We start from the raw sequence: 60,948 nt of genomic DNA, 5'->3' as shown, positions 1-60,948 counted from the left end.
CCGGTTATGTAAGATTAAGATATGCTGGGTTAAACCAAACTAATCTGCTCTCTTTACTCAAGTGCCTCTCAAAATTTTTAGTATGCTAATGTGCACAGTGAATCTCTGGTACAGGACAGTATAAAGCTTTTCCCAAAGTTACTTAACTATGGAATCCCTTTTCTCTCATAATATCTAATGACATCAAGGAAGCTATGCTCAGTGGAACAGAACTTGGGAAATGATCTAATCCAAAGTTGCATCAGTTCCTCTGCTCTCATCACAAATCTCCAACCCTTGACTTTGCATCAAACTGATCCCCTTCCAGCATTCCTAGTATCTTGCCCATTTGGTAGCCACTGACTTTCCTTTCAGATCTCAGTGCTCTGGAATCTCAAATGCCCTATAGTCCTCTGGTTCTCTCTGATTAGAAAAGCAAGTGGCTTCAAAGTTTCTGACATCATACAAGGTATCAATCTCCTTCACACGCCAAACAAATCATTCCATTCTCACTTAAGTGCTGAAATAGGAGATGCTGCTTTCACTCCTTCACAGACCTTATCTACGAACTCATCCTGAATGCAGCCTGAATCCTAGCTGGAAGACAAAGTATAATAGTTTAGTGTTCAGACTTAGCTAAAAGAGCAGACTACCTCAGTCATCCCCAAGGAAAGCAAGGGCTTTCCAAAAGAACAGCACAATCTGACCCTAGGGAACTCAGCTCAGAAAGGCATTTGGAATCATATTGGGATGGTGCCCAGCCCTAGTGTAAAGTGAGGAAAAGGGGAGGAGGGAGTGAGGCATAGAGGCAACATGGAAACAGGACAGCTTTTTGAATCCTCCCAGTGCAGCTCAAGTAACTGGTTGGAATCAATTTAATTCCTAACAAACATAAAAGAATACCCAAAGCTAAAGGTGAATGATTAAAAAATCTATTTCAGATTATCTACTTTTCATTATGATTCAGGATAATTAATAGTGTGTTTATTTTAGTCAGAGTTCATAGTACTCTTTTAAAATGAAGATGGACCTGTTTTCTCAAGGTATTTGATACCATCTTCCTGGACCTAAATTTCAGAGAAAAGCCCTTTAGAACATGATAAGGCATTCTTACAGATGCTGATGTTAGAATATTAAATTAGTAAAAATCAGTCAAGTAAATCAAGGCCTATCTCATTTCATATCACCGCATTTGTAAATTCTCTTAATAACGTTCATATATTCACGACTCAAACAGCAATTTAAATTTATAACTAATTCATAACTAAAACTATGTAATAACACATTTATTTATAAAACAAAAGATTTAGGAATAGATCTGTTTATTGTACTGTGAAAATGGTCTTGATACATGTGAGAAACATTATATACTTTGAGGACAACATTCAGAACTGTTAAGACAAAAGACAAACTATAATTTTAAAATCAATCTTGATTTAAGGGAAAGGCGATAAATTATTGGCTGGAATGCATTCAGCATGAACTCAGATTCTATATAACATAAAGCACAAAAGAGTACAAAATATGTTGGAGTCCAGTAAGCCCATACCTAAATTTTAACTGTAAAGCTGCGAGGACTTTTTTGTTTATTCTTATATACTAGTTTTCTTCTGAGACAAGTTGATTTTATCTCCAAGACTTAAGGCCATTCCCTATAAGAAAGAATGAAGATGTTTATAATTATTGAAACTATGTACAATCAGTAGGTTATTCTATCTAACCAAGCCTCCATGCAATGATACCACATCAACAATGAAACCAAGGATGTACAAAAGAGACTCACCAAAACTTTACTTGGTTAAGTACTTTTAGTGCTAGATTTACAAATAGTCACCAGATTTGTAGCTTGGATTTCAAAAACCTCTGAAGAACCCATTTCACAAATACCCCATGGGAATTAATCTGATTTTAAGCAAACAAACAGAATGAGTGACCCAAAAGGTGGGCTATTTTAATGAAGTAAAGTCATATTTCTATTCAAGGATACTACTATTATGAATATACATGCATCTAATGCATGAAACACTGGTACGACAGAGGATGCTACATATAGAAATAAAGAGACATAAATTATTTCTCTTTTTATTTAGTTCAGAGACCATCTCAAAAAAAACCAACTGTTACCTGACTCTTTGCACGAATTCTTATGTGGCCAGTAACAGGGGCCTCTGGTCCCTGTTGAATCGGCTTCTCAATGCTGACATTTGCAAGTGCATCTTCTCCAAATATGGAACGAGCATAGAGGTTGGCTGCCATAAAGCCACAGTAACCAGAAAGTGCCTGGAAGAAATTTGTGATGAATTCAATACTCTCCTAGAGAACTACACATAAGCAAGACCAAATAGCATAGGAAAATTACCACTTAAAACAGGACTTATCATGTGGTAGTAGTTACATGACTGTGTGAATTTGTTGACCTCATAGAACTATAAATGTAAAGAGTGTGAGCTTTACTGCGTCTATATTATACCTCAAAAAAACTGATTTTAAAGAAATAGCACCTATTCTCATTTGTATTTATATGTTCTTTGTTTAGAGCTGTCTGCCTCCCTCCCATACCAGACCCTGAGCTCCATGAAGGAAGAGACTGTTTTTATTTTGTTCTTTATTGTACATCCAGCAGCTCACAGAGTATTGGGCATATAATGTTTGTTGGAGTATTTGTTCAATAGACTAATATATGAATTAAAACCTACTTGTATGGCAGCATTCTTTTACGATTAAATCAATATTACAAAGTTAGCAGAAATTGTATAAAGAAAAATTCCTGGGAATTCCCTGGCAGTCTTCACTTTTTGGTCTTTCTTTCTAGTCTTTTTTCATACATACACAAACATAGCAGAAAATCAAAGTACATTAACAATTCCATACTTGAGCAGATATATTATGACCCACAATCAGAGCCAACAGAAAAGATCATGGACATTTTCTAATCCAGTATCGTGAACTATTGTGGAATAAGCCTTTAGCCAAAAGGGAGAAGACTGAAAAGAAAAACCAATGTGACTATTCAGTTGGGTCACTAGGAACAAGGAACTAGGAACAAGCAGATATTGTTCCTATTCCAGTAGAAAGCAGTAAGCAGATTCATACATTCTATGGGATAACTTCTTTTAGCTAGTCCAGAACGACACTGCTTTTCTCAGGCTAAATAATACCGAAATACACTAGAGGAAATACAAGAAAGCCAAGAATCTACCATCTTACTCTCTATCAGATTTAAGAAGTACAAGGGCAAATTTTACCTTCTCTGGAGTGAGGCATTTCATGTTGGTTGACTTTAATATGTGCTGTAAATAGTCATTTAAATCAACTATATTTGTGTTAACCGTCACCTGTACAGAGGGAGAGAAAAAAGTCGAGGTTATAGCTCTTACTTTAAGAAAGTTGTGAATTTCTTATCTTGGGGTTGAAAAGACAATCATTCGTATGTCATATTAGAATCTCCTTCCAAGTATTTAGGTGGAAAGGGTGGGCAACAAAAAGTAAATGACATCTACAAAATCCAACAAACTGTAGGCTGGTATCAGAACTTTCAGATACAGATAACTTCACAGACAATCAACATGCTGTATATAAAATATTTCTAATAAAAATCAAGGCTTACAGGAACAAAGTTTCCTAGCAGGCACTGACTTTGCAAAGCTTCTACTGGACACTGGATTCAATGGCAAGTTACTATTCATACAAACAAGGGATGGAACATTGTTTATAATGTCTTGAACAATCAGATTAATTATAGAACTGTTACTCTCACCAATTTAAAACCGTAACTTAACCAAACCACTTGCATGCTTTCCAGTTAAAGCTAATTTGTAAGCACAGATATTGAAAGACTTTGTTTTTCACATCTGACACTTATTAGAGGGATTAATTTTATCAGAGAATCCCTCAACACTAGCCAGAAAGAAACATAGGGAGTTCAAGGAAATCTCCCAAGGACTAACTTTGTTCTCCCATTCAAATTCGGCCCACATCTGACGGAATTCAGCATCAGTGCAAGTTGCAGGTTGGATATAGTCCATGATGTCAATGTGAATATCACTGAGGACCACACAATTTCTGTCACTTGCTGCTCCAGAGACATCATAAACTGCAGTATACACATATAAAAAGATCCCCAATCACCAAAGGCAAATTTTAATTTAAAATTTTTAATATTTCCAAATAACAACTATGACATTAGCAAATAGTTTTGATTATATAGTAGGCTCTATGTTTTACAAATTATTACCTATTTAATATGACCATCAATCCTATGTTATAGTATTATTATTTTCCATCTTATAGAGAAATAAAAACAAAGAGAACTTAATTAAGTGGCTCAAGGTCACAGAACTGGTTAAGTGGTGGAGGCCAGGATTCAAACTCAGTGAGTGCTTAATAGCAGTTGCAGTGTTAGACACTGTAGAAGGATACACAGGTAGTAGTGTTCTCATGCACATGCTTAACTAATATTTCTGGATGAATACTGCTGAGCCATAGTACGTAATGATACAAGATCTTTTCTTCTGTAACTGTTTCTTCCATGGTAGAAAGTCATAATCTGACTGGAGCCTACCTTTTTTTTAGCCTGTTTTCTTGACATTCCCCCACCCTACTTTTGGAGAAAACTAAGGTTACCAAGAATAAGTTCCTTTAATTTTCAACCCCACCTCTAAAAATAAATGTATCTTTCTCTGAATCAACTTTCACCTACTTACCTTTCCTATCAGACAAGTACTGCCTCTGCTCTTCAAGGTTCACACTTGCTGCCATCTGTGATGCCTGCTTTGGTTCAGGACCTCATTCCATCAATCATTACCTCTTTCGTCTTTACCTTCATATTCTTTACTGACTTTCTTCCCTTATAGTTTATAAACATAGTCAAGGTCCTCTCATCGTCAAAAAAAAATCTTCCCTCATCCTTTATTTCTCTTCTGGCTACTGCCCTCTCTCATTCTTATCAAAACCAAGGTCGTACACTCAGAGTGGCCTACACTCACTATCTTTATTTCTCCACGTCCTATGCAGTCTTCAACCCACCACCACTGCCCAAGACAGGTCATAAGAAACGTTTTATTATCACTGATTGTCAAATCCAAAGGGCCCTTCTCTTAGGGATCTTCTGCAGCTGCCGATACTTCTTCAGAATTTTTCCTTGCTTCTCTAACCACACTTCCTTTGCAGGCTTCTCCTTCTCTGACCAGCTTTAATACTACCCTGAATAAAAACTCCAAACAGCTCTTAATATTGCTGTTCTCTCGGATTCGGTTTTCAAATCTCCCTTCTTCTCACTCTTTATGCCTTCTTTGGGTGATTTCTTCCATTTCTATGGTTTTAAAACAAATATTCATCTCTACTTCAGACCTCTCGTTCAAGTTCCAGACTCATCTCAAACTGCCCTTCAATAACTTAAGACACTTCATTATTTAACCTCAAGTTTAACTTATCATCTCTCTCAAATCTGTCCTTCTCTCCTATGTTCCGTTTTGGTGATTAACATAAACACCAACCCAACATACCCAAGCAGGAAATCTGAGCGTTGCTCTAGCCACTTTCTCTTCAATCAGTAACCATGTCCTGGACATTCTATCTCCTTAAGTATCTATTATATTCAGCCCTTCTCTCCATCCCAGCCACTACTGTGTTGGTTCAAACTCTCCATCATCTCTCACCTGTGCTACTGCAAGTCTACTAGTTAATCTTCTTGCCTCTTCCAATCAGTCTTCTTTAGTGCTGCCACAGAAATATTTAATCATGTAACTCACTCACTAATAATTCCTCAATGGCTCCCCTCTATATCCAGGATAAAGTCCGAAATTCTTAGCATGACAAGTATAATATAGCTGCCACTAACCTTCCCAACCTCGTTCTCTTCTACCACCACCCTCTAGCGCACTCTAAGCTCCATGTATATCAAACTACTTGCATTTCTTCTAACTGAATCTCTATCTGTAGACCATTTACTGATCTTTTAAAACCCCATTTGAGCTTCAGCTCCTCCACAAAGTCTTTCCTTTACCTTTCCTCCCAACCCCCCACCACTCTGAGAGAACCGACCCAATCTCTTAATAGACTTCCACTTCACCCAGCACAGCCTTCTTTCATAGCACTTACCGTTATGTACTGCACATATCTACTTCACATATCTGTTTTCCCTTACTCAACTAGAAGCTATCTGAGGACAGAGATTTTTTTGTTCCTACCACAGAAATTGCTTTTCTTCTTTTTCTTTTGGTACGTGGGCCTCTCACTGCTGTGGTCTCTCCCGTTGTGGAGCACAGGCTCCGGACGCGCAGGCTCAGTGGCCATGGCTCACGGGCCCAGCCGTTCCGCGGCATGTGGCATCTTCCCGGACCGGGACACGAACCCGTGTCCCCTGCCTCGGCAGGCGGGCTCTCAACCACTGCGCCACCAAGGAAGCCCCAGAAATTGCTTTTTTAAAAAAGAAAGCTTATTGACTTAATACCTCTGTACAAGCTAATCCCTAGGTGGCCCGACAACAAATGCCTATACACAGTTTGAGACTCAGTTCAAATGTTATCCTTTGATAACATACCCTCCTCCTTTATAAAGCCTTCTATACTGTTAGCATTTTCCCTCTATGATCCCAAAGCACATAGTATATAAACTAGCCATTATCACATTGTATTCTAATCTATTATTTATCTGTCTCCTCCTTTTGCTTGACAGTTTGAGGACAGTGACTCTATCTGGTTCATTTCTGTATATCCAGAACACGGTACAACACTGAATAGCATAGCAGATGCCCCATAAATGAATGAATGCATGAATGGATTCAAGTCCTGTCCTCAAGAAATGTCACACAGCTACTCATTACAGAAATTCTTTAATAAAGTATCCAAACATCACATGCTATAAAACAATTCCTTACCTATATTGCCAAAAATTATTCCATTTTCTGTTGACGCTACTTTCACATTAGCTTTAATATTTGCAAAGTCATGTGGAGCAAGAGTCAAAGGAGATGGCTTTTCCACAAGTTTCAGGTCCCCTGAAAAAAAATTTAGACATGGCTAAAAGGACATAAATATTAACCTCTCCAATCGTAAAACCTTAAAATGTATATAGCTCAATAGTTTCTAGCAAAACAAGGAACAAGAGAAGGGTTATGATTCAAATATAAGGACAAAATAAAGAAATCATTTAACACTATTATTCACATCAAAATGCACATTTTCTTTTAAAAGGTAATAGGCTTCTCAGAATAATTCTATATTTAATTCATGTGTGGGGGGGCGGGGCGGGGGTACTCTGGGCATACTGCTTTATTTCAGTGAATGGATACAGATGTCTCAAAAGCTTAAGTCTTAAACTATACACTCTATTACAAAGATAAAACAATCTGAAGAAAGGACTGCAAATTCTTAGAAACAGTTCTTTATATAGGCCTCAAGCTATGCTGAGGAAGACAGGGCAGAACTGTTCTCCCTTGATTTCTTAAAGTCCCTTAACTCTTGTTTAAGCCATATGGAATTTCCTAGGGGCAGTGCACTGTTCCTGTATACAATTTATACTTTCCAACTTCAAAGCCATATGTATAAATGACCAGAGAAAGTCTGATTCATGTGTCTATATAAAGAAGAAGAAAAAAAAAATCTCACATTGTTAAATGTGATAATGATGTGTTACTTTGGCCACACATGGTATGTATTAGTAATGGGCTCAGAAAATACCTAGTTCTGTACTAAGGCAATTAAAACTTAAAACTACTTGGTAAATCTGTAACTTAAACAGCTCTTATTTAATCTAGAAAAACTGACATATGCTAGATTAAGCTCACTGAATACCAAGATCATAAACATAAGAAAGTCAGTATCACAAAGGTTCAGAAAATTGGAGTAGAAGGAGACTAAATATAAAATGTAAAACTAAGACTTGATTCAAAATGTCACAAAGGGCTCAAGAGAATTCTTATACTAAGACTTGTGCACTTCTCTTAACAATCTGTCATAAAGATTTACTATGTAACGATATCTTTCTGTTATGGTAAATTTCCTCACCCAGGGTAGCTAACTCTAACGTGCAGTTCTGCAAGGTATCACTGGTTTGGTTCACAACAAGTACGTCCAGGACGATATCATACTGGTTGACATGAACATAAGCTTCTGCATATACAGGGTCTGAGAAACCTGTCAATTGGGTGACCTGTCAAACAAAAATAAAGATAATCAAATGACTGAGACAATTTAACCAAACATATCCTAGCCAAATGACTAAGTCTGTTAGGTAATTAACAGATGTGCTTAGACTAGACCAGTCATTTGAAATGTATAATAAAATTGTTTTGTAATGTAGACATGGTAACTGAAACTTAGACATTAAAAATAACAGGTCCTACACTTTACAGCTCAGTAGTAGAAAGACGTTAAATATGTTCAGCAAATGCATTAAACATTATCCTAACTTAGGAACTGAATAGATTTGCATACATTTTCAGTTAAATCCCTAAGCACCTAAACTCACTAGCTGTTACCCAAACTCAGGAAAAATAATTACAAGCAAGAAACACCTGTAATTCCACAAAGATAAATTTTTAGATGTTCCCCCACCAAAAAAAATTTTTAAAAAAACATCCAGAGTATATATAACACTTTAAAAATGTAATATTGTCACCAAAGACATAAGCAACAAAAGAAAAAAATGGGTAAATTGGACTACATCAAAATTACAAACTTTTGTACATCAAAGGACACTATTAGCAGAGTGAAAAGACAACCCACAGAATGGGAGAAAATATCTGCAAATCATACATCTGATAAGGGACTTGTATCCAGAATATATAAAGAAATCTTACAACTCAACACAAAGAAAACAACCAGCCAGATTAAAAAATATGCAAAGGACTTGAATAGACGTTTCTCCAAAGAAGATATATAAATGACCAATAAGCACACAAAAAGATGCCCAACATCACTAATCATTAGGGAAATGCAAATCAAAACCACAACAAGATATCACTTCACATCCACTAGGATGGTCACTACAAAAGAAATAAAAAGGAAGTGTTGGCAAGGATATGGAGAAATCAGAATCCTTCTGCATTGAAGGTTGGAATGTAAAACAGTGCAGCTGCTATGTAAAACAGTATAGTGGTCCTCAAAAAATTAAAGCAGAATCACTATGATCCACCAATTCCACTTCTGGGTTTAACCCAAAAGAAATGAAAGCAGAACCTCGAAGAGATATCTGAACGTTCACATTCATGGCAGAATTAGTCACAACAGTCAAAGGTGGAAGCAACCGAAATGTCCATCAACAGATGAATGGATAAACAAAACATGGTATATATTCACAGTGAAGTATACCCAGCCTTAAAGGGGAAAGAAATTCTGACACATGCTACAAAATGGATGAACCTTGAAGACATTAGGCTAAGTGAACTAAACCAATCACAAAAGGATAATACTGTATGGTTCCACATAAGGTACCTAGAATAGTCAAATTCATTGGGATAAAAAGTAGAATGTGGTTGCCAAGGGCTGAGGGAAGAAGGGAATGGGGAATTATTGTTTAATGGGTATAGAGTTTCAGCTTTGTAAGATGAAAAAAGTTCAGGGGATATAGACGGTGGTGATGGTTGCACAATAATGTGACTATACTTAATGCCACTGAACTGTACACTTAAATATAGTTAAGAGGGTAAATTTGATGTTATGTAAACTTTACCACAATTTTAAAAAATAAATTGAAAAATTTTATCACTGTAATATTGTCAATATCAATTCCCAATTCTAAGGGAGAAAAGTGTTTCAGTAGTTCCTATTCTGCCACTGATCTTATCTTGGTCAACAAAACCAATTTGAGAATGTTACTCATCTAATGGAGGAAGGATTAAACCAGATTTGTAAATTTAACATCTGAGTAGAGAGAGATTAGAACAATTTTCCTAATGAAATCCTATTCGGAACTCAATATATTAAGACTATAAAAGTGTAATTGTCCTGTTTAAAGTAGCAGGGGACAGGAGAAACTTGAGGGCAGGGTGTTGGGGAAGAGGCTAGTGCCCTACCTTTTAAAGTTTTAGTCAACCACTAAGGATGCCTCAGCGCTATGTTTCACTTTGTGGTAATTTGACACACAACTGGAACAAGTTAAAACTCATCTCTGCGACTTACAGTGCCATCATATAGTAAAGTATCAGGCTGCACCGAGTTTCAATTCATGTTTAATGAACCTATCAATCAGAGTAACTTGACAAAAACTGATGCTGTACTAGTTATTTTTCCTTTAAAAAACAGCAAGACCAATAACTTCCTGATTACTACTTTCTTAAGTAGCCAATTTAAATAACTCGCCAGTGTATTTGACATTTTGTTACCTTGTTAAGTTTAGATGCTAGGGGATCTGCTGCCTCTTTCCTCTGTGTGTTACCCATTGCTGCCAGCAAGCTCAGCTGAAACTGATCTTCCTTGCAGTTCATTTCATTCTTAGCAGTTAGTTGCATGAAGGAAATGGGGTCATCAGGCTGTACTGTCACATTCCTCTTTTCAGATTCTTTCTGTGTTGAAAATACAATACACCATCTCTCTTTAATATGGAAAAAAAGATAGCTTTTTGTAGGCCTTCAACAGGGACAAGCCCTCACACATGAGGACTGAAAAACCAACAGCAACAACAATAAAACCAAAAAGCACTATTATGGCTTTATCATATATACCTTACCTTTTGGGATAATTTCTCTTCTTCAAGTTTAGCAGATAACATGTGAGAAAGGGACTGTCTGCATTCCTTATTGAAAATGTCATTCATTAAAGGTGAGCATTCAGATAAGACCTTGAGGCACAGGGAAATTCGATCTACATCATCATCTGTAATTGGCTTCTTAGGAAGAGAAGATTTTCCCAAATGCAGGATAGTGGCCATGAGCAACATGGCCTCAGCAACGAAAGACTAGATAAGGAAAGAAATGGCTTATTTATTGTCAGGCTTCTCCAAATGCAATAATGTCACTTTATTATAACTCACAATCCAAGAAATAAACCTAATTTTCACTTCACCTGAATAAGATTTCAAATATTTTAGATTTTATCTCCCTGTTTTTTTGCACCCTTTTCCCTCCTTTCTATTCTAACTGCCACCCTCTAAAATCTTCACTAACCCTTAACTGATAGACAGAAGTGGTTTTTAAACTATTTTCTCTTACTCTAACCCCTCACAGGCCAATGCTATCTTTTATCTTTCCGACTACGGAAAGTTAAAAGAATGATACACTTCACGGATTGTTAACATTCTGCTATAACTGCTTTCTTACTCTACCTATATAGGTACACTTATTTTTTTGGCTTAACATATGAAAGAACGAACCTTTAATTCATAAACGTTTAGCATACATCTCTTAAGAATCAGGACAGTTTCCTTTATAATCATAACATCATCATCTCACTTAAGAAATGTAACAGTTCCAAAATATATCTACTACACTCCAAATTGAACTAAATCTTCCTAATTGTCACAAATTTTTTTTTTTTAACCCAGGACCAGTTTCATGCATTTTATTTGACTATTATTCTCCTTAGCCCCTTTTAAACTAGACCAGTCCCCTGGTTTTCTGTGTTGTTTTCCATCACAATGATTTATGATTTCTTTTAAAGAGCCCAAGCTAGCTGTTCTACAGAATGTTCTCCACTTTTAGTTAGAGTACAAGATAGGTAATGTTTTGCATATCTTATTGTATTGCATTAGGAGGCACATAATGTCAGGTTGTCCTGTTACTGGTGATGCTAAGTGTGATTACCTACTATCTTAATCTTTATTGGGCACCAATCATTTCACTCCACATTGCAAATACCTTCAATGATTTCCTACAGCCTTCATGTTGAAGTCCCTATCACTCAGCCTGCTATTCAATCATTTCACTCCACATGCAAATACCTTCAATGATTTCCTACAGCCTTCATGTTGAAGTCCCTATCACTCAGCCTGCTATTCAAGGTCTTCCACCAGTGAATTCGACTTACTTTTTTAGTCTCATGTACCATTATCCTGACACATGCTTTATATCTTTGTCAAAATATCTTTGGCTAAGTATTGATCAGCATACATACGTGAAAAAACTACCAGAAGCCTGGGAAAGAACCTCAGAAGAGTAAGTGTGATAATCCTTTGAGCCTAGATATTGTCTCCAGAAGGAGGGGAAAGAGGAGGGGGACAGAAAAAAGTAGCTAAAGAAATAACGGCCAAAAAATTCCTGAATTTGATGAAAACTACAAAACCACATATCCAAGAAGCTCAATGAACCAAAAGCAAACAAGAAAACCACACCAAAGCATATCCTAATCAAATTACTGAAACTTGAAATTATAGTGATAAGGAGAAAATCCAAAACAAGCCAGAAGAAAACGGGACACATTCCACACAGAGACACAGGAGCTACCGAAAAGCCAGAAGACAGTACCGAAAGCCAGAAGACAATGAAGACAGTACCGAAAGCCAGAAGACAATGAAGCAACATCTCTACAGTACTAAAAGAAAAAAACTGTCAACCTAGAATGCTACATCTGCAAAGATATCTTTCAAAAATGAAGGAGAAGGACTTTTTCAGACAAACAAAAACCAAAAGAATTAACTGCCAACAGACCTGCACTACAAGGAAAGTTAAAGCAAAATCTTTAGGCAGAAGGTATATGATACCAGAGAGAAAGTCAGATCTACATGAAAAAATGAAGACTGTCGGAAAAGGCATAAATGAAGGAGAGCCAGTATGGTGATAAACAACCAAACTTCCTTCTGCCTCGTACCAAAGGTCACAAACTTGCTGAACCAGGTATGTTACCAGAAATCCAGTTCTCTTAAGCAGGTATCAGCAAATGGTCTCCCAACTTGCAGAACTGAGATATAAAATGCTGGAGATTTTTAAAAAGCATAATTTAGAGAACAGACAAGACCTGAATAAATAAATAATGGCCCACAGAGAGTTACAAAGTAAATTACTGCCCATAAATAAAATTAGTCAATAAAAAAGAGATAATACATCTTGTAATTTTACCCGACCCTCTAAACCTCATTTATGGATTTATAAGGAAATCTATAAGATGGAAATTTAAAAAAAAATCCTTTGAAAGTCCCTAATCTAAAAAGAAAATGTCTAATTATATGGAGGTTTGAGTAAAGGAAAGAATCGAATGGACGACTATTATGCAGCTATTAAATATTATTATGATTAGGAAGGGTTTAGAATAACATGGGATAAAGTTAAGTGAAACTGCAGTATTGTAAAACACAAAATGATCACTACTAGGGGAAAAAGTGATCATTATTAAAAGCCATAATGAACTCTTTCTGAGGAAGGAAAGATTTTTGTTACTATATCTGGTAATGTAATTCCATCTTTTGATGTTTCTATCTATCGCCAGCACAATATTAACAAGATTTGTACTTCGGTGCTTTAACCGTGAGTGATTTTTTTCTCATTAGTTTTTAATACATCACTCATTATTTTAGCAATGTGAAAAAAGATATGAACAAAAATAAAATAAAAACGTTCACAATTCTACCACAGAGATTTTTTTTTTTAAATGAAAGCAAAGTAAAGATTTTTTTCAGGCAAATGTAAGCTGAGAGAATTCATCAGCAGCAGACCTACATTATAAAAATAAACAAGTTCTTTAGGCAGAAAGAAAATATCAGATAGAAATCTGCATTTATACAAAGGAATGAAAAGCACCATAAGTGGTAAATATGTGGGCAAATATAACTTTTTTCTCATTAAAAAAAATACTTGGAAGGAAACTGACCATTTATAATGGATGAATGGATATACAGAAACTGCAAAATATTATATAGCCTTAAAAAGGAAAGAAATTCTGACAATGCTTCCATACAAATGAACCTTGAAGACATGCTTAATGAAATAAGCCTGTCACAGAAGGACAAATATTGTATGATTCCATTTATATTAGGTATGTAGAACAGGCAAATTTATAGAGGGAGAGGAGTAGGATGGTGGTTGCCAGGGGCTAGGGGAGGGAGTATGGGGAGTTACTGTTTGCTGGGTAGTTTCAGTTTGGGATGATGAAAAAGTTCTGGAGAGGGATAGTGATAATGGCTGCACAACAATTTGAATATACTTAACGACATTGAATTGTACATTTATAAACAGTTAAACTGGTAAATTTTATGTTATGTACATTTTACCATGAAGAAAAATATGAAAAAAAAAAAAACCCACCCAGGAAGGTATGTGAACTTTGACCTGTTCTCAACTCTCAACTTCTTACAACTTGCTAAGTATGTCCCCCTTCCCTACCTGAGTCTGAACACTAGATAAATAAGAAATGGGAAAGAAATGGTGAATATATACTAAAAGGACAACTGACTATTTAAAGCAAAAATAACAACAATACATCATAGGGTGGATAACATGACATGTAGAAATAAAATATAGGACAATAACACAAAGGATGGTAGTAGGGGTTGGGTGGAATGAAAGTACATTATTGTAAATTAACATACAGTCAGAATGGTCAGACGCTACGATGAAGGTATAAACTGTAGAAATGGGAATACATTTAAGAGGCATTTCTAGGATAAAACAGACAGTAACTGACAGGATGAAGATGCTGGAGGGAGAGACATTTCCTTCACTGGGCCCTGACTAATCCCAGCAAGCAGAAATAACCTCATAAACTCTTGTATCACTTCCACTGGACTAATCACGTGCTATTGTTATTACATTACTTTGTCAATTTTACAATCATTAGGTTGTATATATGTTATGCTATATCACTTTGTCCATTTCCCCTACTAGAGCATAAGCTCTCAAGATTCATTTGTTGGATAAATGTAGGATAATGAACTTACATTTTGCTTTTTCTTCTCCTGAACCAAAGCAACATAGCGCAAGGCAACCTTGGTCAGAGTTGTGGCAAGCGAGGCAGCCACAAAGAAATCTCCATCCAGAAGGAATCCTCGCAGGGGAGGTCTGCAAAGCAATCAGGGAAAGTGAAAGCCACCAACTTCTCAGCCATCAACGACTCAAGGAAGCCTACTGAATACTCTCAGTGCCACCCTTCAGTGATAGGGATCTCAATTATGGTTCCCTCTTTAGCTCTCAGAATGAAAAAGGAAAAAGAAAAAATCACATGGCTTTAACACTTATCTTCAAATGATAAAAGAGCTAAATGAATAGGGAAAGAGCTAGGTTAAAGGTTAAAGGTGCATATACTGAAACCAATGAGCTACATTAAAACCCCAGCTTATCTACTTATTTATTATGTCCCTCTGGGTAAGTTGCAAACCTCTCTAAGCCTCAAGTTCCTCTATAAAATGTGGTTAATCAACAGGATACTGTCAAAGACTATATGACACAAACTCTTTATTTAGCCCAATGCCTAGTACATAGTAACCATTAAAATTTTAGGCAAATTTTCATCAACTTCACTATAAAATTGAGAACAAAATAAGGAGGAAAACATCAAAATTTTATTCCATCAATTAGAAGTGGAAAATCTTCAAAATATGTTTTCCAAATGCAAAAAGGCAACAAAACTCAAATATCATCAGTTACCTCCACTTAGCATTTTCTACATGAGTAAAATAATTTTAGTTTAAACAGAACACAGTTATTTCAATGAGAACAGTTATAAGGAGCAGAGGATTAAAACTATTAACACAATTTCTGGGGGAAAGAACTTAAAACATCATTCTCCTTTCAAGTATCTTATATGGCAAAAATTTCCATTTGGGTCAAAAGAGGAAACTATCAATTATAAGAAAAAGAAATCCTTTGACTGTTTTAGACACAGGAGTAATCATAGAGGTGTAGCTGGCAGGGCACAGGTGCCACAAATTACCTTTCTTCCTCTTTCTTGGTGGGTCTGGAACTGCTAAGGGCACTCTGTGTTGCATAGGTGCCCATTTCAGTTACCAACTTCTGAACTGGCCCCACAGTTATTTCTTCTTCAGGTTTTAATTCACCAGCTTCTTTTTTAATTTCTGACTCTACAATTGGGATCTAAAAATCAATTGGAAACATCAATTTAGTAATAATATCAGTAGCAAGCAAAACATATTTAAATATTCAATCATTTCTATAGTTCTCTACAGAACTGTTCCCACAATGGGATTTTTTGGAACTTGGGACTCTGCTTTCAATTTTCATTCCTTCCCAGGGTAATGTAGTGAGAACAGGGGCTTTGGAGTTGGATGCCACTTTTAGTTGTATGGTTCTGGGAAAATTAATTAAACCACTTTGAGTCTCAGTTTCCTAATCTGTTAAATGGAAATCTTAATTCCTTCTACACAAGTTACTTAATAGGAAAATGCTTAGGACACTGACTATAAGACAAAGGAGATACTCACTAAGTCTTATTCTTCTTCTCCATCCCTTTCCTTGAAATACTAACCAAAACCAGCACCCATCCTTCCATAAAATGAAATAAATCTAACTTATTTGTACATAATAACTTCATCAACTTCCTCTTTAAACGAAATGGATACTTTGTATTTATTTCTCAACACCAGTCTATCATCTAACTTAAGAGCTCTAAGAGTCTTCAATCATTATCTATCGACTCCTTTATTATATAGATGAAAAACCTGATGTCCAGTCAGGTTTAGGAACTTTTATCCAAAGACCCAAAGCTAATTACTGGCAGAAGAAAGACTGGAATCCAGGCTCCTAACAAGCACTGTTCTTTCTATTCTACCATATGGTTGTTTGGATGAGGAAATACTGCCAGTTTTAGTACATAAATACATATTCTCAAGTCAGCCCCGTTCTTATAATATATGCATTCTTTTTTCATAACACAGAGGATTAAGCAGAGTTTTACAAGTCTTTTTCTTTTTTTAAAACACAGAACCTTTTGTTCAAAAAAAATCTTACCCAGAAGGGTAAATAATACAGATAAAAGAACAGGTGTTATGGCTCAATGTAGGGGAGGGCAACTCTCCTAATTTCCCATTGCCCAAAGGCTTAATTATCTGTGTAATTAAAATTTTTTCAGTGTTCTTTAGCCCAAGCACTACCAAATAAAAACACAAAAGCAAATCACCACATAAAAGTCAGTTTACTAAAGTAAAAAATCACCATATAAAGTAGAATTTACTAAAAGTAAAACATACCTCCCCAAGGGACCTGCGGACCTCAGTCATCACACTCTGAATGTCTTCCTTGGTACTACAGTATTCTCCCAGGATCCATAATGCTCCTCGGTAAATCCTATAGCAAGAATACAAGTTCTGAAACACTGATTCTGCCAACAAATCTTGAAGCAGTGATCTTTCTTTGTGAATTTAAGCTTAAGTAAGAAAACAATATTCTGCAGTTGTGAGGGACTATGGATGAAATATTAAGGAAGAATATAACAAAGACACTACGTTTCTTTGATTCTCTCTTGAAATCACAAGGATTAAAAGGAAAGTAAGCGTCTTATCCATCATTTTTAGGAACATTCTACAACTGGTAAACCTAGTAGTAAAAATAAAATACCAAAATGTTTCCCAGAAAGGTGTTATCTTCCATTTAGGACCAAATTTAAGGTAAATTATCACTACAAAAAATGTATTATTTTAATATAAAAAGTAATTCACTGAAGAGGCAGGAGGCTGAAAAGAACAATGAAAAAGGAATGCAGAGGATCATAACAAGAAGACCAAAAACATAAAGAAAGCAACAATTTTCTAATTAAAAAATGTTAAACTGAATAAAGTCTTCAGTCATCTTTTCCCTAAGATTTTCATTAAATTTATTCAAAAAAATTCTAGAAACTGAAGCTCTAAGAGATTATGGCTGCCAAAAGCTAAACTTTGATATGTTTTTTTTTTTTCCCCCAGAAAGGAAGCAAATCTTTCTCACTTCCATAAATATCAATACATCTTCATATCATAAAACCAATTTTGTAGTCCCTTCTTTTCTACACAGGCAGATATACTGCAAGTCTACTACAGTCTATGAGATGATTTACATGAAGCAAAACTTGGATGCAACGTCCTTTCTCATTAGCAAAGGCTATCTGAAAGGAAACAATTCAGACTTAGGTTGTATTTTCAATCCTTCACTTCAGTAAATGCTAAAGGGGAGATATAAATAATAATGGTATCCCCAAAATGATACCTTTTAAGAATATGTTCCTTAGTCACTTCAGGATTTACAATGTTTTAGAGGAAATGAGAATAGAGAAACCTACCTACATCACATGAACCAAAAATTTTATTTTGTACATAGATTTTGGGTTAACTAAGGGTGAGAGTAGGGGTGACATGTTTCTGACATTTATTTTGTCTTGACTGTGTTAAGACACCTCTCTTCCCCTATATTGTCTATCAACTGACCCTTAAAAACAGAAATTGGGGGCTTCCCTGGTGGCGCAGTGGTTGAGAGTCCACCTGCTGATGCAGGGGACGCGGGTTCATGCCCCGGTCTGGGAAGATCCCACATGCCGTGGAGCGGCTGGGCCCGTGAGCCATGGCCGCTGGGCCTGCGCGTCTGGAGCCTGTGCTCCGCAACGGGAGAGGCCACAACAGTGAGAGACCCGTGTACTGCAAAAAAACCCCAAAAAACAGAAATTGGTAAAATGCTTATTTGACTTTACATTTAAACAGATTTTAAACCTACTTGACAGATTTGATAGCATGAAAGACTTCAAGCATCTTCTCAACAATAAGCATTCTCAGGTTATCAAAGCGCTGAATGGCTTCACGAACAAACTCCAAGACATCAGCAGCTGCTGCTTCATTACTGTCACTGAGAAATTCCATTAACTAAAAGAAAAAAATGGATAACGATTACATGTTTTCAGAAAGAAAATTATCTAAGGTTTAATAAGTAAATTAAACAAGTTTACAAAGAATATAAATAATACTTTTCAAATACACAACAAAACGTAAGTTGAGAGACAAGCACCATTATGTAAACAAAATCATGATGTCTTTTCAGTTTATTACAAAACACATGATAAAACAGAAGCTGGAAATCCACAAGTCAAAATAACTGGACACATCTAAGTTGTAACTAAAAGTAAAATCATTTTAGAGAAAATTCAGAGCTCAAAGTCAAAATTCCAAATTCCAATAACATACCTAATTTATCTGACAATGACAGAAAACAAAATATTCTGGGTATGTTAATTTTTCCTCTAATTAAATCCTTCAACTTTAAGAGATAAAATCCCACTGAATAATCTATACACAAAGAATAATTTTACTTTAGGGAACTGTAACAAACATTAATTGCAATAATATGTGGAAGTATTTTTGTCACTTTTTTTTGTTTTGTTTATTTTTTTGGTGAAGATGTAAGAGAAAGAAGTCAGAGTCCTTATCCTTTTGAGCTTAATAGTAAACATAAAGATCCCTTCTGACCATGAGATTTAGTGAGTACAGACAGTTGAGATTTCCAGAGTTTAACTGTTAAATAACTAGAATTTAACTTTTATTTTTAGAGAATTTCAAAGTTAAGATCACTGGAATTACATACCACAGGAATAACATTTGCAGCCATATCTGGAAATCGGACAGAACAGGAATGCAATGTTCGCACAAGGAGTTGTCTGTATTTGTCAGTATCTTCATGCTCTGACACATTATTTGTTTTAATCACTTCCTTCTTAAGGACAATAACCAACTATAAAACAAAGTAAAAATAAGTGAGAATGACATCATGTTTGGCTTGACAGCTTACAAAGTGCTGTCAAAGTTTTGTTTTACCTCTTCGACATTCCTAGAGGAGACAAGATCCAGTGCTAACTGCAGAGTTTTCTTGCGTACTTCTAAGTCTGGTGTGCTCAGTACTCTTAGGATGTCCATAACCAGATCCTGAAAAAGAACAAAAATATCCAGAATTAACACCAGTATTTCTAGTCACAAGAAGAAAATCCTAACTGTAGAATAAAGGATTCTGTCCCTCATGACCTTAATTCTTTGATCTATAATAAAATCACTACTGGTGGAAAAACCAGATAATTTGAGTCACCTGATATAAGGCAATATGAAGTATATAATATCACATATGATGCATTCACATTGAACATGTTTACTCATGACTCTATCAAGCTTTTTTTTTTTTTTTTTTTTGCGGTACGCGGGCCTCTCTCACTGTTGTGGCCTCTCCCGTTGCGGAGCACAGGCTCCGGACGCACAGACTCAGCAGCCATGGCTCACGGGCCTAGCCGCTCCGCGGCATGTGGGATCTTCCTGGACCGGGGCATGAACCCATGTCCCCTGCATCGGCAGGCGGACTCTCAACCACTGTGCCACCAGGGAAGCCCTATCAAGCTTTAGCTCAAACTTACAGTTTATAGGAAATACAAAAGTCAAGAGGAACAAGCTACATGACACAAAGAAAGTAACCAGACACATCCTGAAGGAGACCAGACGTTTGGTCTGGTCTCTTGAACAAGTCAGTGTCATGAAAAAACAATACTGCTCAAATTAAGAGACTTAAGGAACCATACATCACAACCACATACATCACAACCAGATGTGATGTTTGGTCATGAACTAGAAAAACAAAACTAAAGGGCGTTTTAGGGACATCTGGGAAAACTGGATAATATTAAGAAATTATTAACAATTTTGTTAAGTGTGATAATGTTATTTTGGCTCTGCAGGAAACTGTAATATTTTAAAGAAGCATACTTAAAAATCTATAGCAAGTAAGTATTTTTAAATATAGCAAAACAAAATATTTTACTTCTTTAAAACTTTCTATTTTTAAAAATTTCTCTGATAAAAATATTCTATAAATTTTAAGAATGAATTAACTGTATAACCTTCACTTACATCTGCCAGTTGTTAATACCTTATTACATTTGCTTTGTCATACTCTCTCTACTCCTAAATGTTTTAGTGTATACTCAAGAAAAATTTCTTATATAACCACCGTAAAATTCTCAAATTCAGAGAACTTAACATTGATCACAATACTATTAAATAATACAGTCTATATTCACATTTCTCCAACTGTCCCAATAATGTCCTTTATAGCAAATTTTTTGTTGTTATTCTGATCCAGGATCATCATTGAATTTAGCTCTATTTGTACCATGGGGCTTTACTTTTATAACAATCATTCTCACAGATTAAATAGGTATGCTGATAATTTTCTAGAATCTAATCATCTTTATTCTCAGTTGGTATAATTATTTTCCAAGAAATGTAAATTATATTAAAATTAAAACAAATATATCTCTACTGCTAAGAACACCAAGTGTAGTACAAATAGAAAAGATAAAAGGTAACATATTAATTCATGTTAGAAATGATTTTTTATAACAAAGACAATATCCCAAAAGGCTATGGTGCTTCAAGAGTTACACCTTAGTTGACCAAAATTTAAACTGCCCAGTCTCCAAGCATGTAAGCTAACCAAGACAGTAAGTCTTAGGAATTATCTCAATTTGAAAAAAGATTTTATTGAGGATTTCTCTCTTTTAGAAAACACCTACCTGTAGTACTCGTTCATGAGCAGGATGTTCTTTCAATTCTATCAATCGATCCAGAACTATGAGCTTTACATTGTTGTCACTCTCCTTAATAATTAAATCAATGTAACACTGAGCAGCAGCCTATATGAAAAGAGAAATATATTTTAAGAACACATTCACCTACCTTAAACACTGAATCTGAAAATAAGAAACAAATAAAGCCTCCAAGAAACCAAGATACATTTACCACTACTGCACTAAAAGTTTATGCATTTTTCCCAGAGGAATGTGTCCCTCTATTTCCTAAGTTCTAACAAATTTCATTATTTTTTTCAAGGTTACAAAAAATCAGAAGCATCACAAATTAAAAGGATGAAAAGGGGCTGTTACAGGCAGAAACACTTGTTAACAGGCAAAAATTAAGGGCTGGGCCTCCCTGGTGGCGCAGTGGTTGGGAGTCCGCCTGCCGATGCAGGGGACACGGGTTCGTGCCTCGGTCCGGGAAGATCCCACATGCCGTGGAGTGGCTGGGCCCATGAGCCATGGCCACTGAGCCTGCACGTCCGGAGCCTGTGCTCCGCAACGGGAGAGGCCACAGCAGTAAGAGGCCCCCCAAAAATTAAGGGCTGAACCTAAGGAACAAGGGAGAAAAAAGCTGACAGAGAGTCCCAAATAGTTTAGCTATTGAGCATCTTTTAGTTTAGGTGCAAACTCTAACACACCTGCATTACGGTACCGAAAACTCAAGTATATAACGATGGCCCTGACTCATTAAAAGCAAAGGACAAAGGAGCAAACCTGAAAGAGCTCCCAATGACCAAAGCTAGAACAATTTGATCAACAAAATAAATAATAATATTGGATTATAATCCACAGAATAAAATATCCATATTGATATAAAGCAAGAAAGAAGGAAAGGAGAGAGGGAGGGAGGGAAGAAAGGATGAAGGAGAAGGGACAGCTCCTCCTTGCGTAAGAACTCCAAATAATACATGTAGAATAAGGGTAACAGAAAATCACCATTAGAATATCATAGTAGTAACTGTTGTAGAAAAGATTCACTGATAGGTGCTAAAACTAGTTGGTGTAAGTCAGAGGAGAAATAGGATATTTGTACAGTTTAAAAGTATCTTCTCAAGATATTGATTGATTACAAAAGGAAAAATCACAACTCAACAGTGGAGAAATCTGGCAGACACCACCCTAACCAAACGATCAAGGTTAACATCACCAGTAAGACGATGTATCAGCATCATATACTCCTAGATATGATACACTGAGAATGGTGCATCACTTCTGTGGTATTTCCCCCTCGCCCAAAGGCATAACCTTAATCTGATTAGGAAAAAACACCAGACAAACCAAAATTAAGGGATATTTTACAAACAAACTGACCCAGTACTCTTCAAAAGTGTCAATGTCATGAAAAACAGGGAAGGGCTGAGGAACTGTCACAGACTGGAGGACGCTAACACATGATAACTAGATGCTACATGGGATCCTAAACTGGATCCTGGGACAGAAAATGATCTTTAGTGGAGAAACTGGTGAAATCTGAATAAAGTCTATAGTTTAGCTAACAATATTGTTCCAATGGTAATTTCTTAGTTTTGACAACTATACAATTGTTATACAAGACATGAATATTATGGGAAGCTGGGTGAAGGGTAATGGGAACTTCGTCCTAGTTTTGCAACTTTTCTCTACGTCTAAAATTATTTCAAAATAAAAAGTGAAAAGAATTTTTTAAGTATTGGTGGCGAAAGCAGTAAATTCTCCTATTTATACAATCTGGCTTTCTAGAACAGTTCATTCTATGAATATAGTAGGGGTTTTTCACATAGTCTTGATAGAGTAAACTAAAAAAGAGAAATATTTCATTATTGAAAATATTCACTGGAACATTTTTAGGGTCCATCCTTTAGGATCCAGTATCCATTTTCCTAGATTCGGTTTTTTTTTAGCGGGTATGTGGGCCTCTCACTGTGGTGGCCTCTCCCGTTGCGGAGCACAGGCTCTGGACGCGCAGGCTCAGCAGCCATGGCTCACGGGCCCAGCTGCTCCGCAGCATGTGGTATCTTCCCGGACCGGGGCACGAACCCGTGTCCCCTGCATCGGCAGGCGGACTCTCAAACACTGCGCCACCAGCGAAGCCCTAGATCTAGTTTTTAATGTAACTAAAGTATGGGTGGACATCTTAAAATACGAGTGTCATTCTCCAGAAACCAGAAATACTGCTATTCTCTCTCTGTCTCTCTTGCTCTCTCCCTATATACATATGAAAGCAGAAAGAAAGAAAAGAAGGAAGGTCAGACTACATAGGAAATCAAATAATTTTCTAATATTTGTAGTTATTTCTATGCCATGTAATGCTGTGTAACCACACAGTAAACTGCAATGTCACTAAATCATAAGTGATAAGATAGCATATCTATCATCTAATTGGCACCCCCCCCCCCAAAAAAAGCAGTACCTTGATTGCAGTAGGTGCACTAGAGAGTGTCACTAATGTTCCAGCGGCTTCATATTTTACAGCAGGGCTAGATGACTGTAGTAAGTTATAGATGCAGCGAATGAAACGAGCCCTTTCTGATGGATTAGCATGACAGACCTGGAGAAGAAAACATTTAGGTTTCAGTTGACTGCAGGAACACTTGCTTTCAAACAGATTTTTAAAATATATATCAGCTTATGGGATGCTAGTTTTCTTAATCTGAAAGCTAAGAATAGTCTTATAAGGACACCTGAAGATGTCGGCCAATGTCAGATGAGACGCTGTGACACAACACTGGTAATTTCAGAAAGTAATAGGTTTTACTTCAAATAATTGTTATAGCTACTCAATCCATTTATTCATTCAATAATACTTTATGTTTCCACTCTTTCTATAAAGATTTTTAGATGGCTCATAATTAAAGATATGCGTACTATACACAAGTGAAATAGAAAGAGAAAATGTAAAGTAACAAAGAAAGGACAACACATTAACTAAGTACACTAATATGGGTACTGTAATAGGTATTAAATTTGGTACTACATTTTTATTCTGGATGTCACGTCAAAAAGGGAAACATGATGGATTATATAAATCTCAACAGCTGATAAAAGAAAAATACCAATTCTTAAATAAAGCAAGAAAGATAACCTCTTTTTCAAGTACTGCTACTTATTATTTGGGGCCATATTCAATGTTGGGAAGACAACTATAATTTTCTATCCCGTTCTAAATGCATCTCAATACCTTTACCTGTGAAGCAAATATTCCTTACTTTTTCTCTTTTGAAGTCAGTATTTATGTTAGATTTTCCTAAAATATATAGTCAAATCTCCATTACTCCAACATGACTCAAAACTTCTTCCCTCTTATAACCTGGATCCTACCAGACAAAGAAGTCACTGGATAGCAGAGAATCCCTATTTTTGAGACTCTCAGTGGTATCCCTAAACCATACACATGAATTATATTTATATATATTACACATATTATATTTATATATTTATAGTTCTGGTTTCATCTTAAATGCCAGTTCCAAATGACTGCGTACCCTGTGTTGAAAGGGGCCTCTTTCCTGCAGAAGCAAAGAGGCTGTAATGAGTGAGAGTGTATGCTAGGGGTATTCTGTCCATGCCACCCCATTCAATAAAAGTCATTCCTAACAAATATTTTTGTTGGCCTCCAATGGTATCAATAGCAAAACTGGATGCTATTGCATCTTTTATTTTCTCAGATCGTTTAAGATGCAATCAATTCTTTCAAAGGATGTATCAAATTAAAATGTTGCCAATAGAGTACTTCATTTTAAAATCCAAATCTCTAATCTAGTTTTAAACTTTCTGTGAGTCAATGGCTTACAATGTCATATTAACATATTTAAAGTCTTTCTATTCTCTTTTACAAACAGGAACAAAAAAATACTTAAGACTTTTTTTTGGTTTGTTTTTAGATTTCCAAAGTAGTCTTGTGTGGGGACTGCGCTGGTGGTCCAGTGGGTAAGACTCCATGTTCTCAGTTCAGGGGGCCAGGGTTCGATCCCTGGTCGGGGAACTAGATTCCACATGCATGCCACAACTAAGAGTTCACATGCCGCAACTAAGAGTCTGCATGCAGCAACTAAGAAGTCCCCATGTCACAGCTAAGAGTCCACATGTCGCAACTAAGAGAGTCCACATGCTGCAACTAAGAAGTCCATGTCACAACTAAGAAGTCCGTGTGCCGCAACTAAGAAGTCCGTGTGCCGCAACTAAAGATCCCACATGCTGCAACTAAGACCTGGTGCAGCCAAAAAAAAAAAGTAGTCTGGTGTGTATTCAAGAAAAGATCTTGACTTTTATTTCAAAGCCTAATTCATAATCTATTCAGTGACTTAGCAGTACACAACAATTTCTTTGCAGCTGTATTGGGTCAAACCACGAGTTTTCATAGAATTCTTTATGGAGGTTTAGAAAGAACGGAAATATTTGGAAAATATGATAAAACAAAGGGGGTGGGGAAGACTTTAATAGGCCATGATATGAAATATTTCTACTGTTAAAACATATTATCCTAGCAATTAAGCAGCATCCCAGAGACTACTTAACCTTATCTCAAACTCTTAATTTTGCCCATTATAGATTAGTCTTACCTTATAAATTAGTTCAACAATAACCAACTGAAGAATGTCTCCAAATGTCTGAACTTGATCAATACAAGTACTTAGGTAATCCAAAGCTCGATCCTGAAAAAATAACAATATATTTATCAAACTCAACCTCATTCAATAAAAGGACTTAATGAACTTTAAAAAATATATACAAATAAATCTAAAACAAATGAGGAAATGAGGGCAAAGGAAAATTAATTGAAGGACAAAAATGAAGGTTAACACATAATGTAAAAGTCAAATATATTTTCTAGAAATGGGCCACAAATCTAGGGTCTGAATTTTCTAGCAGCTAAACTAAGTAGAAAGACATTATGTATTACATGATTCTGGGTATCCACACAATCAAAACAAACCAACTGCTTATGAGCACAGTTACTCCTATTTCTGAGACCCAAAAGAAAAATCTCATTGATTCTCACACACTGAACACTGTGATAGAGAGAACTATGGCCTCAACAACAGCTCTACAGTAAAAGTATCGACAAATTTTATTGAACTATTTCTGATTATGTCCCTTCATGCAGGTAAACAGCAATAACATAGGTCAATAAAACCAACTCTAGAGAACGACAAACACTGTGGCCCAAATAAGCAGCTTTCTTATAATCTTGTTTACAAAGATAAAATGATAGCATCTAGATTTCAGAGGAATGGATAGATTCCATGCTTTCCAGTCTTCATGCATATTTTGATAATAAATACTGGATGGTAAAAATTCCGAGATTAGATCCCACCAAGGTATGCAGAGTCACTGCTAACCAGCAGAAGAATAAACTTTAATTACCAGCGGATCTGGATGTACAGCTGACATTTACTTATGAAGTTTGAAAAGCCTAACAAAGACATATCTACATTGAAGTCCACCCTCTTTTGAAGCTATGGCTCAGGATAGACCCCATACTATTTTTCTCCATTAAACAATTTTAGATCTATACTGAAAGAAGGAAAAATAAAGCCCCAAAGCAGAGTGCCACAGCACATGGCCATAATAATTTCAGTCTGGAAGAACTGTAAAGTGGCTGCTATTAAATGCTTCTCTGATGTTTAAAGAGTATATACTTAAGCAATATTCCACAGAAGGAATTTTTTTAAATTCTATTTTTATATAAATTAAGTTAAAAAATCTAAAAAAGTCAAAATATACAAATCACATGTACTATAAACAAAATTATTGACTAAAAACTTGATTAGGTCTCTGAAATATCTTTAATTCTCATTTAAATACAGTGATAAAAGTATTTTTTAAAAAGTACTTCACCTGATCGGCATGAATAAGCATCATAAATGCATTTCTTTTGCAACTTGCATCCTTCTCATTCACCAGAAAATCATGTATCAGTTCAGGAGCATCAGGTATAAGATGTTCAAAATTTCTTGAAATAAAACAGGTAATATCCATATTTAATAAAAGCTACTTTGTTATTTTAGTAACTCTCTGGACACTACCAAAATTAACCTTTATCAAACCTTATAACACTATCCATTTTTTTGCTTTTCAAAACTTTAAATCAATTAGAAAATTTTGGGTATGAATCAGAAGCTTACATCTTCATCTATTAAGTTATCAAATTATATGTTTTCTAAGTTAATACAGAAAAAGCTGATTTATCCAACATGCTACCTATCAACTGAATGGCTCTAACAATTCTCTTTCCTATACTTTAGGGATATAATGCTGATGCTCATCAGCATCGGCAGGCGGACTCTCAACCACTGCACCACCAGGGAAGCCCCATAGTCATTTTTGTTTCACCTACATCTCTACTTGCTTCCTCTCCTCCCATATTATTCTTAAGCAAATCCCACACCTCGTTAACACTTCTTCTGTAAATATATCAGTATGCTTCTCTAAAATTAAGGACTCTTTCTTTTTTAAACTAATATTAATATCATTATCATATCTTAAAAACTGTAACAATTCCTTACTATCATCATATAGAAAGTGTTCAAATTTCTAACTGTCTTATGTCCTAATTTTTGTGTGTATACTGTAGTTTAAATTCTGAAATTTGTGTAGTCTGTATGGTAACTTTCAAAGAACTCTACATTATTAACCAGAATACCACTTTTCCTAACAGACAACAAAATCTAATGTAACAGTAAAAGAACTGGGAAATTACTTAACAATCAACTATTAAAGCACAAAGATATTTATATAAATTACATTCTAATTCTAAATAAATTGACACCAGTGACTGTAAAAACCAAGCATTCCAGCCTCATCTAACTCATTCTTTTAAAGTCCAAACTTTAAAACTGCCTTTTTAGAATGGCTTTTAAAGTCCAAAATCTTCAGCTTTCTAAGGACAGGAATCAGCTGAGAATTGCAACCCTTCCTATTAAAAAAAGTTCCCTCCTTAAGGCTTCTAAGTGTAAAAAGACCCACATTCCACAAAAAGAGAATTCTAAAATAAGGTCAAAATCTCAAAGCTATGGGCTAAGCAAGTTAATAAATTAATTAATTGGGCTGGCGTACTAAAATTGAGAATGACAGGTAGTGTCATAAACTGGAAAGTGTACAACCTGTTTAAAGGGGGCCATATTCACTTCCAGCAGATTGTCATTATGCAGAAACCAGGACCCAGTGTTGCCAGCTCTTTCAACTTTTCAACGTTAACAACTTAATGATAATAAAGAAAAAATGTTCAGCCTAATCAAAACATATCTGCAAGCTACATACAATCTGCAAGGAACCACTTTGGTACTTCCAGTCTGAACAGTCCTCACAGAACTAAGCCAAAGGAAGACCTTTATTTACCTATAGATAGTATAGATGGCCAAAACAGCATTTCTTCTAACATAGCTGTGTCGATGCTCCAAACAAGCACGGATAGCTGGCATTAAAGGTTCCAGCAATTCTGCCTCTTTCAATTTGCAAAGAAAACGAAGAGTAGATCCTCGAATAAATTCATTAGGATGTTGAAGGTCCTGATATAAAATTTTAAATATGAAATGTTGAGTCCCAACATTTTACAAAAAACCCACAATTTTTAAATACAAAATTTTCCAATAAAAAAGTCAGAAAGTAGGTTTGAGGAAAAAGACCTAGATTATTACACAATTTCTATCACATTCCTGTTGATTAAAGCAAGTTTTACTTATCACATCAATGTTTTATATTCTATGTGTCATTGTTTTTTATTAATAACATATAAAATGCATGGAAAGTGTCTGAAAAAAGTAAAAATAAAACTTTTCACAGTAACTTTTTACAACTTCAGTTCCAAATATCTACAACCTACATCTTACCCAAGATTTAATTTTAAAAATTAAAACAAAGCCCATTCCACCAATTTTACAATTATTTAAAAATTAAAGCAGTATTTGGAAATAATCATGGTTTCGTTTACCTTTCTATATGCATCACATACAAGGATCATTTCGTGTAAAAGTCTCCCATCTGGAGTTGTTTTAGGAACAATTTCCCAAAATACCAGAAGTAATTTTTTGATGGTGTGATCCTGAAGAGGCAGCACAAAGCGAATGATAGTCATCAGAAGTCCAGGAAGCTTTTCACCATTTAGAATCATAATGATTACTTTCTTCAAAGCTTCAGTCTTTGACTTCACATCTCCTTTTTCTGATTCAAAAATTCCAAAAATAAAAGCACAATTATTTCAAAAGAAAATTTCTCAGATAATTTTAAAAGCAATTACAAAATACAACATTTTCTCACATTATCAGTGGCAATGGTAACAAAGGTACTAACCCAAGTGACAAGGGTTTTCCACCTGGCTTTGACAAAAACAAGCTGTACCACTTTATACAAGTCATTCATCTCTGAACCTCATGATTCTTTACACATAATATAAAGGCACTGGATTAGATCTTTGGTCCCAAACCAATGGAGTTAATGCAGAAGCCGTGAATCTACAGGTGCACCAAATAATGTACTGGATTAGTAACCATTATTTACAATAAAGGATGATGCATTTAAGATAAAATGCTAGTTTACTGTTACTTAACCTAAAAATATTTGCTATATGTTATGCAAAACAATCTATAATTTCACATCGTTATTACTGCATACTAAAGAATTTATGGTAAAAATCTTTTGGATCCAAAATTCGAAGACAGAAATATGAGACAAGCACACTCTACTACAATTGTTTAGATCATAAAAATAAACAAAATCTGGGAGAGGGAAGGATGAAGAGGGGTGATAAAAGTCTTTAATAATCAAGAGGAAAAGAAGAGAACTAGAAGTAAATTTTCAACAGTTAGAACATACGTGGCTATAAGAATAGTTCCTGTTGTCGCCAAAGAGAAAAGAGACTGTGAATGACTAACTGGTAGAGTTATAGGAAGGATTTAAGGCTCAGAAGAATCGTACTAGGTAAATCAAAAGCTCTTTCTAGCCCCCAAAAGCTATATATCTATTACCAACTTGGTATGATATCTTAACATGTTAAATAGAGAATATCCTCAGGTATTTGGACTGAGAACACAGTGAGGGTTATTGCCAAATTTATCCCGTAAGGGTCAGTATTTTTGTTTAAAACAGACTAACTTCTCAAGCATCTTTCCATGCTTCAGAGTATTACAACTCCTGCCACACATGAAAAAATTGTGTGCCATATCAAATCAAGAAATGAACTAATGTAAAAGGATGAATAAGTACCAATCTGGGCAAACCTTCAGTTTTTAAGTCATGAGGATGACAAAAACAAAGCATCAGGAGAGGACAGTACTACAAAACTACAAAATAAGACAGATTAGGCAAAGTTCTAAGTGGCTAAAGTTGTATTCACTGAGTCTAAACAGGTTTTCCTCTCTTTGTCCCAAAGCTTCCTTTGTGAATATAAAAAAAATTTTTTTTTTTACCTAATCTGTTTGATCGTGTAAAGGACACAAAGTCCACAAGACAATACCCTATCACTATAATGCTGATGGCTTCTTTTGTTCCAGTTTTGGGCTACTTTTCATGAATTAGCAAATCTAAAAAGTTTAGCAGGATAAAAATCCACTTGTAACTAAAGGTTAAAAAGTTTTAAAAGTTTATTAAGCTTTTATTTTGTAAAAAATCAACACCATTTATTTCAAGTTCCCCTAACCCCAATTTCCATTTATTCTAACAATTCAAACTGAGGTGAAGAATGCTTCTTTCCACGTACTCAAAATTTTCAGAACTTCTTTTCCTGTGTGAACACTATCAAAAACAAAGAAATTTTCAAATATCAATTCAATTCACCAAAATATACTCCAAGGAATGTATAGTCATCAGGGCTCACATCCAGTGATTAAAGGTAAAGGGTAGTTAAAGCAACTCACTATTTCACCAAACAAAAGTATTTGTTACTCAAGTTGGAAACTACTCCTAAACTTTTTCTCATCTCAACTCTTTTGCGATAAAGTAAAAAATATACAAAAAATTCAAGACTACTTATTTATTTATTTGGTAGGTGGCAGGTAGTTAAGAGTACTTTTACAGTTATGGACAAGTTTTGTTCCAGCAATAAACAGCAATAAAGTTTACCAGCAGTAAACTTAAGTATTCTGGGGGTTTAAAAATTAAAACTTTTAAATTATGAGAAAAAAATAGTACTGAAAGTTTATTCATTAATTTGCATTCCATTCTACTATCTAACATGAACATGAAAAACAAAAGAAAATACAGTACAGGTGGCTTTTGTAAACTAAGGATATCAGTTTAAATGCCATAAAAAAACATTTCTTTTTCCTTCTCTAAAAACAGACCTCAATAGAAACATAGTACTGAGTAACCTAAATCAGGAGGTATTCCATTACTGCTGATTAAGAGGTGGGAATATGCAAGTAAAACATCATCTCCTTTCAAACTGCAAACTATCTTTTAAAAGATACTCTCAAGGTTTGAAGCATTATTTTCTCTCTAATCTGTTTTAAACAGTAGTTATCAGTTTAAGTTAAACTTATTTTTAGCAGTTCAGTCAAACAAGAATCATTATCTTGGAATATGCATTACCTAAAAAAAATTTTTGACAGAATCATTCACAAAAAGGAGATACAGTATACACTTCTAAAATTCAGAAATATAGTTTTTGTTTTCTTCTTTGTATAAATGCTTTAAAAATGAAAAGCTTAAATCTTTCTGAAAAATATACATATATCCCAGTGTTGACTTACTTGTTCAACAGGGAGTGAACCCAAAGAACAAAGTTCTTTTGGTTTTACAAGCTAAGTAATATGAAGTTAAGTGCACAAAGGAATTAAAACATTCAAATACACATTCTCAACCTGTTATCTACAGAGAACTGTCAGCTACATTTAAACACGACATTACATTATTTTGAAGAATAGTTAAAAACTAAACCATTACATTTCTTTAGCCCCACCCCACCATGTTATAAGCTAAACTGAGATGTTTTATTTGTAAAAACCAATATTGCAGGACTAAAGGTAACACATTTTCATTTTTAATAAGACAAAGTTCTATTGAAGAGATCCTAAGAAAAAATTAAGACAAAAATTAAGCATTTCTAATTATAAAGGAACTTGCAAAGCAAATGAGCTTTTTATTTTCATTTCATTTTCAAAGTATTATCAAAGTTTACCTAGATCATTTTTTAAGCTAATTTCAGAAGGTGGTTCTGAATCCATTGGCACGTTAATTAACGTATAGCATACGTTCTCAGCAGCCGTCATGGTTTCCGGTTATAGCCTACTCTCGATACAAGATTTAAAGATAACGGATGCCAAAAAAAACCTAGAAAAATAAATACAAGGATATCATCACAAGCGAAAAGACAAAACAAAAGCAAAAAAAGAACCAGTAACTATCGTGATCTTTCTTGTCTTTAGTTCAGTTTGGCTTATGAATTTTAAAGTATTAGAAGAGGAGGATCAATCTACGTTATGTTTCATAAAAATAAATCTTGATATATTAAAAAACACTTGTCAGCCTTGGCCTAAGGTATATTATCTCCCACCGCACGATCCCGTCCCGGGTTCAGAATGCTGTACTGCAGAACTAAAGCCCACAATACAGTGACAGTCCCCCAGCCCCCCAGCCCATCGCGATATAAAAGTGATTTTTAAACATAATACACAATCTGAAATTCTGAAGTTAAAAGAGCCCGTGCACGAATACTCTGCTGAAACCTTAAAGAGCTTTAATGCGTTCATCCGTGGGACACTTCCCCGTCCCTTCCCTCCTGCAAAGCAAGCCCCGGCCCGAAATGGCGAGCCCCGGGGCCCTGGGTCGGAGAAGACCCCCGGCCAGTACGCAGGCCGAGATGAGGCGTCCCGCCCAGAGCCTTCCAGTCCCGCGTTCCACTTCGCCAGGCCCGGACGCTAGCGGCCTAGTCGCTCCCCTTCCGAAGCTTCCCGCTAGAGCGCGTTCCTCCGCCTCTGCCCAGTCCAGGACGACTCTCCGAGATTAGGGGCTTGCGGCCCGCTACCTGACTCCAAGGCGCAGCGGCTGGGGAAACCGCGGGACCGTGTCCTCCGGCTCCAACCCGAAGCAGCGGCGGCTGACCAGCAAAGTCCTAGGCTGACGTGGAAGGGGGTGGGGAACCGACCCAAGCCGCAGCCACCTTAGCCCCTACGGCAACTCAGAGAGGACACGCATCTCCGCCCTGCGTCTGCGCGCTGCGAGTACGTCGTAAGCATTTCTAATTCTAAAAGAACTTCAAGTCTCTTCCACTTCTCAAGCCCTCGGCCGCTTTAGGCCAAAGAGGGAACTGGGAAACACATACTTAAGTTCTCCCTGCAAGCTTGGGTTAAGAGTTGAGGTTATTTAAACGCTACTTAGAAATTGTATTTTCTTCCAGAAACGGAAACAACCAAGGAGAAGAAGTGTTTGGACAGAAAGTAAAAACATTTTACAGGGCTCTGTGGCCCACTGGCAAAGAACGCTAGACTGGGAGCTGGAATCCCTTTTCTAGCATACCCACTAATAAACTGGGAAAGTAGCTAAAGACAATTTGAGAAAGTAATTTCAGTTCTTCTAATAAGAGACACTGCATTATATGAAGATCCATTTCAGTTCTTAACGCTGTAGTCTGAATCTCAGCCTCTGCAGTTAGGCTGGAGTTGCTTGAACATCACAGTCGCACTGGTATGATTTCTGGTCCTTATTTAGTATCGGTCCCTTTCAGGATCCTTTACAAGCACCTAGATTAAATTTTTTTAATCCTTAAAGGGAGACTAACAGTCACTGTTTTAAAAGGATTTCACCTGTCTCCAAAGACCTAATTGTTACAGCTACGAACAGTCATAGTACCTGCGGTTTTGTCCATTTAAGGTTCCACGTACCCCCCTCCCCCAAAGACGGTTTTCTGGCCAATTAGTAATCAAGTTTTTTTAGAAACCTTAAGCAAAATACTGTGAATACAAGGAGCTCTGACAAAACCCGACCTTATTAACAGGCTCATCTCAATTAGGGAGATAGAACACAAATAGTGCTTCATGTATCTAGAATCCAGTTATTTTGAGATTTCTTCTTTCTGGAACCATCAAGCAAAAAATAAATTCTTTGAGAACGCAAAATATATCGCAAAGTCCATGTGCTCCTCAAATCCTGTACATTCATTTTATTAAAACTATTTTTCGTGAGATAATTGTAAAAATGACGTTAATACAGATATTCCATCTTCACCTAGTTTCTTCCAATGGTAAAAAAAAATCTTCCATAATTATAGTACAATATCAAATCCAAGAAACTGACATTGATACAATTCACTCCTCATTCAGATTTTACCAGTTTCACATGCAATTTTACCATGTTTAGATTTGTATGATCACCACTGGTCAAGATATAGAATAATTCCATTACAAAGCTCCCTCCTGCTATCCTTTTAATTTTTATTGGAGTATAGTTGCTTTACAATGTTGTGTTAGTTTCTTGCTGTATAGCAAAGTGAATCAGTCATACATATATCTACTTTTTTTAGATTTCCTTCCCTGCTATTCTTTTATAGTCACAGCCACTTCCCTCTTTAACCCCTGGCTACTACTACCCTGCTCCCCATCATTATAATTTTGTCACTTCAAGGATGTAATATAAATGAATTATAGAATATAACCTTTTTTTGTTTGTTTGTTTGTTTTTGCAGTACGCGGGCCTCTCACTGTTGTGGTCTGTCCCGTTGCGGAGCACAGGCTTTGGATGCGCAGGCTCACCGGCTATGGCTCACGGGCCCAGCCGCTTCCTGGCATGTGGGATCTTCCAGGACCGGGGCACGAACCCGTGTCCCCTGCATCGGCAGGCGGACTCTAAACCACTGTGCCACCAGGGAAGCCCTAGAATATAACCTTTTGAATTTGACTTTTTTCTTTTTTCACTCAGTGCAATTCCCTTGAGATCAACCCAAGGTATGTGTACAAGAAGTTCTTCCATGTCTATCTTCATTTTTAATATGGAATTTTCACAAATGCAGTTATCTGGTTCCCAAGCCCACTTATCAAGAAGTGACAATCTATCAGCATGAAAAGAGGACCCAAAAGGCATAAAAACTAGACTTAGCAATAAGAAAGCTCGGCAGTTTGGGTCTGCGCTGAAAATTGTCACTGGCAGTGTATCTATATTATTGTATATTCTGAAATACAGAGCTTGTTGAACGGATATCAGGCTCTTATACAGCCTAATTCTTCCTCACTTGTTATAACATGAACTTTTTTGGGGGACTTTTTACTCTAGCATGTAATTATATCATTTTGAACACTTTATTTTTTTTATTGGGGTACAGTTTTACAATGTTGTGTTTGAACACTTTTTAAATTATAAATTGAGAGCAAGGACCTGTCATATACTAAGAATTGAAAATTTTAAATGTTTAGAAAATCAAGGCCTAGAGAAAAGGGACTTGCCCGCATCATAAAATGGTTAAACACTGAAAAAACTGGGATGAGAACCTGAATCCTGTCACCTACTTTACTGTCTCTTATTATTTTTGCAGTACGCGGGCCTCTCACTGTTGTGGCCTCTCTCCCTGCGGAGCACAGGCTCCGGACGCGCAGGCTCAGCGGCCATGGCTCACGGGCCCAGCCACTCCGTGTCATGTGGGATCTTCCCGGACCGGGGCACGAACCCATGTTCCCTGCATCAGCAGGCGGACTCTCAACCACTGCGCCACCAGGGAAGCCCTGTCTCTTATTCTTAACTATACCAGTTCTTCAAAGATGCACATATAGATGCCTAATAATTCCAAGTGAATTACATGTTTTCTTTATATTAAAGTGATAGGTTTCATGAGGACATTATTAGGAATTTTACTGTTTATTTAATACAGACTAAATGGAATGCCTGAGTATAATACACTAGATAAAACATGAAAAGGCATCAAAATGAACTCTCTACAGATAATGGAATTGAATCTTATCGGGGTGGGGAGGATTTTAAGTTCTAAAGTCAGTGTGTCAGACTAAAATTACATATTGAAAAAAAAATTATTAAAATTTCCCCCAAAGTACAATACAGATCAGTTTTTTTTTTTTTTTTGGCTGATTGTCAGCAAAGTAATTGGTTTACATTCAGGGAACAGACACAAAAATCTCTCTCTCTCACACACACACACACACACACACATATTTAAACAACAGAATTACTCAACAAAGACGAGGCTCGCACAGTGAAAGGCACATGGGAAGGGAGACCTGCTTGAGGAAAGAGCAGATTATGAAATTTCTCACTTATGCCCCTTTGCCCAGACTGTACGCTGAGTCTGAAGGCAGGTAGGACGACTCCCTCTTTCACTGTTTTGTGTTTGTGAGTTACATATCCTTGATGCGACTACATTGTAGGTCAAATGGTACTGGTGGCCTCATGGCAAGCTCAAATGGCAGACTCTTGAGGCTGATTCCAGAGTGGAGACCAACATCTCCACATTCCTGTATTTAGTCAGAGGTCATTCCTTCAACAAGGTTGCCAATTTCTCTTACCACTCTCCTTTCAAGAAGTCACACAGAGATTTAAACCTACTAAGTTTCACATAAACTTTCCCACTTAACCTTCACAATAATTCTCCAAAGGATTTCCCTAAGGGAAGGCTAAGTAAATTGCTCAAAGCCAATAGCAGCTAATTAGTAGAATTAGGTCAAAAATCCAAGTTCCCTATCTATAAACAAACTGCTCCTCTCTAGAAAGATATGAATCTCAGAAAAGAAAATAATTCTTCTAGGCTTCTTAGCAGCAAAATTCTTGATTACTGGCTTTGTTTTTTAAAACAGATTTCCTCTAATTTCATTTTGCATGATCTAAGATAAAAATTGTACTGCAATATTTACATACACAGTTCACAGGAATAATGGAAGGCAGCCTAAAGATTATGCTGAAGTAGGACTGGGCAGGATAAGAGGAAATGACAGCTTGGGATTAAATTTCCCTTTTGCTATTTTTGCAAAAATTCCCTACACTGAGACCAGACCAGAGATATCACTACTGCCACCTGCTGGTTGGAAAGAAAAATCGTTCCTATGTTAAACTTCCTACTACTATTGTTAGAAAGTGGTAGTTTCTTAGGTTTTAATCAGAATGTCCAGGGTTGAACCCTAAAATTTGTATTCTGGACCAAATCTCCATGGATTCTCATGCAGCCAGTCCATACACTGGGGCATTAGTATAAGGCTGTTATAGATAAGAGGTAATATTTTTCCTGTCACTAAAAATAAGGCAATTTAATTTGGCAAACATGGTGACCACACATGATGATGACAGAGCTGTAATCTCAGATTACTATTTAGAGTTGAAGCTGCTTAAAAAGCAAAACACCAATACATCAGCAGGTGAAACAATTTTATTTCACAGTTGTCTTTAAAACCACAAAGACAATATGTTCTTCATATAAAAACGTTAGTTCAGATAACTATACTTTCTAGAAAATGATTATAGAGACGCTCTTAAAGAAAATGCACCCCATTATATGGTTTTGGTGAAGTTGCTTGGAAAAAACTCACATCTGGACTGATTCCTAAAACATACCATTCCACCATTCTGCATCTTTTGGTTCAAAGTATAGGTTATTGTCATCAATACGTGTTCCTGCATTCTTACATGTATGATAATACATATATAGACTGGTTTATCATTTAATGTTCCATTGGTTCATCAGCCTTTTCTGCAGGTTCATCAGCAGGTTGAGTAGGCTTAAGAGAGGAAGAAAAAAGAAAATATTAAAAAGAACACTTGACCAATATATACTTTTAATCATAAACATTGCTTTATAAAAAAAAATTTATGAGAAAAGGAGTTAGGAGACATTTTGGATACTCAATTTTGGTTCACTGCACTATTAAAATTTCGAACAAAGGGTTTTAAAAAAATAGATACAATTTTACAGTTCTGAAAACCTAAGCATCACTGAACAATTCCAGCGTTTCATCGTAATTTGTCTTGATCAAGAATAAAGGCTTTCCTTTTATTATCACTACTAGCCTTAAAATACTGGCACATTTTAGACATTCTTTTCCTCTTTAGCACTAATGAACACAGCAAAAATATTTTCAAACAAAGCAGTTGTATGGTACTCCACTGCACTCTTCCCAACAGTGCTGGTTCTTACCAATAGCAGTTAAATAATGCAAATCTTGCTCCTCCAAATACCAACATGTTAAAAAAAAATTCATGCTGTAGAAGAAATTCATGACCTTTTTTTTTTCAATTACACAGCTATCAAAAAAGCATCTACAAAAGCAAATGTGTACTCTAAACATTCAACAAAAAAAGGCTAGTATTTAACCTGAGATTCACCAATACTTCTTGATCCTTTTCTCAATATTTGTGAAGAGCCAACTTAGTTTCCCAAGCTGGTCCCCAATGAATTTTCTCTCAGTTCCCACTCTGGTAGGATCTTGGCTGGCCCTATGACTTGTTTTAACCAACAGAATGTACAGAAGTGATGCTGTGCCAGCCCTGGGCCTCAGCCTTAAGAATGCCTGGCAGCTTGCACTTCTCAGTTTTTGAACTTTTGCAACCTCTGAGCTGCTACCCTGCTAGAGATACTCTGGTGAAGGAGAGGCCCTGAGACTACGTGGACAGAGGCCCAGCGATCCTAGCAGAGGTCCCAGCCATCTAGCTGTCCCTCTAAGATATCTAGCAAGTATGAGTAAAGAAGACACGTGAGTAAAGCCATCTTGGATGTTCCAGCCCCACTCCCTCAACTGACTGGAACGTTTGAGAGACCCCAAATGAGATGAGCAGAAGAACAATCTAGCTGAGCCCATCAACCCACAGAAGTGAGAAACTGCAATAGGTAACCAAATCACCCTTTTGGTGTTTTATGGAGATCACTGACCTCTCAGTATTTTACTTTAGTCAGTTCTTAGTTTTCCCACTGCCACATGAATTATGAGCCTATCTCAATAATTAAAGACAAAAGTGGTAGATTTACACAGTCATGGTAGGAACAATAGAACTGAAGTCTCTTGCTTATAATTAGTTATATACCTGTGTCTTTCTCTGTGGTCTTTCTTCAAGACCTTCCAGGAATGGAGACACGTCATCATCATCATAAATCGTAAACTCCAAGTCTTTACCAACAATTCCAATGGAAACATTCTGAGGGGAAAAAAAAAAAGGTAAAAATTAAAACTCAAGAGAATTTAGGTTGGAAAAACACTTATGATAAAATGTTGCATGGAAAAAAGCAGAGTAAAAATTTATATAGCACTTGAATGAGACTTAAAAAATACTTGGGGAAAAAAGGAAGAAGAAAACTAGTAAACTTTTGTAATTTTCAGATTTAATATTCACTTTTTTTTAAAATTATTTATTTATTTGGCTGCGCCAGGTCTCAGTTGCGACATGTGGGATTTAGTTCCCTGACCAGGGATCGAACCCAGGCCCCCTGCATTGGGAGCACGGAGTTTTAACTGTTGAACCATCAGGGAAGTTCCTAATATTCACTTTTGATAATCATGAATAATTCCAAAGGTCTATGTCACCTAGAAATTTGCAACTTTGTTCATAATGGGAATGCAAAGACCAGTGTGAGGGAACAAACCGCTTTGCTAGGAAGTAACCCTAACTTCTAAGAAATAATCTAATTTGTTTCATGTGTAAGTTAAGACATGATAGTTCTTAGGGAAATAAATTTTGGGTTCTAAAGTGTTGAATTTAGGGGATTGGAACTATGTTCTACACGGAAAAATTAAAAAGCAATTCTTAAAGTGTTCAGTGAACGCTAACCAGTGCAAAAGAGCTCCTGTAAGATTAAAATTTCAGCAAAAACTTGAGGCATTAAGGATATATAGGGCATTCTCTATGATTCAGTAAAAATGTGAAATCAGGAAGCCAGATACCTGAGCAACCTTTTCCAAGTTGTAAATGTCAACAGTCAACTGTATACCCAAATTTTAAAAGACAGTCATCTTGGAGTGATGGCATTATAGGTATTTTAAACAAATTAAAAAAATTTAATGTACTTTCCTAATTTTTTTTTAAAGAATATTATTTTCATAATAGAAAAAAGTGTTTAAAAAGATTATGCAGGCTATAAAGTCTTCATAGACATATTAAATATTAATTATCCATTCATTATAACAAAATGGATTTTATAATATGCTGACTGATCTCACTTTAGTTAATGATCATTAACCTCAAGAAGGCCTTTAGTGGTTGTTGTATTATACGGGTCCCTAGATCATTCAATCTCCCCTTCCCTGGACAACTCTTTCTAATATTCTCCATTCTCCTTCCAGCTTAAAACCTTGCTCCTATTTCACTGAGAAAATAGAAGCAATCAGAAGAGAATGTTCACAAGCTCCCACAGTATCCACTCTTTCCTGTATCTATGTCCCTAGATTCTCTCCCTTCCTGTTACTGGGAATGAATAGCTCAATTTCCTCTCTAAGGCCTACCTTTCCACCTGTGTGATGTTCAAGGTAATTGGTCTAGCAGTTTTTCTCATTTTTATCTTATATAAATGTTTTTCTTGATACTGGATTATTCTTATATCCATGCAGCAAACCTGCTGTAATCTCTCCCATCTTAAAAAACCAAAACAATAAAAAACCACTTTTTCACTACATTCCCTTCCAGCCACCACCCTATTTCTCTGGACCCACAACAGAAAATCTCTTCCAAAGAGCTGTCTCCAATTTCTCTCCTCTTATTTTCTCCTGACTCCTTTCCTATCAGGCTTCTACCCCACCATTCCATTAAGATCGTCTAGTCAAGTCCCAGAGACATCACTGCTAATCTAATGGTTAATTCTCAGTCCACATCTTCCACGGTCTATTGGCAATTTTTCATTCTCTTCTCTTTGAAAGACAGTCGGCCCCTCTATCTGTGGGTTCTGCATCCTCAGATTCAACCAACCATGGATCAAAAATATTCGGGGGCTTCCCTGGTGGCACAGTGGTTGAGAGTCTGCCTGCTGATGCAGGGGTCCGGGAAGATCCCACATGCCGCGGAGCGGCTAGGCCGCTGTGAGCCATGTCCGCTGAGCCTGCGCATCTGGAGCCTGTGCTCCGCAACGGGAGAGGCCCCAACAGTGAGAGGCCCGTGTACCGCAAAAAAAAAAAAGCAAAACAAAAATTATTCGGGGAAAAAAAAAATTCCAGAAAGTTCCAAAAAGCAAAACTTGAATTTGCTACGCACTGGCAACTGTTTACATAGCGTTTACATTGCAATTACAACTATTTACATGCCATTTACATTGTATTAGGTATTATAAGTAATCTACAGATGATTTCAAGTATACAGGAGGATGTGCGTTGATTAAGATGCAAATACTATGCTGTTTTATATAAGGGACTTGAGCATCTGCAGATTTTGTATCCAAGGGGGGGAGCACTGGAACAAATCCCTCCCCAGATTCCAAGGGATGACTGCAGTTTCTTCATTTGCTTTTAAGGATGCCTCATTTTCCAAGTTTTCCTCCGACCTTCCTCGTCACCTTTCTCAGTCCTTTTTGCTGATTCCTACTCACTTCCCAACCTCTAAAGGGTAGAGTGCCCTTAACCAAGTCTTCAAACCTCTTGTCTAACTATTCGATTCTTTTAGAAATCTAATCCAGGCCAGTCTCTAAATGCCATTTCTACACAAAGACTCCAACATTTGTAACTCTAGGATAGACCATTCTCCACCAAACTCTAGGGGGTGAACATCTGATATCTGTTTATTCTTTATCACCAAATGGACAAACAAGAGGCATTTCAAATCCTGTTAAGTCCTAAACTAACCGCCTGATCTTCCTCCACAACCTTACCCCAAAACCTGTTCTCTAACTGTCTTATCCATCTCAGTAAATCATAAATCTCTCCTTCCTCTCATCGGGTCAAAAACCTGATTTTTTATTTATTTATTTATTTTTTTGCGGTACGCAGGCCTCTCACTGTTGTGGCCTCTCCCATTGCAGAGCACAGGCTCCAGATGCGCAGGCTCAGCAGCCATGGCTCACGGGCCCAGCCGCTCCGCGGCATGTGGGATCTTCCCGGACCGGGGCAAGAACCCACATCCCCTACATTGGCAGGCGGACTCTCAACCACTGCGCCACCAGGGAAGCCCCTGATTTATTTTTTTAAGCTCACACCCCACAACCAATTTGTTAGCAAACCTTTTTGGTTCTAATTTCAAAACATAAGCAAAACTGAACTACTTCTCATCATCTCCAACTCTTATGACTCTGCTCTAATCCACCACAATCTCTCACCTGAATTACTATAACAACCTTGAAACTATTTCCACCCATGTCCCCACTACAATCTGTTCTCAGAACGGCAACCAGAGTGACTCTTTTAAAACCTAAATCAAGCCATGGTATTCCTCTGTTCAAACTGTAACAGCCCACTGGGAGTAAAATCCAAAGCATCTACAATGGTTTATAGGACATACGCAATCTGGCCTCCATTACCTCTCTGACTTCATTCCTTCTCTTCCTCTTGATCACTAACTCTGACACTACCGGCCTCCTTGCTTCAAACACTAGGGACATTCTGGACTCAAGGCCTTTGCAATTATACTCCCTGGAAGAATACTGATCTAGACATCTGCATAGCTCACTCACTCACCTCCTTTAGATCTTTCCCTCAAATTTCACTTTCTCAGTGAGGCCATCCCTGACCACTCTATTTTAAATTATACCCACCACACCTCCTTCTTACACCCTATTGGTCACTCTTACTCCTCTTAACCTGTTTTATTTTTTCTATAGCATTTATCACCTTCTAATATCCTATATAATTTACTTGTGGGTACACTGTCTCTCTTCCCCCACTTGGATGTATGTCCCAAAAATGCCAAGATGTTTGTTATGTTTACTATATATTCTCAACGCCTACTGCCTACATGTGGTAAGTGCTCAATGTACATATTTGTTCACTGAATTAAAAATATGACGATATTCCTACCTCTTGAAGAAATGAAGAATATTGTACCTCAGACATACTGCTTTTATTGCTTTATACCAAAAAGAAATGTTTAAAAATCATTTCAAAATCAGTCCCTTTTAGTGAACATCTTAAAGTGAGAGAATGAGCCAAGGCAACCAACTCACAAATTGAAGAACTGTAAGTACACAAACTTCTCTATTACTTACATTTATGTGATAAATGATTAAACCGTAATGTTAGTATCTACAATTGGGAAATGTGATATTTACCTTTGTAGTTAGGTCCTGTTCTGCAGGAAGTGTCTCCCGTAAGGCACGCAGACCATGCTTAACCAGTTCATTCAAATTGCCTAAAATATAATAGATTAATAATTATTTCTTAATTCCATTTTCATGCTAGGCTTCTTTTATTTGTCAGCCCTATAGTCTGAAATCATGGTTTTTGTCACATACTAAATACATCATAATACAAAAACCCAAAAGTCTAAAGTTTGGCCATATAATCTTTTAATAATCTATTATTAGATTGCTATTATTTTATTTAATGAGAGGATAATTGATTTTTGTTACTGAATTTACCCTTTTCTTATGCTATAAGTTAAATCAAAATACTAATTCACAAATGATACAGCTCAAAGTTTCATATAATGTATTCTGTGGAATGCTCACCACTGTATTTGCTCTTTATAAAAGGAGCCTCCAACTCCTTGTATGTGGCTAGTACAACTATCCTTGTGTAGTTTTGGCTCTGATGCCAAAATTACACAAGGATACCACAAGAAAGTAAAACTACAGATTAATATCCCTTATGAACATATACACAAAAAACCTCAACAAAATACCAGCAAACTGAATCCAGCAACATTTATGTTTATATAAACATTATATATACACACACACACACACACACACACACATATATATATATATATAAAATTTATATTATACACCATGACCAAGAGGGATTTATCCCAGGAATGCAAAGCTGGTTTAATGTTCAAAAGCAATGCAATACACCACCATAGAATACAGGGGGAAAAAAAACATGATTACCCCAATAGATGCATAAAAAGCATGTGTTAAAATCCAAGAGCCTTGCGTAAGCAAACTACTCAAAAACCTGCCCTATCACCACACCTTACATCTTTTACCTTTCTTTCCCACAGCTACACTGACTTCTTATTTATTTATGGACTACTTAATGCAGAATGTCTGTGTGGCTAAAAATAAGAATCTCAGAAAACTAAAAGTTGTAAACAGAACTTACAACTGGTAGCTAGTACAGTAGCTCTCAACTCTGGCTGGGGCACACTTTCTTCAGACAAACTGAATCAAGAATCTTCAAGGTCAGGGACACATATTTATATTTTGAAAAAGTTCTACTGATGATTCAAATTACTGTGGTAGCCAGAGAAAGTAAAAGCTAGTATGTGTGACAGAAATAATATACACTTCATGGGTTTAATCTTTTTAAAAATTCTTTCTGTAAAGCAAGATATTTTTCTTCATTTAGAATACTATATTTATTCACTACATAAAGACTGGAGGGGACAAGAAAAAAAAATCACTTACACTCCATAAACTCTGACATATGTCTCTCCAAGTAAGTACGAGCTGACTGAGAACGGGCTCCAATGGACATAGCTCTGCAGTCAAAATAGTTAGCAGATGGACAAGTTTGGAAAATGTGAGGGCCCATATCCTACAAAGAGAAGAAAAATACACTACATAATTCTTCACTTTGATTGAACTAAAAATTAGAAAACTTCTAGTCAGTTTTTAAAAAATCATTAAAATATAACAATACTCTATGAACTTACATCATAACCAGCAATAAGCAGCCCAACACCATATGGTCTCCGGCCATATCTTTGTGTTGGTATCTGAGTTTCTTAAACTAGTTAAAGAGCCTGTTCTAACAAGGTATAAAGTACTATCTTTATTTTCAAATTAAACATTATTAACAAAGAACTCTGGTTTCTCAACTGCTGCATAATCCACCACAAGAAGAAGAAAATAAAAGAAATATTTATTTGGCTTATTATAAAAAAATGTTTGGCTATCCACCAAATCCAAAGTGAGTGCTACCAAAATGACTTTCTCTGATGTAAAGAATCTCATTCATTTTGGATATAAGGGGCAAGGATTTTTTGGTAACATCTAGAACTACCAATAAAAAATTTTAAATCTCCTCTAAAAATGATGCTTAGTTTTTCTGAAATTTGGCTTATCTGTATCTGGAAAATATTAATTGCTTATTTATAAGGGCTGATAAAAGAGCAGCCCAATTTCTTATTTAGACCCATTCTTCCATGGTAAAACTTCCTACAACTCTCCTTCTAAAAATTTTAAACATTCCGCTATTGAAAAGTGACTAACCTTAAAGTTTTCACAATCGTACCCATGTTATATATTATCATATTCCTAATAAGTAACATAAGGATAAAGTATCAAAACCCTTTAAAGTCCACATCCATAAATGCTAAAATAAATGCATAAATAAAAAGGATACTGCTTCCAATTAGAGATACAAGACGAGACACAGGAAGAGGTCTGTCAAATACAAATCTGGAATCCAAACACTCCTGGCGCATAAAATTACTAAAAAAGAAACAAGAAAAATTAGTAATTTCAAATCACAGAGAGTTATTCTAAATAATTTCATTTCTTTTTGCTTTCTTCCAGACATTTACATGAATTACATCCATACAAGGGAACCACAAAGACATGGCCACAAGGATGCATTTTTATACCAACTCTTCCTTCTAAATTTTAAATGACTAACCTTAAAGTTTTCACAATCTTACTATGTTTATGACTAAAATGTTCCTTAGTTCTAGATAACCTTTGTCTCAGAGCACTTTATAGAACAGAGAAGAAAAGGCTGAGCAAGAGAAAAAGAGCAATGTCTCTTCTCTTACCCTTCCCACTGTCAACAAGACAGTGCTTTTTTTCTTGAAAGCTGATGAAAATTTCCCCAATAGAACAAATACAAGAAATAGAATCCATAGTACGGCACTGTTAACATGTCCTGCCAACGTTACTTCTATCCATAAGCAGCACTCTAGAGGAGATACCAGACACTAGACTGTTGAGTCTCACTCTTAAACCTGACAAGATTCAAGCAAGTATAACACAGGGTAAAAGGAAATTCATGCCTAACTATTAAAGCCAAGAGAATAAACAAGAAATGGATATGTACTTTTCTTTCATGCTGCTTTGTCTAGTTTATGTGTATGTCACATCTGACGATCAAATGTTGGCTGCAGGAACCAAGCTACTTGTTCTCTACTTTCATTTAAGTCCATTTCCCAGGGCTGTCTAAAACTGCATTGCCCAATATGGCAGGTACTAATCACATGTGACTAGTGAGCACTGAAAAAGTGGCTAGTCTGAATTGAGATGTACCATAAGTACAAAATATACATGAAATTTCAAAGACTTAGTACAAAAAAACAACGTAAAACATCTCATTAATAAAGTTTTTATACTGATTACCTGTAACACGACAATATTTTGGACAGATTGGGTTAAATAAAATGTTTGACGGCACAACATATATTACATTTTCAACAGCTAAAAGAAACCGTCACTAATAATGCCGTCACTATACTGCTGACCTAAGAGAGCAGGGGGGCTTGCCAGATAACTTAAAAATTTTAAACATTATTATTTCCCTTAGTGTTTATATTCCTTCTTTCCTAATTAAATCACAGACTTAAGAGATTACTTTTGGCTAACTACCTCCCACCTCCCAACACACACAACAAAAGTCACTGTGTTAAGTGTTCTACATGTTAGGCTATTTATCAGTAACCTTAGAAAAAACACTAAAAAAATTGAGAGTTTAAGTGACTAGATCAATATCAGACTAAGTGCTAAAAGTGGGGACTAAAGACTGTGTGATTCCAAAGCCCCACCTCTTCATTTACACAATGCCCCTCAACTAGAAATAATCTTTATCTCCTCTGGTCTCTCACAGAAATATACCAGTTACTCTCCACTTTCTACCTTACAGATATTCTACTAGATTTTAAGTTCCTAGAAGATGAGATCTATGTCTGATTCACTTTTGTATACCCTGCAGTACCCAGTATTGAGCTTTGCAAAAAATAAATGTCAAATGAACACTGATGTGTTAAAGAAAGCAAGGGTAGTTCAGCTGATCCTTAAAACCTGAAAAAAGTGTCAAGCTCTTCTCAGACCTGATATCAAACAATATATACTGAGTTATCAAGTAACACATTATTCAATGACTTCTCAAAAGCGTTAATATTAATATGATTAATTCTATTAATACTGCAGTGATCAAGAAATGGAATACTTAGTAACTGACTCCAAATCCATTAAGGTATTCATGATCTTAACTTATAAGCACTCTGGCAGACAACTTCTTAAAATATCTGCATCTTTTCTAGAAATGTAATCAATTATGAATCAAAGGGATGTTTCTTTTGTTTTCCACGATCATACTCACCATAACAATCTAGCATCAGCAGTAAGTCCCGCAATTGAGATACCAATATGGTTATCAACATGGAGAATTTTTTTCTGATGAGCTGCAAGTTCTGACTGTGCTCTCTAAATAGAGACATTATTTAAGATAGAAAAACAAGTTTACAATTTTATTATCTATATAGTGAAAGTTACATTTGACAGTTGTTTTCTAAAGGAAGAAGATATATTTACTGCTTTACTTACCTTCAACGCAACCAACACTGCATGGGTTTTTGATTTAAGACCAACTGTGGCTGAACCTTGTTTGACAGCTTCCATTGCGTATTCAATTTGATGAATCCTGCCCTAAAACAAAAAAAAACCCAACATACCTTAGAGTCATCTTACAAGACCCTCTTATATATTTAAAATTAGAGATCTCCAAAATCAGGTGAACATAGTTAAACTAGGAAACTTGGGACTTCCCTGATGGTCCAGTGGGTAAAACTCCAATGCAGGGGGCCCGGGTTCGATCCCTGGTCGGGGAACTAGATCCTTCATGCGTGCTGCAACTAAGAGTCTGCATGCCACGACTAAAAAGATCCTGCATGCCGCAACTAGGACCCAGCTCAGCCAAAATAAATAAATAAATAATAAACAAAAAAACTAGGAAACTTACTTTTATGATACATTTAGGTTTCAGAAAAGTCTAAAGTGATTATATTCCATTTTCTCACTGCCCACAATCCCGTAAGTTTCCAAACACATTGCAGCCACCAAAAACCACTTCATAGAAATAGTATAAAACATTTTACCTGAGGGCTCCAAACAGTGACATCATTGTCATACTGGTTGCGAAACTGAAAGTAAATGAAAAAAGACTTATTAACACGAGAACATTACAAATCCCAAATCTTAACAAGATCTATCATTAAAAAATGTTCTTCCATCTGTTTTCATCTAACATTAACAAAAGACTGTTATTGCAACCTCATTGGAAGATTACTACTGTACTCAGCTGCAAACCAGTTTTACATTTACAAAGAGCTAGTTGGGTAGGGGAGAGCAAATCTAGATGGGACTTATGCTCCCAACCCATCTTACAATTCTAACACTGTCCATAGCACCCGCTTTAGGTTCAGTCAATTACTAAAGTTCCTATGTGTCCACTTTCCTTCCTATCTTTGCTTATGCTCTTCCCTTATACCAGACCTTAATAAATGGTCAAAAGCATTACTTTTCCCTAAACTAGCTCAAATGTCTACCTCCTGAAGTCTTCTCCATCTTTCCTCCCCAAATCCCAAAACATACTCCCACCAGTTCTTTATCTACACGTCCCTTTCTACTTTATATTACGATTAGGGACATGTCTGATTTATCTTTGAACCTTCACTGTGCTTAAAACAGTGCCTCTGAAACATTCGTACTGAATGAATGAACACAATGTCACCAGGAAGTTAGAAGCGGACACAAATAGCCACAGCGACAGACCCATTACTGCTTTAAGGACGGTATTAAAACAAGTCCACCAGCACAGTACTTGGGAGACTAATCATGGTGGTGAGCAAGCTGAAGGCTGGAATGGCAGACATCGGTCTGCAAGCCCTGAGCCCTATATTGTAACCCTGATTCATTTCATCATTTCTATCAGCTTCGGTTCACTCATTTGTAAAACTAGGTGACTGGACAAAGTGATTGAAAAGGGCCTTTTCTGATCGAGCTCTGAGGGAGAGATTACAGAGGGACCCACCTGGAAAATGAACGCGGTCCAGGAACCCAAACCCTGAGGTCAAGTCCGCACTTGGCAGTACAGGCAGATCTCAAGTCCCCATTTTCCCTTTCTCCCACACAGAGCACTAGGGGCCTCTCTGGACCGCTTGGAATCTACTCGACTGAAGGAAACTGAGGGGCGAACTCGGCTAGTAGTCCGAGAAAGTACTGTTCAAGGCCCGGTGGAAAGCGAAACAAACCCCGGGAAAAGGCCACACCAACTACCGACCTCCCCTCTCCCGGCCAGGCCGGAGATGCTGAATCACTGCCTGAACCCTCCACTCGACTAAGGTTCCCATGGCCCGTGGCCTCGGGCCGCTCTAAGGATGACAGGCGAGGCGGCTCGCCAACCCCAGCCAGCGGACCTCTGCCCAAACCCAGCCTGAGCTCGGAATCCAACTCACCATGGTTCCGGCGCGAGGCTGGCTTCGGCCTCCTGAAAACCCGCGGACCGAGCAGCGCTGCCTAAACTTCCGCTAGGCGATCTACAGAGAAGTCTGCGGGACTTTGAAGGCGGTGGCGCAGGGTAGAGCAGTCTATTCCAGAGATGTCGATAGGCTTCCCTCGCTCCCCCGCCCTCAAAGCTCTCAGCGAGCTCGGGAGTGGGCGGGGCCTGGGAAGCAGGAGGAACTGAGATAGGCGGGAAACCCCGGGACAGGTGTCCCCGCGGGAGCTAAGAGCTGCTAGGCGGCTACTACCAAGTCGCCCTTCTTGGGTCCTCAGTGAAGTTCCCTGTGTGTTGCAGATTCCCGCCAGTTTCTCACCGACCAGGCCGGATGCACCTGAGACTCCGGGTGAGCGAGTGTGCGGCTCAACCTCTCCTTCAGCTTCCACAGAGATGTGGGGTGTTGTGTAGTGTGAGAAGAACGAGACTGCAAGAAAGGCCACAAATAATGGTTCGTTTCTCTGTGTGAACCATACTCTTCCTCGAGTATCTTGTTTGTAGACATGTTTTTCTTTCTACTTTGGAATCCTTTTCCCTACTCCTTGGAGAACTCATCTTTCAAGGCTTTGTTGTCGTTTATCACTCTTTAACGTCATTACTGGTTCCCTCCGCCCAAGAGACTTTGAACTCTTCGAGGGCACTAATGTCTTTCTGTGCCCTCGGAATCAAGCACGATGCCTGAAAGATTAGGCTACTAAGGAAAAAGGCGGACATTTTCTTACAAGACACGTATTTTCTCTTTTGTGAGCAATCTTTTAGTAAATCCCCAAATGAAATAGTTTAGGACAGCTCTGCAATAAGCTGCCAACCTAACATTTACCGACTCCCAATGATGACTTATTTTCTTTATAAAGAAGAAAGGATGAGTACCTAGACTCAGGAAAGGTAAGAGTTGAGAGGGTCCTTAAGTATCTAAGCTTTGCAGATGAAGTAAGAGACTCAGATCATTGAAGTGATTTGCTCAAGTTCCGAGCAGTTTAGTACCACACTCTTCTTTTTAAACCTTGTCACTTGTATATTTTGGACACTTGTTCCTGTTAAACATTTTCTAGGTTAAACGTGACTCCCTAGTATTCTGCATTGTGAACATATGATACTTTATTTATCCAAATCCCCATTGTTTAATATTTAGGTTACCCCTCTCCCAAGCAACTCATTTATGAGCTGCTTGACATATTTTTTGTGTGTACATTTATACTCCTTTAGAATAAATTCCTGAAAATGGAATTGTAGGGTCAAATGAAATGGGTATTTCTAAGTCTTTCATAAAAAGTGCTAAATTGCTCTCCAGAAATATTTTACCAACATATATTCTCCACAGTAGTATAGGAGAGTGCTCCCCTTCTTAAACTCACCAGTACTGCTTGTTGTCATTTTTCACAATCACTATTAGTTTAGCAGATTGAATTAACATTGTTTTCTTTTGTTTTCACAGCACCTAGCATAATGCCTAGCACATATTAAGAGCTTAATAAATAGTGTTAAATGAATGATTAAATAAATGATCATTTAAAATGATTATATAGCACATAAACATTTTGATAGTTCTTTTCTACATATCTCTATATATTCATGTGCCTCACACATATATATATATAATAAATATATCTTTTTTAAAAGTAAAATCATATTAAACTGTTTTATACTAGACATAAAAAGTTGTGGCCATCTTTACATGTCCATAAGTAATAATCTATATTATTTAAAATAGTTGTGTAGTATTCAGTTGTGTGGAAATACAATAATTTACTTAACTATGGGTGGGCAATTAGATTATTTCTAAGTTTTTGCTATTATAAAAATACTGTAGGGCTTCCCTGGTGGCACACTGGTTGAGAGTCCGCCTGCTGATGCAGGGGACACGGGTTCGTGCCCCGGTCCGGGAAGATCCCACATGCCGCGGAGCGGCTGGGCCCGTGAGCCATGGCCGCCGAGCCTGCGCGTCCGGAGCCTGTGCTCCACAACGGGAGAGGCCACAACAGTGAGAGGCCTGCGTACCGCAAAAAAAAAAACCAAAAAGAACGAAACTATAATGAATATTCTTCTACATGCACACATTTTGTGTACTTTCCTGATTACCTCCTTATGATGAATTCATGGAAATAGAATTGCAGGTCCAAAGGGAACCCACATTTTCAATCATGATAAATATGGCAAAATAGCAAAAAAAAAAAAAAAAAGAAAAGCTATATCAGTATATTTTCTAGAGTGCCTGAGAATCCACTTTCTTTATACCTTCACCAATACTGGATAGTGTATGAACTTTTTACCTTCCTCAAGTTGATAGGCAGAAAAAAAAAAAAAAACTCTTGCTGTAATTTTAGTTATATTTTTTGATTACTAGTAAAAAAATATTTTCATATATTTCTTGGCTGTTTATGTTACTTTTGTGAATTGCCATTTAATTCCTTTTCTCAATTTATTATTTTGTTAATCATTTTCTCATTGATTTGTAGGAGCTCCCTGCCAAATGAGATATGTAGGGTGCAATTGCACAAAACTTTCCCACCACATGTTAAAACACATCCTGTGGAGTTATTTCTTCCCTGCTCTGTGAATGAAATATGGCACAAATATCATGACTTTTCTGACATTCAAGTAAAAAAAAAGTTAACTAGGCAATTCAATAGCCTCAGATAAGTAGTTAATAAGTCCAGCATAATAATAACTGGCAGATAATAGCAAAGCCCTTTCCCTCCTCTAACCAGCTTGAGCCTGCCATGGTGAAAGGCGAATGGTTGACTTCTTCTCTATGTCCCAGCCTAAAATCTCTCTTCATGCCCCCTCCCACCACCACCAACTCGGTGGCCTTACTTCTCCCCAGATGAAATAGAGGAAAGGGCAAGAGAGTTCTTAACGTGGCTAGTACAGTTCTGTTGATGCTCTCTGAGATCAGCAGGTGTTTACACTTGACTCGTTACTTTATGCATTCTTTGGAAACACTTCCATCCCCAGTGAGCAAATGTAAACAGTCCCTCACTTGCACTTGGGTAAATATATGTCATCTCGTCTAAAGTTCAGTGTCAGTTACTAGCATCTGTTGTATACACCTCCAGCTTCTTACTGTGGAGGTCTCCTCACACTTCCACTTGATCCTCGCCGGTAGCCCATATCTGACCGAAAGAAACACCCACGGAATGGCTTTGCCTCACATCTATGGGAGTATAGACTTTGACAAAATTGAAAACTCATCTTCACAGTTAGCCAACCAAAATTTCTTGCTGCCTAGATTCCACTAGAATGTTAGCTCTATGAAGGCAGAGGATTTTCGTCTATTTAGCTCACCTCTGTAGTCACCTGTGCCTAGAATAGTGTCTATACTTAATAAGTGCTCTATAAGTATTGAATGAATGAGTTCCTCAGATATAAGCCAGACACTAATCCACCACCGTGACGCCCAGCTTAGGGGTCCTATATCTAATTTCCATTAAAGCCTCTCTCCCTAGGCATGAAGTGAGGAAATGGGTAGACAGTTAAAAGTGGCAAAAGCAGCCCCCCTCTGTTTTTTAATTTCTAATTTTGGTGGTCTTCCACTTTACTGTGGAATGTGGGAATAGTTGGCACTTTACTTTCCTTAGAGCCTCAGCCAAAACTGAGACAGAAAGTCCCATTTTAACATCCTGCTACACACATATAACAACAGTACTTATTTATTTACAGTTTGTCTCCATCTAGTAAATCAAGCCCCTGGAGGACAGGGACTGTGCTATATTTGTTTGTATAATATATATATCTAATGTATCATACAAGCTAGGTACTCAATAAAGTTTAGAATTCGTGGATGAGTAAGAGTACTTTAGCAGTAGTGATAATTCCAAATATATTGCAGATATTCCAATTCAAAGATTAAAGTACAAAACTCTGTTTATAGTACTCTTCTAGTAGAAGTCTTTAAATTTGGAAATATTTATAGCAAAATGACAGATTTACTTGTACTTTAATGTCACTGTGCCAGATATTCTCTGCTGCCCCTATAGATCTGCGTCACCCTTTAGAGGTTACATCAGCAAGTTCCCTTCCCCTCTGGCTTCTGGTTGAGCTCAGCTGATGGAGAGCACTAGCAGGAGATCAAAAGGCAATAGGAGACAGAGATTAGTGTATTTATTACCCTCTCTCCCTCCACGTTGGCCAGGTTGGGGTAATAAATACACTGCATCATCTCTTGCTGTTTCCCTCCTCACATTCTGATTATATTCTCTTCAGTTGCCCCTTTTGAGTGTGCCATCTGTTTCTTGCTGGGACCCTGACAGATACAAAAATATTTTCAGTTTTTACAGGGTGCAGGAGGTATACACCAGTTTTTTTAATGTGAGAAAAATCTGTTATCTTTTCTTGAAGTTTAGTTTATATTATACTTCTAAGCACGTTAATATTGGTGGCTCTGAAATAGCTGGAAAATAGAACCTAAAATGATATATGCCCTTTCCTGTTTCTACCTGTTCAAATATATAGGAAAGAAGTCAGCTTACAGTTGGTTTTATATTTTTCCAATTATAAGAGGAATATACATTTATTTTAATTTTTTTCAAATGCAGACAGTATGAAAAATAATCCCATATAATCCACTAGGTAGAGAAAATTACTATTAGAAATTTAGTCATTTTCCCCCTACAATAATATCTATCAAAGAAGGGAGGAGAATTATCCTGATAATACATTTTCCAATATTTATAATATATAGTACATTGTCTTTGTGTGCATATGCATATTGTGGGGTGTGACTCATTCCATAGAAAGAAATATTGCATTTCTTTAGATCAACATGAATCTAACCCTGAGTTCCCATCCTGCCATGTTGGTAAGAAAGTCAATCTCAGTTATTATTGAGCATTTCCTCTCCATCCAGGATTGTACAAAGTTTCTAGGGCCTTAGTCATTGTGGAAATACCTGGAATTACCTCAAATTATTTGGTCGTCTGTCCACATTGATTTACTGCTGAGATTCCCTTTTGTGCCATCTTCCCTTCAGGTCTGAGGACTCCAGTATTTCTTACCACCCTGAGAACTCAAGAATCCGGAATCAAGTGAGTGAATTTGGCACCCCCTGCACCCAGGTGCAGCCTTCCTCTCTGAGGTTTTGTCACAGAGCAAGACAGGAGTCTTAGATGTTCACTCAACTTATGGGCTTCCATCTCCTAAATCCTGAGGAATCTCTCTTCCACGTCATCCTCAAAGGCATTCCTTTCTTTTTTTCCCCTTCTCATTTCACAATATAGGGAGAGCCTATATTTGTCTCCATGCAGCTTTTGCTTTTTGCCTTAGAGGAATCTGAGGTCTGGATACCTGCTTGAATGGGGTCAAGAAGCAGGGAGATAGGAGAAAACATAGAATTAATATCTCAACAAAATAAACTGCCACAAAAATTTGTATCCAATTATATATGCTTATTTTTAACCTGCTTTTTAATTTAAACATTATATCACAAACATTTCTTCATGTCACATGCTTTTAAATGTCTGTATAACCGGAAGGTATTCCATCGTAAGAATGTATCATAATTTATTTAACCAACATTTGATAGCCTTTAGATAGCTCACTCTAAAGGTAGCCTTATCTGTATCCACTACAACCTTTTTTTTTTTTTTTTTAAATAGTTACTCAGAAGCTAAGATTCTCTTTGGGTAAGAGCTAAAGCTTGGGATAGAGCAAATTGAAATTAATAGACATAATTTGGAAGATTAACACTTTAGAATTCTATCTAAAGTATATAAGATAATTTTCCTCCTCAGTGTGTGTGACCAAAAGACAGGCCTGTACAAAAGCCATTGGCATACTTGAGTTGTTGAGAAATGCTTTTTTTTTTTCCAGAAATTAAGAAATTATTACAGAATGTCATCTAGATAGTTGAGTAACAATAAATGTTACATGTGCATAGGAAAGTTTCAACTTGGCTCTTATTCGAATTTATTTTTATTTAATTCTAAAAAATCCTGAAGTGACTAACAATGGTCTTTAAACAGAGTAGTGCCTTTTCTGGCCTATTCTTTCTGCAAAATACCCTTACTGATCAATTTTGCAACTGCTGGTTAAAAATCAGGATGTACCCTGAGCCAAATCTTTAAATCATGCTTAAAGGAGCCTAAAGCCATTAAAACCCCAAGAGATCAAAATGTTTCTTCTATCCGTCTACAAGTGGGGCTCTGATACAAGAGCCACTGTGAATAATCCAGCCAATCACCTTCAACTCACAAAGCCACCAATATACTCATAGAAGGGAATGATGAAAAGGAAAGGTTTTCAAGTCAGATATTTCTCTTTAATTCAACAAATATTTGTCGATTACCTTACTATATGCCAAGCATTATTACTAAGATGCTGAGAATACCTCAGTAAACAAAACAGACAAAAATTCCTGAGGAAGAGTGGTATGGGATGAAATCAGAGAGGAAGTGGTTTGGGGGCTGCAGACAATATAGGGCCTTTAGGCCACAATAAGGACTTTGACTCTGAGTGAGATAGAAAGCTACTAGAGGGTTTTGAACGGAGACATTTCGGGACTGACTTTATAAAAGATTATCCTGACACTGTGTTGGGAACAAACTATAGGGGGCCAAGAAGGTTAACAAGATCAAGCCTACAGTAATCTAAGTGAGAGATGACAATGGCTTGGACCAGAGTTGTAATGGTGAGATTGTAGGAAGTAGTTGGATTCTGGGTATATTTTGAAGACAGAGCCAACAGTGCTTTGCTAATGGATTGGATGTGACATGTAAGAGAAAGAGAAGTTTCAAAATGGCTAACGTTTTTGGCCTGAGCAAATGGAAGAAAAAAGTTGCAATGAAATGTGACAAAGGAGAGATGGGAGGAGTAGGTTTGGGGGAAAAGATGATGGATATGGTTTTGTATATTTCAAGTTTGGGATGTCTCTTAGACATTCTAATGGAGATACGGAGTAGTAAGTTGGCATATGAGTTGGAGTTTAGTGGAGAGGTCCAGGATGGAGATCCAAAATTGGGGGTCATCATCATAGAAGATTTATTCAGAGCCATGAGATTGGAGTGAGAATAGATAGGAGAGAATTCCAAGAACTGAAAGCTGGGGCATTCCACTTTTAAGACAGAACTGGGTTTGTATTTAAGCCTAGCTACTTACAAGCTCTGAGACTTTCAATGACTTATTTCACCTTTCTGAACTTTTGTTTTGTTGTTGTTCTTGTTCTCGTTGCTTAAACCTGTAAAATCGAGATCATATTGACCAGTATCTTTTATGATTATTGTGATAAGTGAATTTCTCATTTAAAGTGCTTAGCACACTGCCTGGCACATGGTAAATAGTCAGTAAATATTACCTACTATTATTATTACTTTTAAAACCAGCATTTGTCTTCCAAAATGTTGCTGACTTCCTTAGTGACAATATGCTCATATAATCAATATAGTGGCAATGCCTGCTATTTATTTGGATAAAAAGTGACAAATTGGAAGTATACAGTGAACCACTCCCTCCCCCCATATCTAATACCTTAAATAAGATACACTTTTAGCCAAGAGTAAAGCCGAGAGGTTTTTCAACTTGTTAGCTTTTGAAGTCCTCTTAACTGTTTAATTTTGCATTAATCTCTTTTGAAAATTTTTAGGTACTTTTATTTAGCTGCCAAGATCTATGAAACACAATTATAGAGACTCTCCTTTAAAGTTTTGGCATTTAGTATGGCTGACTGCTACAAAAATAAAAACATGGTTGGTGAAGTTTGAAATAAGGACGCCCTTCTTTAACACATTTGAATAATCATTTGATCTGGAAATTATTTCATCCTTTATTTAAAAAAGTCTTTTAATTTTCAAAATAGATGGCGTCTTATTGCCCTAACAAAATAAAATATATTCTGATCTCATTTTCATAGAAATAACTCTGAGATTGTTTGGAAAACTACTTTCTATATTAAAAACAGGCATTTCTTCCTTTAATGGGCCAAAGCCAGCCTTTTTTTGGTGTCAGAGTGGCTTCAGAATTTCTTTTCCTTTGGCCTGTTGCTGAGGTGGCAAGGGTAACCATTGAGAAACAAAAGAATAGAGACATTTTAGGGTGGAAAGAGCATTCTTATAAATAAGGCAAAATTTTTCACTTGTTATAGTTCTTTTTCTTTCCTCGCTACAAGAGAGAAAAAAAGTCAATCCCTAGTCTACCAGTAGGCTAGTAATTCCTTAGATCATAATAAAAGTAATGTGCCCTTTAACACCAATATTTTCTAGAGTTGAAGTCCAAAGTTATGTGCGCAATTCCCTCCTCTGCTGCTAGGTGGCAATTAATGCCTTGGAGAGAAAAAATACCCACCCATCCCTTCCCCCCTTCACCTTCCCCACCCAGAAAGATACGTGCATTTTCTTTTCCTTAAGGTAAGAATTCTCTTAAGGATAATATTCTCTTTCCTGCTTTGTTTTGTCCAAGTGAATTTACATTCACCTTTTCCTTTCATTGTTAAGAGTAACACATACAAATCCACCACAGACTGCTATAGCTAGGGAAGAATAGATCATATCTCTTAAAGAGGGTGGTTTCCAAACAGAGTGTATGTTCATGAGTGATATAGAGTAGGAAGTTGCTATAATTTCCCTGCAGAGTTTTGTTTTTCTCAATTTTAATAAAGAAAAATTTCCTGTGAAAGGAATTACAATTGGCCCACGTTAACGTTATGCCAAATGTTATATAATTAAATAGAAAATAAAAATGAAGAAAGAAGATAATTTTAAAGACCTAAAAGCAATTTCAGTGTGGTGAAACTGCTTTTCCAAGTGAACTATAGGAAAAACAATGAAAGAATTCTTCATGAGAGTCACAGAGCGGTACTATATAAAAAATAGAATTTTTTTTTTCCTCAGATAACCTACCCAGATTTATCTATTCCTAGCAAAGTTATTTAAAGACTACACATAGCTTCTATGTATTTATAAGTCTAGTGAATCTGGTCTACATCCTTTTTAAAATATGTTTAATCGAGGACGTTGCTTTTCATGACCTTCTTTGCTGGAAGAGTATATGTAGTGGGTGTTTGTTTTATATAAAATTCAAAATATCAAATCCCTGTTCAAAGAAGACTCTCAGTTTGGGTCTTAAACCAAAGAGACTCTCCCCAGGCTGAACTTAATGAAGCCGAACACCAAAAAAGAAAAGCTGCTTCTGGCATTCTAGGCCTTCCCTGCATCCAGATGGCCTGTCTGTAGCCTAGCCAGAGCCAAACCCTTCCTGCTGCTGGCCTTGGATGACAGCCCCAGGCTACACCAGCTTCCATACCCTTTTAACTCTTCAGTGTCCAAGATTTTTAAGAAAAGATGGGACTTCCAATGTGAATTGGGCTGAAAGGGTAAATCAAGTTTTCAGCTTGAAGTTTAGTTTATAAAATTTTTATCCACATCCCCTCCTCCCTCCCCTCCCATAGGCTCCCTGCCACAGTAGCTCAGTCAGCCATCTGGCATCAGAGGAGCACCGTTTGGAAGACAGTGTGTGTGTGGGCAGCCTGCAGGTGAGGACAGGGCTGCCAAGGCAGACCATGCGGTTTGTCCTGTGCCTACACCCAATACCTGACTTGTGCCTTTCCAGAGCATTAGTATACACACAGCAGTCCTGCTGTTTAGGGTGGGGGTAATTTCAAAAAGTATTTTTTAAAATAACTCGTTCACTAGACTTAAGTTCAGCAAACAAGCGTGCATAAATGGGAGATATAAAATGACCATGCATGGATTTAAGTGAGAACTTCTCTGAAGTCGTTGTACCAGAAAAACAAACCTACTCTGTTTTAAAAGTATCCTTGGAAGTCTTTCTAGAGGCAGCCATTGTTTTCATCTTGGGTTTTCAAAGGTTTGGGAATTTCACCAGAAGGTAATACACAAAGCAAACTTTACACTTGAAGGTAGAATTTCCCTATGGTTTTGCTTTTCTCTACATGGAGAGATGTAATTAACTGATTTGTAAGGGTGCTTCTCCGTTGGCCAGAATAGATATTTTCAGATGAAAGCCTATGTCACTTTCCTTCTTATTTTTGAATCTCATTTCTTAGTTCTGTGCTTACTGTTATGTTTAATTATTATTATTATGTCTGTTGCCAAGCTATTCCACTTTCCACAGAGTTGATTAGAGACCTGAGAAATCCAGGCCAACATAAAGTCCTGGTTTCCAGATCAGACTACATGAACAAAGAAAAACAAAAACAAAAACAGCAAAAGTGCTAGTTTTTACAACACTCTTAAAGAAAACAAAATTAAGAAGTCCGAAAAGGAGCCTAGAGCTGTAGAGAATGGAGTTTAAAAACAGGAACCCGCAAACCGGTTTGCAGGGCAGAAATAGAGACACAGATGTAGAGAACAAACGTATGGACACCAAGCGGGGGAAGTGGCGGGAGGGGTGTGGGTGGGGTGTGATGAACTGGGAGATTGGGATTGACATGTATACACTGATGTGTATAAAACTGATGACTAATAAGAACCTGCAGTATAAAAAAATAAATAAAATTGTAAAATTTAAAAAAAAACAAAAACAAAACAGGAACCCACAGAAGGAAGAATGAAAGGATAAAAAAACCATGGAGTACTGAGATGAAAATAAAGTATAGAAAAGAGAGAATAAAAATAGATCTGATATATCTGTTGCTTTGCAGCGTTTAGCCTGGAGTGCTGGGTGGCTCCTCCGAGCAGCAGAACTGCCCTCAACAGCTGACATAAAAGGGCACTCTGGGGCTTCCCTGGTGGCGCAGTGGTTGAGAGCCCGCCTGCCGATTCAGGGGGCGCGGGTTCGTGCCCCGGTCCGGGGGCATCCCGCATGCTGCGGAGCGGCTGCGCCCGTGAGCCATGTCCGCTGAGCCTGCGCTCCACGGGGGGAGAGGCCACAGCAGTGAGAGGCCCGCGTACGGGGGGGGGGGGGAAGGGCACTCTGGCACCTGCTTCCGGTTTGTTGCTTCAGAACCAAAATCCTTCCCTTGACCCTCTCCATCCGCCTAGCTCTGTTCAGACCTTCACTCCCCTGGTTTCAGCTTTACTACTTGCTTCTGTGCATTTGCCTGGCTCTCAAATGCAGAAGGTTGTCTTCTGTGCCACGACCTTGTCTCTCTTCAACTAAGATGA

The 60,948-nt window shown here is 37.0% G+C and overlaps 2 protein-coding genes across 3 annotated transcripts; both read right to left on the bottom strand.

Annotated features, from left to right (window-relative positions):
• Positions 1 to 1,272: 1,272 nt before the first annotated feature.
• COPB1 (COPI coat complex subunit beta 1) lies at positions 1,273 to 33,509 on the bottom strand. 2 transcript variants are annotated; one of them, XM_060303480.2, is made up of 22 exons: positions 33,373 to 33,509; positions 32,527 to 32,678; positions 29,344 to 29,573; positions 28,752 to 28,921; positions 27,252 to 27,366; positions 25,973 to 26,065; positions 23,824 to 23,961; positions 21,372 to 21,491; positions 19,633 to 19,740; positions 19,403 to 19,549; positions 18,542 to 18,687; positions 17,050 to 17,146; positions 15,777 to 15,937; positions 14,785 to 14,905; positions 10,648 to 10,875; positions 10,304 to 10,483; positions 7,986 to 8,130; positions 6,857 to 6,976; positions 3,927 to 4,072; positions 3,225 to 3,314; positions 2,104 to 2,259; positions 1,273 to 1,631 (listed from the first exon to the last, which is right to left on the bottom strand). In XM_060303480.2, exons 2-22 carry the CDS (start codon positions 32,615 to 32,617, stop codon positions 1,572 to 1,574), a joined length of 2,862 nt encoding a protein of 953 aa, XP_060159463.1. In that variant the 5' UTR covers positions 32,618 to 32,678; positions 33,373 to 33,509; the 3' UTR covers positions 1,273 to 1,571. The 2 variants fall into 2 exon arrangements, with proteins under 2 accessions (XP_060159463.1, XP_030687339.1); XM_030831479.3 differs by lacking the exon at positions 33,373 to 33,509 and adding an exon at positions 29,703 to 29,863 and having other exon boundaries at positions 32,527 to 32,631.
• Positions 33,510 to 37,689: 4,180 nt separating this feature from the next.
• On the bottom strand, positions 37,690 to 49,964 carry PSMA1 (proteasome 20S subunit alpha 1). The gene is made up of 10 exons (XM_030831480.2): positions 49,854 to 49,964; positions 48,495 to 48,539; positions 47,944 to 48,045; positions 47,720 to 47,823; positions 45,755 to 45,843; positions 45,063 to 45,133; positions 44,815 to 44,944; positions 43,513 to 43,592; positions 39,357 to 39,467; positions 37,690 to 38,056 (listed from the first exon to the last, which is right to left on the bottom strand). Exons 1-10 carry the CDS (start codon positions 49,854 to 49,856, stop codon positions 38,000 to 38,002), a joined length of 792 nt encoding a protein of 263 aa, XP_030687340.1. The 5' UTR covers positions 49,857 to 49,964; the 3' UTR covers positions 37,690 to 37,999.
• Between the last annotated feature and the right edge of the window lie 10,984 nt (positions 49,965 to 60,948).

The sequence above is a fragment of the Globicephala melas genome, chromosome 8, assembly GCF_963455315.2.
Source record: "Globicephala melas chromosome 8, mGloMel1.2, whole genome shotgun sequence".
Classification (NCBI taxonomy): domain Eukaryota; kingdom Metazoa; phylum Chordata; class Mammalia; order Artiodactyla; family Delphinidae; genus Globicephala; species Globicephala melas.
This window is presented reverse-complemented; position numbering and strand designations above follow the sequence as displayed.

Excerpts from the sequence above, each read along its gene's own strand:
- COPB1 (XM_060303480.2), bottom strand. The coding sequence starts at position 32,617 with ATGACGGCTGCTGAGAACGTATGCTATACGTTAATTAACGTGCCAATG. Across the intron at positions 19,741-21,371 it reads CTCATGAACGAGTACTACAG|GATCTGGTTATGGACATCCT; the intron begins GTAGGTGTTTTC and ends GTTCTTTTTCAG. Across the intron at positions 8,131-10,303 it reads TAGCATCTAAACTTAACAAG|GTCACCCAATTGACAGGTTT; the intron begins GTAACAAAATGT and ends TTTGTTTGACAG.
- PSMA1 (XM_030831480.2), bottom strand. Across the intron at positions 48,046-48,494 it reads TCACTGTTTGGAGCCCTCAG|GGCAGGATTCATCAAATTGA; the intron begins GTAAAATGTTTT and ends TTTTTGTTTTAG. Across the intron at positions 45,134-45,754 it reads TGTATCTCTAATTGGAAGCA|AAACTCAGATACCAACACAA; the intron begins GTATCCTTTTTA and ends AACTAGTTTAAG.